At 56.7% G+C, this 70,035-nt stretch overlaps 1 protein-coding gene across 1 annotated transcript; it reads right to left on the minus strand.

Annotated features, from left to right (window-relative positions):
- Positions 1-11,138: 11,138 nt before the first annotated feature.
- OLFM1 (olfactomedin 1) lies at positions 11,139-36,812 on the minus strand. The gene is made up of 6 exons (XM_004285015.4): positions 36,407-36,812; positions 34,369-34,518; positions 29,520-29,675; positions 26,793-27,012; positions 19,180-19,286; positions 11,139-12,839 (listed from the first exon to the last, which is right to left on the minus strand). Exons 1-6 carry the CDS (start codon positions 36,554-36,556, stop codon positions 12,165-12,167), a joined length of 1,458 nt encoding a protein of 485 aa, XP_004285063.1. The 5' UTR covers positions 36,557-36,812; the 3' UTR covers positions 11,139-12,164.
- Positions 36,813-70,035: the final 33,223 nt, after the last annotated feature.

The raw sequence follows: 70,035 nt of genomic DNA on the forward strand, positions 1-70,035 counted from the left end.
GTCGTCTCACCCTCCCTCCGGGCTCCAGCCACCTGCTGGCTTCCTTTGGCTTTACACTCTCCAGGTCTGTGTCCATCTTGGGGACTTGGATCCAGCTGGGCTGTCGCAGCCTCCTTATCGCCCATCCCGATTCGTCCGGGCCCCTCGACGGCATCTCCCCGTTGCTCCTTCCGCCCCACCACCATGCCTGGTGTTTGTTGCTGAGTCTCTCCCCCCCACCCTGCGGTAGGCCCACGGAGGGGGGTCCTTGCAGTTGCCTTCACCACGGTGTGCCCGGTGCCTGACGCGGTATCAGGCACATAGCAGATGCTCAGGAAACGGTGAAGGGTGGAGGGTGGACGGTGTTTGGATAACTGGGCTCAGAAGCAGATACTCACGGCCCCGATCCACCGACACGTCAGAGCAGCCACAGAACAGCCGTCGCCCAGGCCCCGAGCTCAAGCGTCTCTGCTCGGACACCTGGGCTGGTGGTTCTTTGTGTTCTCCGTGGCTCTGGGCGGGGCTTCCACGCAGCAGGTGCCCGTGGATGGAGCCCCTGGACGTCAGAACAGAAGGGCCTTCGATCTTGGAGCTTAGAAAGGGAGTGAGGTTGAGAGAGCCACGGCCTTGCTGGGCCCAGCAAGCCTGCCTGGACTGGGGAGACACTGACCCACCCCTCCAGGTCCTGGGCACGTCCGTCTCTCCCCTCTCACGCTTGTGTGTCGACCAGGAGTCGTGGAGAGGTTGTCCCAGGTTCGAGGGCGTGTGCCACCTTGCCAACTGTGTCCCTGTCTCCTTCTCCAGGGCGGCCAGACCCAGTGTCCCCAGTTCTGGGCCCCTGAGGGCTTTGCCTGGCATATTTGTTAACCGATGGTTTTAACACCTGCACCCTCGCTCTGCTCCCACTTTCCCACAGGGGATGCCCCCGTCTTGGGGCAAATAAGAGCTTTGCAGCTGAGCTAAAATGACCTGTGGGAGGGGCTGGCCCCAAGCACGCTGCAGACCCCGAGCCGGCAGCACCCAGTTTGGGGTGGCTGTGTAATAATAGGGGACTTGCGTTCCAGCGAGGCCTCTGTCCCCCTGCTTGAGCGATTCGCCTCAAGGCACGTTGGTGAGATCCCTGGCTAGGCCCCATCAGGCTGGTGGGGGTCACGGCGTGGGCTTTTCTGGGGTCAGGGACATAGTCTGGGGTCAGAGTGGGGACGTATGTGAGGGGCTCACAAGAACGGAATGGAAATCTGACTTAATCCATTCCAAGGAGATCTGCGGGGCACCTGTCATGTGCCGGCCTCGGTGTGAGGCCTGGGGACCGGGCGGTGAGTGCGTTGGAAGGACCTCTGTCCTCCAGGAGCGCGTGTGATAAAAATGGGGACCTGGGAGGTGGGTGTCAGCCTGCACAGCGGAGCTGGCTGAACCTGTTAGAGGAAAACAATTTACAAATATTGTTCTCGAGACAGCCGGTGGCATCTAATCAAATAACATTTCCCTAACTCACCGCTAATTTCTTAGATCAACCTTAGGAATCATTCCGACTCGGGATCTATTTTCTGATTCTGTGCACAGCCCAGGTTCGTCGTTTCACTTGGCTGTTCTGAATAATTCACAGCCTCCAAGTTGCTCTGGCTCCTGCTGCCGGGCGCCGAGGGAGCGGCTGCATGGGGAGGCGGGGCAGGGTGGAGAGCGGGATGGAGTCCCACCCACCCTCCTCTAGCGGCCCCTGGGGTTCTGGGCGATTTCCAACTAAGCAGGACTGGAAGGGACGTGACTGGCCTCCGCTTCTCCTGGAGGAACTCGGGGCTTTCTGGGTCCTTCTCTTCCTTTTTGTGTCGTGGCCCAACTTGGAGATTTGAGAAGCAGGAAGCTGTGCACAGACCCCACTCTGAGGGTCACGAAGAATCATCACCGGACGGACGCCCCCAGGTCCCTGAGGCCCCTGCTCAGCAGGACGGGCGCGCCCGAGGCGGGGGAAAACTGCTCATTCCCAGGGACTCAGTACCCAATGTGCATCTCTCTGGAGGTCTGTTCCATTGGAATGGGGAACTGACTCCGGCCAGATTCTGATCTGCCTTTGGAAAGCCCATTCCCGACTGGACCGCCGTTGTCCCCTCCTCAATGTTAGCGTGTGCTAGGAGCACACCTGTCATTCATGCGTCAGCAAGCGTTCACTGCACACTTATTATGTGCAGGCCCAGGGCTGGGCCCGGGGGGATGCACGCAGGTGGACCTCTCCCACGCTGTCATCTATGGGGGACTGGACACACAGACACCACAGCTGGTGTCTGATGGACGCACTCCTGTAGGCAAAGTGACCTGCAGGCGGAGAAGCACTTGGCCGTGTGAGCATCGGGGCCAATGTGCCAGGTGGAGGCGACAGCCAACGAGAGGGCGTGAAACTTCAGCTGCGTGCCCTGGAGGTGGTCACCTGCAGTCTGACATAGGCAGGGTCCCCTTGAACACGTGGCCTCGTGGCTCTGAGACGGGCTGTGGCTCTGACCATCGCTCTGTGGTCCGGAAGGCTGGTCTGTGAGCACAAGGTGGTCAGCACGCCAACCTGCGTGCAGGAGGTGCCCTGACTGTTCCCACCTGAGCCTCCCAACCTGGGTCACAAGGACCGCCGTGATGCTCAGATGAAGTCGTGACCTCAAGGGCCCAGCCTGGAGCCCAGCACCCTGGGCTCCGAGGAACCGGCAGCCAGGCCAGCCAGCCCCAGCGCCCACGTCCAGGGCCCTGCCTAGGTGCTACCTGAGGGCTGGCGGCTCCGATGTCCCTTGTGGTGACCTGAGGGTGGGTCCTATGGGGATCCCGCCCCTCCGGGGTCAGTGGTGTGGCCACCGTCACACCGCTGCCAGCAGTGGAGCAGGGATGTGACCAGGTCACGCTGGCTTCCAGCACCTGCTACCTTTTTCACTGTCCATAGAATCTCCCTTGGTGTTAAGTTTCCACGTCCCCTTTGGATTCCTTTGTAAAGATGGCTCCCCCGAAAGCCCGCGCTGGGGAGGCGAGCGGGAGAAGGTGGGCGCCTAAGAACAGGATGGTTCTTACCCAGAAGATCACCTTTCGGGTGACTTTAAGCCTGTATTTATAGAACCACGGAGGGCTGGAAGAGTCTACCTGAACTTTTCTGTTATATTATTGCGCTGCCATGGGTGAAACCAGCTGCTGGTTTTGTATCCGAGAACTGGGGCCTCGTGACACCTCTGGAACTGTCTTTGTCTCCTCTGCTGGACCGAGAATGCCTTGAGGGCTGGGTGTCAGCATGGAGCTCAGTGCAGTAACTGAACTGCAGGGCTCACCGCCCAGGGCGGCCTTCATGCCAGCCTTCCCAGAACTGGTGCAGACGGACAGCCTCCTGGGAGGAAGGACCTGAGAAAATCCTCCTTCTGGACACATCATGTCTGAAGCTCCAGGATGCACAGGCCAGGCCTGGAGCCGCTGAGCTGCAGGAAAGCTCTAACGGAATGTCTCCTTTCCCGGCCCTTCCTGCGTGAACATCAGCTCCTCTGAATGACCCGTTGCAGCCGCTGTTTTGTCGTCTTTATTACGGCCTGCCACCGCCAATATAACCGGGATGCCGGCGCCCGCGTAAGTGAGATGAGCAGCTGCTAGGAGAGCCTGTTCCGCTCATTGAAGGAGATGACGGCGGGAGCCAGGAGCTGGGTGGAGGCACGGGGTGGGCGATGTCGTGGGAAGGTGGGCACCCACGCGGTCCCTGGCCCCGTGGACAGCCCGGGGGTCTGTGCTCGTGTTGCTGGCAAAGACCATGCTGTTCAGGAGATCCGTGGGCACCACTGATGGGAGAAGCTCTGGGGGCGGGGCAGAGGGGTGGGCAGGCAGGGGGAGGGCCTCCAGGAATAACCCGAGATTCAATAAGCAGAAATGAAACAATGAAGAACGTGCCCAGCAACATCATTCTTGGCGACCTTATTTTCAATCTCATGGTGGGAAGGAAAAGATCAATAAGGAAATTGCTGTTTCTTTTCAGAGTCAGCTGCTGGAGCCACCTGTGTTGTCACAGCCCTCTCTCCAGGGCCCGACAGGGGAAACAAGAAATGGCCTGGGGTGGGGGGCAGCCCGTGTCCCTCCCCTCAATTGTGGGGACTCGGGCCAATTAGCAGACAGTGTATGACATCCCACTGATTTCTCCAAACACGGCTCTTCACTTGGCACGAGCCGAAGGCTGGGTGTCCGGGATGCCCGTCCCAGGTCTGCCACTCACTAGCCATGCTAACTCGTCAAGGTGTTAACTAGTCTCTGTGGGTTAGGTGCCTTTGAAGGGGAGCAAATGGCTGAGGGATCATCTGATGGAAGACACAGGTTTCCCCAGGCAGGAGCAGGAGGTTTAAGAGGCCAAAGGGCTCCTTGCCTCGAGGCTGGAAGCCCTGAAGTCTTCCGGTGTGATGCCCAGTCCTCCCACCAGCCCAGGCGGAGGGTCACAGAAAAGCAGTCGCCGGCCCGGGAGTTAAGTGATGCTCCGTCCACACCCCTCCTCCAAGGCCCCTGACTGCAGCCCATGCCCTGTGATGTCACTCTTCAGCTGTGCCCTCCCTCCATCGACGGCACAGGGCTCGGACCAGGTTCGGAGGCCTGGACCAGAGCAGGCAGGATGCTGTCTCCCGTGGAAGCAGGCAGTAGCCCCGCCCCTTTGCCAAAGTAGAAATTAAACCTTAAAGGGGCAGCCAAGGAGGCTTCCAAGGCCCGCTTGCTGACCTGCAGCTGCTCCGAGGCTGATCAGGTGCTTGGAATTAGCCAGTGTGTGCACACGTGTGCCGGTATGTGCACGTGTGTGCAGGTGTGTGCACGTGGGTGCAGGTATGTGCACGTGTGTACAGGTGTGGGCACGTGGGTGCAGGTGTGTGCACATGGGTGCAGGTATGAGCACGTGTGTGCACTGTGTACAGGTGTGGGCACGTGGGTGCAGGTGTGTGCAGGTGTGTGCACACGTGTGTGCCGGTGTGAGCACATGGGATGCAGCGGGATCTAGGGCACAGAGAGGAGAGGCCCCGTCCCCCGCCTGCCGGCCTCCCCCAGCGAGGGAGAAGCAGAGATGGATGCCAGTCCTCCGCCTCCCTCTGCTGCCCTGCTCAGCGCCCACAGCAGTGACTCACCAGCACCTGGGGCTGGACTGCGGGGTGAGCCCGGATCCTTACGGGCACACCTTTCTGGCACCTTCTGCTGCCTGCTGTGTGATGAGTAAGCATCTCGTGACTCACCAGCTGGAGGACAGGCCGTGTGTGCCAACGGCCAGCCGAGGGCAGGGTGAGCGGAGCGCAGGGCCCAGTGCAGCCCCAGGCTGACAGCCGAGCTAAGGCGCCCCACGGGGCAGGGGATTTCCCCAGAGATCCTCCAGAGGACGGGACCTCAGCTCGCGTTAGAGTCCTGGCCAAGCCTCTGGATTTAGACATTCTGCTTAGAACAACAAAGAACGGCCTCACAGAGACACAGCATCCCAAAACTACTTTAATCTTTGCTGATCTGACGAAATTGGTGAAGGCAAAAAAAATCCCCCTCAGATTGAATAATTACCCCTGGGGCGAGACTCCACAGTCACAGGGATTAGGCATCCTTGTACACAAACCTTTGAAAGAGAACTTTAAAAAGCAACGGAGGGCTTCCCTGGTGGTGCAGCGGTTGAGAGTCCGCCTGCCAATGCAGGGGACACGGGTTCGTGCCCCTGTCCGGGAAGATCCCAAATGCCGTGGAGCGGCTGGGCCCGTGAGCCATGGCCGCTGAGCCTGCGTGTCCGGAGCCTGTGCTCCGCAACGGGAGAGGCCACAACGGTGAGAGGCCCGCGTACCGCAAAAAAAAAAAAAAAAAAAAAAAAAGGAATGGAATGGGGACTTCCCCTGTGGTCCAGTGGTAAAGAATCTGCCTTACAATGCAAGGGACGCAGGTTCCACCCCTGGTCAGGGAACTAAGATCCCACATACTGCGGGGAAGCTAAGCCTGAGCACAACTACTGAGTCCTCGCGCCTCAACTAGAGCCTGCGGGCCACAAACTACACAGCCCACGTGCTCTGGAACCCGCACGCCACAACTACTGAACCCGCGTGCCCTGGAGCCTGCACGCCACAACTAGAGAAGAACCCGCACGCCACAATTAGAGAGAAACCTGCACACCACAACGAAAAGCCCGACACAGCCAAAGATAAATAAATAATAAAAATAAATCTTAAAAAAAAAACAGTGGAGTAAGTGCCTGTCATGGAGGCCATGAATATTCACCTCTACGCAAATTTATGGAAATTTATGGAAATGGTAGAATTTCCAGTGACAGCATCAAACACAGACTCAGAAAGAGAAGAGCCCGGAAGTGGAGCCTAAGTACGTGGGACCCTCAGCCTAGGATTCGGGGTGGGGGGCTGGACCACGTAATAACTCATGCTGGGACAGCTGGGCGGCCTTTTGGAAAAAGGTCAAAGTGGACCCACGTGTCACTTTCCATAAACCCCAAAGGCGCTGCCAGTCTTAACGGAAGAAGCAATCCCACGTCAGCACCAGAGAAAAATGAGTCCGTTCATCATGACGGCCCTTACTGGGTCTCGAGAGCCAGAAGCATTAGAAGGATGATTGATAATTCTGACCACATTTAAAAACCCACCATAACCAGAATCAAGATTGACAAACCACAGGATATTTGCAACTCCCAGAAACACAAAAGCTGACTTCCCACCTATACAAAGAACGCCTAACATTTATATGGGAGAAAATTCTCGGCAGCCGAGTAGGGAAAAATGGGCAAAAGGTAGGAACTGAGAGCTCCCAGATAAATCTTGTCAATGGCTTTGCAACATACAAAAGATCCTTCCCTAACTCTTCATAAGAGAAGTGAAAATTCAAAGTGCTGGGAGGTACCACGTCTTACCTCCCAGACTGCAAAACTCCCGAAGATTTTCCAAGCACTCCATGGGGAAATCTGCACTCTCGTACACTGCTAGAAGGAAGGTAAAGTGGTGCAACCCCTGTGGAAGGGAATTCAACAATACTGGGCAGAAGAACAGAAGCGTTTACCCTCAGGCCGTTTATTCCGAAGACACACACCGTGTGCAATACGTGATGTGACTTTACACGAGGTTATTCACCGCGGAATGGTTTTTAAGAGCAGACTATTAGAAACAACCCAAATACCCACCGCGGGGGTGCTGGTGACACACACCATGCCACATCTACACAATGGGATACACACATCAATGAAAAGGATGAGTTCCATGTCCCTAATGTCACCTTCAGGGAAAATTATGTGACAACAGCAAGATGCAGCGTAATTTACAAGCAGGGTTTAGGCACAAATTGATGCCTCTCTTTGCTATTGGGTTCAAAGGACTCTATATCTCATTCTTATAGCCTGTGAAAATAATCTCTAACAGTAGATTTATTAAGGCAAAATCCTGCTCCAGGAAACCTTTTCAGAAACCATTCACCCAAAGGAAATCAAATGCAGACGGTTCTCATGAGAGCTGCCTCTCAATACCGAAGATATGGGCCACCAAGAAAGGGATGTCTTACCTGATGGTGAGCAGACCAGCCCCTCCACACCTAGAAGGCTCTGCTCTGCCTGGGCCTGATGACGCAGGGCATCAGACGGATGATCCGGCTTCGAGCTCCTGAGCGCTGGGGACTCAGCCTCACTCTTCACGGACCAACAGTCCCCGGATCATGCTCCTTTCAGTGAAATGTGTCCCGTCTTCCTGGGCCACGCCTACACAGGTGTCTGGACAGGGATTGGACCCAAGTCCCCCTCCCTCCCAAATGCCCGCTCCAGCTTCTAGGAGCTGCCTCTGGGGATTCATTTCCCTGTGTGCCCCGAGGAAGTACTTGTCACCCACAGTCCCGGCCCAGCTGCTTCCTTCCCCAGGGACCCTCAACGGCCTGAAGGTTTCCGACGTGTCCCCGTGTTGGCCTGGGCTGTCCTGTGGACGTGGACGCTCTTTCGTGGGTTGGAAGCTCAGATGTCCTGAGACAGTTTCCATCTGAGGATGGAGAGCCTGGTGCCTCTTCTACAGGTGGCGTGAGGTCAAAGGGATGCGGGGGAAGCAGGTGTCAACATCGGCTGCTAAGCGGTGACTGTGCCCGACATTTACCACCTATAATCTGCCAGTGGGATTACGTTAAGTGTTCCGATTAAAGACAATGTTCTACCCCCTACCCTGGCCCGTTCAGCTACCTGAAATCACCATCGCCTTCCTTTCCCTTCTCACGGGTGGAGCCTGGCCCCTGTCTGGAGACCCTGCACTTCCCAAGAACCCAAGAGATGCCTCCTTCCCGGTCACTTGCGAGAGCTCGGCCACCCTCACTGCACGCCTTCCCTAAACGACAAGGGCATCGCGACTCCAGGAGCTAGAGGTGAATTCCATGGGCAGCTGTGTGGGGGTCACCCATCACAGGCCTCCTTCAAGAAGAAACCTGCGGAAACTAGAAAAAGTTCCAGGCCTACCCAGCTGCACCCAGGACTGGGCATCTCATGCTCTGGCCTCCGGTACCCACCAAAGAACTGCTGGGTTTTGATTCCAGGCCAAACTTTTAATAAAGAAAATTCATCTACAGATGTTCTGCCATCAGCCAATATATTCAGTTATTGGAATCTGGGAGATATAGTGGCAAGCCAGTTGTTTTATTTGCTCGCTGGATGGAACCATTTTTCTTGTGTATTTAATATCCTGGAGGATTATTTTCCCCAGCAAATACTCAGTCGGAGACAGCAAATCCATTCTGAACCTATCAGGTCGTTCGTTATTTTGTCTTCTGGTGACTCAGAGCAGGTATTTGTACATTCGCTGTCTCCTAGGCCGTTAAGGGGAAATTATGAAGAGTTCGGCCCATAATTGCAGCTGTAATTACTTAATAATCCCTGCCTGATCCTGCCTGGACAGACTCCCATCATGGCTTCACACCGGGAATGAAGTCGGTGGCGTCTTAGACTGTCTTACTGAAGCTAGGGCTGTTCTATGAAGAACCAGCTCCTGTCTCTCCCGGGGACGATTTTGCGTGTGCCGGCTCCCTCCAAGGTAATTTGCAAACGTGAAAGTAGGAAAATGCCTCCCACTTCTAAAAGTTTTAATTGCAGCTTGTCCTGCCGTGGCTGTGGCAGCGGCCTGTGCGAGTCCTCTCGTTCGGGGAGGACTTGCAGCTAATGAGGCTCTAATTGGGGTCAGGCGTTTCCTACCATCTCCCACCCCGCTTCCTCGTCACAGTTCAGGGTATCTGGCGAAGGAAACCCAGCAGCAACAAGAAAGCAAGAAATGATTTTTTTGGATTATTTTTGTCTTCGGCTTGGTGAATTAAAAAAAAACCCCCAAATCTTAAAGAATGTGTTGGGTCTAAGAGAATCACGGATGCTGGGAAGATGGGGCAGTCCAGAGCATGGGTGATGGAGGAAGGATTTAAAGGAACAGGAAAGAAGCAGTGATTCCTCCTTGGAGATGGGGAACGGGGAGCTTACAGAAGGCGGGAACTCTGAGCTGGGAGGGGAGGAAGGACGTGGGGAGAGCACAGGTGAAGGGGCCAAGGGGCTCTGGAGCGCCTTGTGCCCGGAGGTGGAGACCTGCTCGGTGAGCCCCACTGCAGCGTGTGGGCAGAGGGGAGAGGCTGAGGGGCGCTGGGGTCAGAGGTGGCCTGGGCCAGGCCCGAGGCGGCACTGTCCCCTCGCAGTGCAGTGTCTAGGTGGCCCCCAGCGTGCAGTAGAGACGTGGCCCCCGGTGCGGGGGAGGGGGGTGGGGAAGGGTCCCAGGAGTGGCCCTTGACTATGCAAGGCCACCGCCCCTCCCCCCAGGCTGCCCTGCTGGCCCACACCCCCAGCATTTTTCCAGGGTCCTCTGGCATCTCCCTCCCTCCCCACCCAGTGGTCCAGGGCCCACCCAATTTCTCATGGGCGAGCTGACTGCGATCCAGGGCTCCCAACAGTGGGCAAGCCCTGGCCAGTGGTCATTCTTTTCTGCTGGTCATTCTTTTCTGCTTCCGTGTGTTAACCGGAGGGGTTGGAGAGGACAAGCGGGGCCTCCACCCTACTTCTCATCCCATATCTTCCCAGCAATTGGCCGGACCCCAAGGGCACCCACTGTGACTAGCAGACATGGTCCCCATGCCCCCGCTGCCTCCTTGCCGGACCAGCTTGCTGTCTCAGTGGCTCCAGCCTCCGAGGGGCCCCGGGGACAGAGTCAGATGTTCTTAGATGTTCTCAGACTGACTCCGAGAGTACCAGCGCCATGAACGCCAGCTACACCCCCTCTAAGTGCCACCTACACCCCTGCCTGGGGACCCGCCAGGTTCTTTCCAGGACAAGTGATGGCAACTGAAGAAGGCTGTTTTGGAAACACATCAGCCCCTCTGCTCTCTGGTTTGGGTGCGGTGCCAGCTGGGCTGAGCTCACGGGGGCTGCTGGCTTCTCCCCAGGCCCACATCACAGCCCTGCTGTCCACCCTGCCAAGGAGGCCAGCCGCCCCGGAGCAGGGGGAAGGGCAGGGGAGGGAGTGGACGGTCACCACATGCCACACCCTGCCTTGGCATCTAGCGCCAAGGCCGGTCCTGAACTGTCCTGTGAAAGGAGAGTTACTTTGACCTGTGCCTTCTCTGGCCATGTGAACCCCCAGGGCGCTCCAGAACGGCTCTGTCCTGCAGAGACCTCAGGGCCCACTTAGAGACGGAGCCTGGCTTGGTATCTGCGGGTCTGGCCGTGGTGGCCTGGGCTCCCCCGATGCATGAGGTTCTCTGTCTCCAAGGCTCAGGGACCCAGACCCCAGACAGGGCTGGCCACTCACCCCCTGGATCCCCAGTGCTCCCAGTGAGCGGACTGGCCAGAGAGGGCCGGGGTTTACCTTTGCCCACTTTTCGGCAGGGTCTCTGCGGATGCCCCCTGCCACGTCGGAAGTGGGTGCTTGTCCCAGGCTCCTTCCAGCTGTATCTTGGAGGAGCCTGGCGGGGTGGGGTAGGGTGGGACTCCCAGTGGTGTAGCCCTCGGATTCAGATTCACCCAAGGAGTAGGGACCTCCAAGCTGATTCTCGGGCTCCGACCCTTGCGGGGGATGAGTGCCTAGGGACCCAATGGGGCTTGTGTCCAGCCCGTGCCCTGTCCTCTTCTGAGAGGGGCACTCGCTCTGGAATACGTCTGCAAGGATCTGGAAGTCTCGGTCATTTTTAAAACCTTCTGAAATGACAAACGAAGCAAAAACATCTCCTAATATTTTTATTGTTCCTTAGATAACCGGATAGTACAAAGTTTCCCTCTTTTTTACTTAAAAAATGTACTTTCCGCACACTGTTGCCCTCAAGAGTATTTCTTTCCCGTTGGAAACCGAAGTTTCCCTAGATGAGCCCTTCTCATCTGTGGTTACACTATTTAGATAATTTAACAAGAAGAGGATATTTCCTTTCATGATTAGCAACATGAACTTGGTCATCTCTCTATAAGGGCGAACACTGATGTGTTTTTTTTTTTATTTCTCTTTAGAAACAAAAACCATCCACTTACTAATCCAAACTACGGCATTGCATTTACGACATTCATGGCATCAACTAAACAGACAAGTCACCACCTCGAGGAAACAACAGACGGACATTGCACGATGTATCTACGGGGTACGCGGATTCAAACGGTGCGGCACTGAGCCTGTCCACGCCACACACGCCGGCCACCGCTCTTGGGGACTAACTCGGGTCCACGGGCTACTTGGGGTCTCAGCACAGAGCATCTAAGACACAACACGTGGTCAAGGACGGCAGCGGCGATGAGATGCGAGTTACACTAGCCTACGTGGCCCCCTCGGCCGCCGAGCCAGGCCCGGGGGAGGGGGGCTTCAATGAGACACGACACTCAGGTCCATCGAGCTGACCATGATCTACGGACGAGTCCATGCGATCCTAACAGTGGGTTGTTCTCAATAAGAATTGGCCAACAGTCAGTGCCTTACTTCTTGAGTATATTGACCAGAAAGGGGACCAGGGCGGGGGAACCAGGGAGCCCTGGGCTGCAGTTCCAGCCGTGTATACGGGGGCTTCTTCCCACACTGGCCACCCTCCGGCTGGAGCTGGAGAAACGCGGGGGGCAACGCCACCCCGTGATGCCGGAGTCCACGCTGCTGCTGCTTTTTCCAAATCAGCCTTGTTCGTCTCACCGATATTCACTTGGCAGCCGTCCCACAGGAATTTCCAGGTGGGTGGAGGACGCGGACCCTCGGCTTCCAGGCCGAGGGGACCTACAGCTCATCAGACCGGATGACGTGGAAGAGGGTGACGTTGTAGAGGATCTGGTGGCCGTTGTTCCAGGCGTACAGGGCGCGGTCCTTGGGGTTGTAATCCAGCATGGAGATGTGCGAGTACTTGTTCTGGAAGGGGATGTCGATGTACTCGTAGGTAGAGGCGTTGGTTTGGTAGGCGTAGTGGACCTTGGTGCCCCCCGAGTAGCCGTTGGTGACGTAGAGGGTCCCGCAGATGATGAAGGCCTCGCCGGCGCTGCGCTTGGGGTAGCTGGTGTTCCAGGTCTGCAGCACCTGCAGGGACACGGGGTCCAGCTTGCTGACGACGATGTTGCCGGCGTTCTGGTTGGTGGCGTAGACAGCCCACAGCCCGTTCTCGTCCACCATGAGGTCGATGTCCGAGTGGCCGCCCCACGCGTAGTGGTACATGTTGTTATAGCCGGCATAGTCCAGGCTGCGTGTCTTGAGGATCGTCTCTGTCTTTAGGTCGAACCTGATGACGATGTGACTCTGGAACTTGTTGAAGTAGATGGAGCCGTTGTAGACCACCTGCCCCGTGCCGGACCAGGGGTGCGGGAGGCGGTGGGACGTGAAATTGTCCGTGGTCATGAAGGCCAGCATCGATCTGTACTCGCGGACAAAGCGGTTGTTGTGGTAGCCGTCCATGTACCAGACCTGCGGACACAGCAGACCTGTCAGTGGTGCTGAAGCGGGGGGGACCCCTCCCGGGTAGGCATCCCCTCCTGGACTTGGCGTTTAGTGATTCAGCACCCAGAGAAGGAGCCGGAAGGACTGGGAGAGAACAGACTAAATAGGCACCCACGGGGTGCCTTTCACGAGGGGCCAGGGCTGTCTCCCCACCAGGGGAGGAAGCGTCCAGCCTGGAGAAAGGACACCACGCACAGGGGTGTGGGGACCGACAGCCTGGGACCCCGCAGCCGCGCCGTGGGCGTGGCTGGCAGCCACCCTCTGCTGTTCCCGCCAAGCGGGTGTGGGTCATCTGGGAAGCCTGGCCCTCCAGGAGCATGTGGCACCACCCTCCAGCAGGACGCTGTGGCAGAGGGCACAGCCGCCTGGGCCCGCAGGAGGACAAGTGCCCACAACACCGGGCAGTCTGCAGGGATGGCCGTTATCAAGGTCGCCAGGAAGGGCGATGCCCGATATCCCAGGGGGTGCGTGCGTCAGGCCTCTCCTTTCGTCCAGGCCCTCACAGCAGGCCGGACTGAACCACCAGTCCGGCGGGGGGACGTCATTAATTTGGCACTTGGGATGCTCTGAGCATAATCACTCTATCACGCCCGGTCCTGGGAAGGTGCCTCTCCCTGAGGAATCCGGGCTTCCAGAAGGCTCTGACTGCTCAAATCAACCAAGATAGCAAACCCAGTAGAGGCCCAAGTTTGGGGTCACAAGAAGAAGAGCTTTCCAATGACTGCTTAAATGCCAGTTGACTCGAAAGCTGTCTAGACTTTGTACAAAACGCTTTAGTCATTTTCAACCAACATGGGAGCAAATTAGAAAGCAATGCAGTTAGTCAGAGGAAAATCTGCCGGGCTAATGCCGTTCCCAGTGCATCTGTCTGGCAAGAAGGCAGCTGCTTTTATCCGTCGAGGGCTCTGCCGGCTGCAGGAGGGATTAAGGATGTGGGAGTTTTCAGACACGGTATTGCGCATGCGTTAAAAATTAAAAAAAAAACCCCAAACCCGTAACCTTGTTCCTGAGACATCCATTCAGATGCTTAGAGGCAGATGTGCTTTTTGTTTTTAACAACATGTTTTTTAAAGGCTGGGTCTCATCTGAGGCTTTTCATTACCCTTAGCCTCCGTCAGAGCAGCCTTCGGCGATGCGGGCCACGTATTAGAACGGGGCAAGTGCAGGGCTGGGCGGAAGGTGTCAGAGGTCCGCAGGGTGATGTGCGGACGCCCTGACATCTCGCCTCCTCTTGGCTACCTCCCAAACAGGGAGCTCACTGCTTCTCTCAAGACTTAGCTCAAGTGACAGCCCCCCTCTGCACCCTCTCCTGACCGCCCCCATCTCAGCTCCCTCTGCCTCCACCACGAGTGGGTCTTTGATGGTGGGGACCCGGTTGGGTTGACGCATCCCTGGACCCCCAGGGATCAACACCTCCTTCCTGTGGGCAGAGCTGTGTGAAGTCAGCATCCAATTTCTAAGGATTTTTAAACTGCCTTTTCCTCTGATAAACTGGCAAATCGGTCACAGTGAGCAACACTCGGAAAAGGCAATTTAGGGTGGGAGAGAAAATCAGCACAGGTGCTAAATGTGTAACAACCAGCTCTCGGCCTGGAGGGTTTAGGCCACCAGGGAGCCCCTCTGTGCAGAAGAGGAGTGCATCATGGGACCCCCAGGGCCTGCGATGAGGGCCCACCTCTGGCAGTGCCTCCCACCCCCACGAGTTCACTCTGATCTCACCTCAAATGCCTTGTCCTGCCCTGCCTGCTCCACGTTCCAAGGCTCAGATGGAATCCCGTCCCCTCCAGGATGCCGCCCAGAACTGCTGCATCTGAACCGCGGGGGCCTGGGACCAGGGTCCTCAACCTGGCGGGGTCTCCTGGGAGCTTTCACACCCCAGAACAATGGCACAGACCTTGGGGGTAGAGCCGGGCATCAGCTGGTTAAAGCTTCCAGGGGATTCTAACGTTCGGCAGGGTCCCCGAGACCACTCGTTCCAAGTCCTCAATTCAGAGAGGCCCAGGGGTGAGGGTCTCGCCCAGGGCCACATGGTCTGTTCACCAGAAAGCAGACTGCATCTCGCACAGGACACACCCACTGCCTGTCTTCGCTGGGCCACTTCCTCCCAGACTCCCGAGGCCGTCCTCTGAAATGCCCAACCGACCCCAAAGAGCAGGTTCTGTTCACAGGCACAGACAGAAGGGGACGGCGACCTTCCACTCGCTCGCTCCTGGGCTTGACCACAATGCCTGCTTCACCCACCACCGCCCGGCAGGATGCCTCGGGTGGCCCAGGTGGCCATGCGCCTCCTGTTCTCCAAGTGATGGGAACTCGTTCCCTGCCCTCCGGGCGCTGGTGACCTCAGGGCCACGCTCCATGCGGGCTGCAGCTCCCTGTGGCCGTTGTCCTGCGGGAAGGACCGTGGGGCCCCAGGCTGAGGAGGGGGGAGAGCTGAGAACACACCGGGGAATAGAAGCCAGGGAAGCCCAAGGAGAAAGGGGCCCTTGGGGCATCAGGGCTCAGAGCCCCCGCTGCTGCGGGTGCTTCTGTCAGCAGAAGGAAGGCCCCCCGGGGCGAGTGGCGAGAAGAGTCCCCGCGGCAGGTCTGAGGCCAGTGCGCAAGCTCCCCCACCCACGAGGGTCCCTTTGCCAGAAGAGATAAAACAAAGCCACCTCCAGACTCTTTCTTCGTAAATGCCATGCCTTGAGTGGATGTGGCCTGCCAGCTCACTGGAATCAAAACGCCTCCCCTGTAAGAAAACCTGGGTATTCCCACATCCTGACTGCATTTCGGTTCCACACGGTGGAGTTTACGGAGAACGTGGGGTTTTCCTAATTGTCCCTAGTATTTTCATGTGCTTTTTAGTGAAGAAGGCCATCTCGGGGCAGGGCAGGGCAGGGCGATGCTGTCGAGTCTGGCCCCATCTTACGTGATGCAGGGATGTACCCGGGAGGGGCGGAGCGGGGGAGGGAAGCCGCCCAAAGGGCCTCGCTTAGTAACGTGACCATGTCCTCTCCTCCCTCTGGCGGGGCAGGCATCTGTCACGTGTCCTCCTGGCAGGACCTGACCTCAAGGAGCCGGCTCGGGTGGGAAAGATGCTCTAAAGGGAGCCCTGAGCTGGACAGGTGAGTAGGGAGGCGGGAGCCTTCACTGGGGAGTGAGGCTTGAAAGGGGGGCGAGGTCAGCAGCCCCAAGACTGTCCCCGACCACACGAAACAGTGTGACCGTGCAGTTCGGATAATACGACCTTCAGGAAGATGGATTCTGTAGGAATAAAATACCTGGATGGCTGTGACACCGTTTAGATGACAGGGAAGGACTTTTAAACACTAAACTGAGCTCACTGCTGTTTGGGAAATGACAGGTGTTCCAGTGATGAGACCACCCCTCTGAACATGAACTTCCTGGGGGCCAGAGGCTGGCTGGTCCCCTTACCACTGTCTGATGTGAGCGGGCCTTGGGACTTCTACGGTGGAAGCACGGCTGTTAAGAGGGATGGTGGATGCCGGACCTTAGACGGGTCTACAGTCAGAGGTACGCGCCTCAGCGTCTTGGTCTCCCGGGGGAGGGACACAGCCTGGGGTGACGAGAGCATGGCTTCTGGAACTCTGGTACCATCAGAAGCTTCTGGACAGGGTGGAGGACCACCGGAGCCCAGCCAGTGCCTACACACAGGTGGTGCTTAACGAACGAGCTAACCTGGTTCTAACAGCTCAGCACAAAGGCAGGGGGACCTGAAAGCCCCTTGGAGGGCTCCCGGACAGGGGTCCCAAGGCAATTCCCCGCCCTGGCTGTTGGCCACACCCCTCTTTCCTCGCCCTCTGTGGCCTCCTGCACTGAAGCTGACACTGATTTTTTTTTGGGAGGGAGCGAGTTATTGGTCTCCTGTGTGTGATCAAAACTGGACGGAGAATGGAAAAGATCAAAACAAAAGAAACCAGCTCCCTTCTAGATCAATGGCAGGACCTGGGGACGTGTCACTTAGCAGGCTGTGAGCTGGTGGCTGTGCTGATCTTACGGCAGGGGGCGGGACTGCCGACTGCCCACAGCTTTGGAGCAGGCCCCCGGGGTCCCCTGCCAGCGAGTTGGTCCCCTCCCTCCCTCCCCACGCAGTCAGCTCCCACAAAGGCCCCCCTTCCGCCTTCCCGCTTGTGCTCTGTCCATCACCAGGGCCCCCTTTCCTGGACGGTGATCAACTCATCAAGCAGAAAAGAGACGTCTAATTCCCCAAAGCACCCATCACCGCCTCGACGGCTTTGCAGATGAACCTACATCCTCACGGTACAGGGGGTTCCAGGAGCCCTGATACGTGATCTCTGAGAAAAGAAAATTTGACGAGCGCTCACTACAACAAAGGAAACTGACATCAACGTGGGGACCCAGAGGCACATCTGCGGTGTCAGATGGGGCGAAATCCTCTAGACCGGGGTTCGTCCTCTGCGGCACCAAGGTCATTGGTTCCAGCTCACGGATCCCAAGAGGCCTGCTGGGTCAGTGGGGTGTGTGTGGTGGGGCGGGCAGGGGGCAGGCAGGAGGTGGGGAGAAGGCAACGGAGAGGAGGGTGACTCGGGAGACCCAACCTGGAACATCGCGGTAAATACATGGTTAATAAACCCACCGGCCAGCCTTTCCTGAGACCTTGCGCAAGTCACGTGACCCTCCTGGCCCTGCGTTTTCTCATCAACACAGCAGAGACAACTATGATCTCCGGCTGGAGGGCAGCCGTGGGACCAAACCAGGACAGGCACAGGTGCGCTCAGCGGAGGGCTGGGCACATGTGTCGCTGCGTCCTAGAAACCAGTACGTCCTCTTGTATTTCAATATAAACCTCACGCGCTCTTCCACGTCTGCGTTACTGTTATTATCACTGACGTCTGCAGCAAGAGCACACTCCTAACCAAACTCAGAACCAAAGTGGTGTTTTCCAGGGGGATGCAGATGAAACTGAAGAGTAGTCAGGGTAACAACTGGCCAATCAAATGGTTCATTGGTAATTAACTGGTAATTAATTGGCCAATTAAATTCTTAGAAAACTTCCAAGGACCAGCTAGCCGTCACCATTCAGAAAATAAAACACAAAGAAACTTCACCCCCAAAATACCGGACCCGGTCATTTCCCAGGTTTGCAGCCTGTAGCCGGCCCCCTCCTTCCAGAACTCTCTGCCTGCAGACCCGGGGATGAGGTCTGGGAAGAGGCTGCTGGCCTGCCGGGGGGTGGGTAAGGAAGGGGAGAGACGGGGGTTCCTCCCACTGGAGGTTGTGGGATAAAAAGACAGACGCCCAGATCGCTGGAAAGCCCATCCTGGTCCCCCAGGCGTCTTCCCCAGAAGGAGAATGTGCCGCTTCCTGATCTAAACAGAAGCGATCACACTGTCTAAAGGGTGGGAATGGGGCTGGGGGAGGAGCAGACATCAGAAGTCTCAAGATCCCTCTCACTGAAAATCCTCCAGACAAGGCTCAGAGGTTCTCCAATTCCTAAGCTCCTTTCTCAATCCGCCCAGAGGAAGAGCTGAAGTTTTTTTTTAAGTGTTTATTTTCTAAACGTCCTGCAGGCAAGGGGCTGGGTAAGAGAGGCCCTGGACTGTTGTGACGGTTCTCTCCGGGTGCCAGTGGTCAGGCTGGTGGACCACCAAGGGACAGGGATGCCCACAGCTCCTTTCCTCCAACCGAGAGCCAGAACCCTGGGCGTTCGGAACCTCCCTTCGCTGAAACGCTCCCAAAGGATGCTGTGGTGATGGATGGATGTTACCCGGGCCCAGTGGGCCAGGTGCCACCCTCCCAGCCAGCCAGCCCTCTGCTCCCCACGCCCCGAAGGGACTCCAACGACAGCGCAATGCAGCCCCCACCCCATCCCGATCAAGACAGACGTGCCGCTCGGTCGTCTCTCTCTCCTTTTATGAGGTCTTTACCCAGGGAGGGAGAGTCTAGAAAAAAAAAGAACATGGCTTTTCTCCTAAATCAAAAAAGAACATGAGTTTCCATCAGCCATGAAAGGAATGGCAAATGAAACGCAAATGAGAAGTCATTAAAACAAGAAGGCCTGACCGCGCTGTTCCCCAGCGGAGCGGGGGCAGTGCTGTGAGCACGGGAAGGTTTCAGCCCGGAGGCAGCCCCTCCGCTCCCAGGGGCAGAGCCGCGCGGGGAGGGGGTCGCAGGCGTCCTCGGACCCGCCTCCCTCGCGGTCTGTGACTCTGCCTTAGTACAGGGACCTCGGCAAGGGACCTGGACCTCTCCCCAAAGTCCCTGGAACCCCACCCCGGGGGCACCAAGTTTCGCTCGTCCACACCCCCCCTGCCCCAGACCCAGATCCAATGAAGGAAGCACTTACCCTGTTATCACCTTCTGGGGCCAGAGGGTCCGTCATCCAGGACCCAAACCTCGAGCCAGAGGTCTTGATGGTCACGGGGTCACTTATGCCCGTCAGCTTGCCACACGCTGTAAGAGAGGACACGGCGCAGGGGAGTGAGTGCCTGGGCCCAGCCCCAAAGGCGAGAGAGGCCACCACCCGCTCCCCCAAGCAGAGAGCAACGGAGGCCAGGGCGGGTGGGGAGAGGGAGGTGCAGTCCCCTGGGCCTCAGGCCAGGGGTGCCAGGGCCGCACCTCCCGATGGGGCGGCCAGCCTCGCCCAGACGCAGTTTTCTCCTCTGGGAAGCAGGGGCGGCAGCCGCTGGACCTCCTAAGGAGAAAGTGCATCCGCGGTCCAGCACAGGAGGAAGGGCGCTCCTTCCCCCTGGAGGGCCTGTGAGCTTCCCTGCAGGGTGACGGCAGGCTCCCTACTGCCTGGAGGAGGTGCCCAGGGGCCGGAGGGCTGGGATTTGAAGTCACTGACGGAGCAGAGAGCACGGGGGTGACGGAGCCCTCCCATCGCACAGATGGAGGCGGGAGACGGGCTGGGATGCACTCGGGGCCACACCGACACTCGGGCATTCCCGACAGCCCAGCGCCCTTCCCACTGCCCCTGATAGCCCCGGGCAGCCACCGTGCCCAGCAGAAATCCCCCTCCTGCCACCTGGATGCCACCCTGTGTGCGTAGCCCTGAAGCCTTCCGGAATAAGTCAACTCAGCCAGCCTCAGAAGGGCAAAAGTTCCTGACCCTCAGAAGCCGACTGGCCCCTCGATGTAGGCAGTGGGCCCTGCCCTGCGGGGACATGTGCCGACTGGGACGCCCTCCCTTTCTTCCAGGCCAGGCCTGTGTGTAACTCCCCAGCTCTGCCTGCTCTGCTAAACTGCCACTGTATTAGCAGACGTAGAGGTCAGTCTGCAAAGTTTAGAGGAGACCACGTTTTCAGAAGATTGCCAGTGACTTAACCCAGGGACCGTGGTTTAGCTGGGGGTCATCCCGCCAAGTGAGGTGGCCCGGCCTCGGGGAGGGGCCCATGGCCACCTCTGCACTGTCTGGGGTGCCTCCCACTCTCTCCCCAAACTTAAAGTGGGGCAAGCAGATCCATCAGCATCATTGAACAAGACTGCAGTAGTGGACGCCCTGGACCCCCAGCCCAGTGCCTGGGGCCTCTGTCTCTTTGTGTTGTCAGGAGACCTTGTATCTGGGCAACGCGGAGGCTTTGGACCGGGATTAAGAGCTGACTGCAAAGCAGAAGAAAGGCGGCTTTACAGCCAAATTCCCATCAAGTCACGCTGCCCCGCTCCTAAGCCCCAGCGGTGCCGCTCCCCAGGCTGCTGCCTCTGGCCCAGATTCGAAAAAGGAACTCAACTATTTTTACTCGCCCATCCCTTCCCAGTGTATATTTGCCTGTTCCCCTTTCAGGAGGAATTGCATACTTTTTCCCACTGAAATACTGTCCCCTCAAGGCCGGCCCTGTCCACACCCCCCATCTGAGGGAGGACAGACAGAGGACAAAGGGACTGGACATTACGTGCAGGTCAGCCAACATCTACAGCAACCAGAGGTAAGAAAAAAGTGGGTCCTTGGAAATCTCGCGAGAGCGTGCACGCCCATGAGAGCCCCAGACCAGGTTCTCATCCCACGAGGGTTTTGAGAATTTGGGGTGGGGTTCCCTGAGGGTTCCGTCTGGAGGAGGGAGGGCAGGGGAGAAGCAGGACACTAGGCTGGTCTCCCCCCAGCACCCTCTTTGTTTCTGTGACCCTGGGGGGTTCTGGGCTGCCCCCGGGAGACAGCAGACCCTCCGAACTGGGTGGGAAATGCTAACAGGGGCCATCGAACACCAGAGACAGCCCATCTCCCTGCTGCCCAGAGGCCAGCAAAGTGCCCTGTGTGAATGTCCCGTGCAGGGCCTCCCCACCGCTGAGTCAGGGACAGTGGTCCTGTCTGCCGCCCGGAAGGAGAAGTCCCAAGGCACCGTGGCCCCAAGGGTGTCATGGATCGGGGGCCCCGGGTGGGATGCCTGCTGGTGCCCCATCGCGGGCACACTTCCCAGTGAGACGTCCGCTCACGCCAATGCCCTGCCAGGCCTTCAGCGGCCACACCCGGCCTGGGACGACCTCCCCCGAAGGAGACAGACATCCATCCTTTACATCACATTCAGAAGGTGACGCTGGCGGGTGAGGCCCGGCTCGGCCACCTGCCCAGCTCTACTCGCCTCCCTACCTTTGCTCAGGCCCACCCTCATCGGGACAGCCAGACCCCCACCCCGCTCCTGCCCTCCTGTCTTCTGTGGCTGGACCCACACCGACGCCTCTGCAGAGCCCGCTCCCTTCTGGACGGCACCCACCCTGCCTCCCCGACCCAGGCTGGGCCTGCACACCCCCTGGGCGTGGCCCCGGGCATCCGGGTCTCACGACCCCAGGCAGGACGCCCCTCCCCCCCGCAAGGCTCAGCCTGGGGGAGCTGTCCAAAACGAATGAATGAACGAACAAATGACTGAACAAATGACTCACCTCTCAGGAACTGAGAGGTATGACTATCCATGTCCCAGAAAGTCCTCGTCAGCCCACTGCTTTGCCACGTAACCCGCCAGAGGGGACGGGGCGGGGGGGGGAAGGTGGGCCGCCTCTTCTGAGGGTGGCTTCCTTATCTGCCAGAAGGATACCCACCCCACAGGCGGTGGTGGGAATTAAAGCAGTTAACCAGTGGGGAGCTTCTAGAAGGATGCCCGTCACGCATAAGTGCCCAGTGAGGCCAGCGGCCATGGATTCACACTGAGACTGTGGCCAAGTCCAGGCTCGGGGCTGCCCCGGATGGTCCCACTGCGTTCGGCCCACACGTGGCTGCAGAGAAGGGGAGACCGTCTGCGGGGGGGCCGGGGGGCGGGAGGAGGGCGTCTGCACCAGCTCCAGCCCCGCCCTGCCCTGGGCTGAGGTCTCCCCCAGTGCACCCTGGCCCGAGGGGCTGAGCCCACCCTCCCCCAGCCTCGCGGGGGGAGCCTTACAATCACGGGTGAGGCAGCAGAGAAGGGCCCAGCTGGCCCGTGAGGCCTGCTCGGCCAACTCCTGGCTGTGGGCTCGGCTCTCCACTGGGGACGGAGGCTGCCCGCCCTGCTTGAGTCATGGAGTTATTTTTGGTTCTCCATCCAGACTGGCTGTGCCAAGACCTCGGGAACTGTCAGGATCTAAAAAAGCCCCACGGCAGAGCCGCAAGGCAGAGTCTTGGCACGTTCCGTTCACGAAAGTGGCCCTCTCTTGTCACGAGCGCTTGGGCTTCGTGGATGGGGAGGGAAGGGAAGCCAAGCAGGTCCATCTCAGAGGAGGCTGGGCTCCAGGCACAGCACCCTCAGCTGGGAGGGCCCTGAGAGCCCAGGCCGGGTCTCAGGAGGGGGGCCGCCTTGCAAAGCTGGGAGCCTGGACAGAGCAGCCTCCGCAGATGAAATCCTCTGGTTCCCGCTATTCCTAGAAGGAGGCCACTTCTGAACAACAGCCCGAGTGACCTCTGACAGGAGCCTGAGCGGGCCCCAGGGCGACGTGCCCACCAAGGAACCTGGCCAGAGACCAGATTGAGGGGGCTGACTGCTCCACAGCAGGCAGACGGGTCCCGGGACCGCCCGTCCCAGCTTGTATCCCTAAAGACTGGAGAGTTAAGCTGGAAGAGCTGGCAGAGCTGGGAGCTCAGACAGACACATGTCCTTGCAGAAGAGCTAACCGGGGACGGAGCAGCCTCCCTGCAAGCCCAGGCCCAAAGGCCCGAGGGCCACCCTGGATGCCCATCTCCCCTCCGCACCTGGGCAGGGACGGGGACGCTGAGAGACCTCTTGAGATCCCGAGCACTTCCCGGAAGGAACCTGGGGGGACACCTGCCTGCCTGCTGGGACCACTGAGGTCACTGCCGTGGGCGGCACCTGGACTCGGGTGCCCTCCCTCCTCGCTGTCCTAGTCGGTCCCCTGCAGACTGAGACACCCTAAACTTCCCTCTCAATCCTGAGTGTAAATCCGCATGGGCTAACTTATCCACCGTCCTTGGGAGCAGCTCACTCACCCGGCTCCATCCCGGCCTCTGGGGAGGAGGTAAGGGCCCCTCTCTCTGTCTCCTCGACCTTCCCTACAGAGGCCTTTAGCACCGGAGAACCAGGACGGTCCAGCTGGGGGAAGCCCTGAAGTCAGCCAGTTCCCCTCATTTTACAGACAGGACTGAGGCCTGACACTAACGGGCATGTGACATGCCCGGGACACGTGCATGAGTACCAACAACGTTCCGCATCGGATCTTAAGTCTGCTTTTGGCTGGTCTAGCTGCTGGGGCATCTGATTCTGCAGGCTGTCCACGGAGTGGCAGTAAAAGCTTGGGGGACGGGGTCGCCGGGCGGCTCTGCCTCTCCCTTGCCTTGCCCGGGAACCAGAGGAACTGCAGGGGAGCCGTGGACACCCGCCTCCCTTCCGGCTGATGCCCGAGAGGTGCTGAGCCCCATGTCCAGTTCCAGAAATCAGACTTTCAGATTCACGTTCTGGCTGGGAACGTGAGGAACACATGAGGAAAAACACACAATGCCATTTAAACGGATTTAAAATGGAAACAGAAAACCAATGGAACCTGCAGTCCTTGTTTTTTTTCCCCCTGTGTATGGAACTGTCAGCAACATCACTTTGAAGAGAATAGAGACCTAATTAAGAGCACTCTGGGGAAACTGCAGGGAGACCCTCTTCCCCATCATTACACCAGGAAGGTAGCCGAGATGCTGTTCACCAGAGCAAAAGGAACCTACAGTCAGACTTCAGACCCAGGAGACAAGAGGCGGAGGTGGCGGGGGGCCGGGGGGGAGGCGGGGGAGGCCGAGGAAGGAACTGCCGGCCTCTGAGACACTGCATCTTCAGGAGTCCTAACCGCCCAGGACAGCATCAGTGCTGGCTTCTCCTGTTCTATGCTCACCGGCAGCCTCCCAGCAAAGAAACAGGCTGCTAAGATGGTACCTGTTTGCAAGGCTAAAATAAAGACTAAAATAAGCAGCCGCAGGTATTGGTTGGGTGTTTAAGTTACCGAGCTTGAATGAAACCTAGGAAGCGGGAGAAGCGACAGCAGCTGTATCTACGTATTACCTGTTGTCTGTCTACCTATCTACCTACCTACTTATTATCTGTTGTCTATCTACCTACCTACCTACTGACTTACCTACTTACCTATCTACCTATTATCTGTTGTCTATCCAACTACCGACCTACTGACTTACCTACCTATTTACCTATTATCTGTTGTCTATCTATCTACCTACCTACCTATGTATTATCTGTTTACCTACCTACTAACCTACTTATCTATCATTTGACTGTCTAACTCCCTACTGACCTACCTACGTACCTATCGGTCTAGCTGTCTCTTTACCTAGCAATCATGTCTAGCTATCGGGTACTACGTACCCACCTGCCTACGTGTCCTATCACCACCTACTCTATGCTGGGCACAGTGCGCAGCCCGTGACGCGAATGGTGTCTGTGGACTCACACAGTGACCCCAGGGCGCAGGGACTCCTATGCCTTCAACTTACAGACGAAGAGGCGGCTGAAATGCAAAGTGGTCAGTGCCTTGGGTGAACCACAGGGCCATTGAGTGGCACCTACCACTTTAGGACACTGCCTCCCCCAGATGGGGGTTCTCAGTTCGGTGTTCACCCACATCGCCCACCCGAGTGCTGGTGAAAGACGGACCCCCACCCACCTGCCCGAAGACTCAGCAGGTCCATCTACAGGTCAAGTGAGCGCAGAAGTGACTGCACTCAGTGGTGGAGAACAGAGCTCCGGGGGCCTCTTCATCCTCTCTCCTTATTTCAGCGGCCCAAGGGGACCCATGTGAAAGCCCCAAGATCCCAAACCCTAAAGTGAATTCACCCAGCTTCTAAAAATAGGCCGAGTTCGGGCACGAAGGCTGCTCGTCCGGGAAGGGCAGAATCCTCCCGGAAAGACCCTTAGCTTCTCATCAGTTGTTACTTTGCCCCCTCTGAATTTCCACTTGGCTCCTTCATCCGTTAATCGGAAAATGTGAAGGTTTAATCTTGGTTTCCCACTGGTTTCTACACGGTCTGTCTACCGGGGAATAAAAATGCTACTGTGGAGAAATAAGTAACAAAGAAACCCCCAGGGGCCAAGAGCCCCCAGGGGGAGCGTTGGAGGGTCTGGAGAGAGGTGACGGGAGCTTAGGGTAGAGCGAGCTTTATGGCTAGAAACCCAAAGACAGTGCCCACCAGAAGTATTCATGTAGTCCCATAACCACGGATAAGCCTGATAACCAGTAGCATTTCAAACATTCCCGCTGACTCCTGAATGCTGAAATGGGAAGAGCTGGTAGAGACCGTCCAGCCCAGACCCCCTCCCCGGGACTGTCCCAGGTCACCCAGTCCCGGACACACCAGGACGTGGGTGCCGTGAAGCACATCTGAAGAAACGCAGCAGATAATCCCTCACGTGATGCAAGTGTACAGATCACAACGGATTCGTCCTAATGCTCTGAACAGCGCTCACCGCCCTCTCCCGGACTGGGGAGCGTTACTAGGGCACCTAGAACGGCATTAAAAATAAACTAGACATGGGAACCTGTTCAAACAAAAAGGTTGGCTGACTCGACCTTCTTGCCCTTTGAACGTTCTCTCTCTCCCACTTAATAGCAATGGGGATTTTTTTTTAAAGTATTTGTTCTTTGGGGATGTTTTAAGTTTAAAATAAGGCATTTGTAGTGTGTGTGGGGTGGGGGATGAAAAGGGAATCAAGTGAAAACATCAGATAAAACCTAAAGGAAACTTTTTCATAAAGCAGAATTACCCTAAAAGCTACCCTAAGTTACTCTAAAAAGTAAACCCTATGAAAAGGAACAACCTCTGTGTTAGAGAACAGTGGGTGCAAGGGCCAGCCAATCTTTCCTAAGAAAACCTGAAAATGGAATTGGGATTTAAAATGTGCTACTTAAAAGTGGACTCCGACGCTGACACGTTAAGATTTGCTAAAGCAATTAACACGAAAGTTGATAAGGCGAGTGGGTATCAACCACAAATAAGATTCCGAAGGAGCCCAGGGGCCGCTGGCTCCAGTCCCACCCCTTCCAGGCACCAGGAGGGACTCCCTGGCTTGTTGCAAATGGCAAGTCTTCCACTGTGATGTGATGGATTTTTCTGCATGACTCAGTATCTCAGGGAGCTCCATCAGCCCTCGTTCGCAAGCTGGAGGGAATGTTAAGATGTACGTTTCCCGCTCTATGAAAACCTGTGTCTTAAAAAGTCACCCAACACACACATACACACGCGCGCGCACGCGCGCACACACACACACGTTCTTCAGATGGTAGGTAACATCTAACGTCATTTTTCCAGATGTGCAGCTCAATGGGCTCTGTGAGCTGGCCTCTGCACAGGATTGGACAAGGCCCTAGGACAGGTGGTGCCTACTTCCCTCGGCTATCTGTCAAGGCAGCCCTACCCAGGAGCCCTAATCCAGCCATTGCTCCCTGACGCCAGGCGGGCGCTGTCCACTTCAGCACCACTCCCTAAGCCTGAGCGAGCTGAGTGGGGAGGTGGGCGGTGCGGTGCCCCGCCCCGCAGGGTTCTGGGCCTACCTAGTTTTTGCATGCATGCACGGAGCCTTTCTTCAAGATTGGACACTCTGCTCTGAAGTTCATCGTAGTCATAGGCGCCAATTTCTTCTTGCAGCTCGTTAAGCACTGACGTCAGATTCTGGACCTCCTCTTTAAACTGCAATACCAATTTGGCATCGGCCTTGTACTCTTCCAACACAGGTATCAAAGGCCTAAGTTCATCCATTTTCGCTTTTATCGCCTGCAAGGTTAAAATAAGCTGGGTTCAGTGCGATGCATGCAAAAACTTGTAACACCCTGCCTTGGCCTGGCTTCTCCCTAGGTGAGGGAAAATGTCCACACTCCCGCTTTATTTATAGATTGATTTATTCTGGTCCACAGGAGCTAGAAGAGCATATTAAACAGTCTTCAGAACACCAACATATTTGGGAAAGGTCTTTATTGTCAGTTTAGAATGCAACATCTGAAGGTTACATGCTTTAAGTCACATACACAAAGTTTCTTTTTTTGTTGTTTTTTGTTTTTCAAAAAATGCATTGACAAGGGTTCAAACTGTTCATGAAATGCATCTACAGTCGCATGCAAAAGAGATCCTGGTTGTATTCAAGGTTCCTTAGGGGTATGGTGCTAAGTAACGGGAAATAATAGTAAAAATGCAGGGTGCAAAAAAGCTCTCTGGCCCTCTGTCATGGTTACATGGGAGTGGACTGCTTCTTCAGTCACTGCAGCATTGAAAAAACTCTTTTAAGTTAGCCCTGCAAGCAAGAAAATGAAAACTGTTGAAGAACTAGCTCACTAGCCTGCCTTAAACAGATAGCCATTAACAGACAAATATCTTCACGGTCACTTAAAAAGAAAAATCACACTTCAAGGCTAGAGTCAGTCCAGACAAACTGCTTTAACAGCTATGTAGATGCCCTCACAGCAATTTCTGCCGAAAGTGTTTAAGGCAATTAAAGTGTGGTCAAAGGCAGGGGCTGCTTTTCCTCCCTCAGAGCCATAGTGCCCCAGATCTGGGAAGTGGGACAGAGTGCTTGCAGAGAGGATGTAGCCCACAGATGCTGAGGACACCCTTAGAGGAATGTGAGGCTACCCCAGAGAGGGGAGTGCGGGCCTCACGAGGAGAGACACAAGCTCTCTGGGGTCGGGCAGGTCAAAATCTCTTGCCGAGATAATTCTTGATGACATGTCTGAAGCAAGGACATGTCCACCTGCGATAGGCTCATTTCTCCTCAACAGGTTCAACCTGCTATATTTTATTTATAATATAGGTTTATAACTTCATTAGCTTGCCATCTCATCTATATAACATATTGCTTTCAAAAGCGAACTAGTTCTTGCTGCATGCCGGGAGCATACATCAAAGGAAAACATTAGCATAGAAAGGGCAGGAAGACCTAGAAGCATCAGCAGTTTCCAGTCCAGCGGGGCTGTGTGATTTGACCCATTCATTTACATCTGAGCTAGGTTTCTAATTAACATGCATGTATACCTCAATTAAGGGGCATATAATTTGTCAATTGAACCATGCTGAAGCTGAGTAAACTCTAGGTGTATATATACATATTTGTACATCTGTATATATAAATTTAGGTCAAACCAACTCCGGCTTTAATGTCCAGAGTTACATGGAGAAAAGGAACACATACTGGGAAGTGAGAAAGATGTTGCCATCTCTCTTCCTTCCCTGCAAATCTACAGTGAGACTTGTCACAGCTAAATTAGGTCAGATGTGAAGAATTGCCTTGAGTGATCCCTGCTCAGAAATGGCTGTAATCAATTAAGCTAATCCTTGGCTAATGTGATTCACCTGCAGCAGCTGTTGAGTCGGGAAGGACCAATCACGTGCCTTCCCGGCTAATCTGCAGCTTGGCTGGAGATGCTGGGAGCTGGGGCCCTGGCCTCAGAAGCTAATAGGTGTGAAAACCGCACCTCAACTCTGCCCCTTTCAAGGTGAGTTTTGCCAAACCAGGGTGAGGGCAGGTGGCCTCTCTGTTTCCAAGGAGTGCTGCCCTTTGCAAGGAAAAGAGCATCCTTGCTGGGTTCCTTCCTGGCCTCAAATTGCTATTCTGGAGGGAGAGTGGGAGCATGAAGGGGAATATGCAGTCTCAGAGGAGGGGGAGGGGAGGGGAGGGGGAGGGGAGGGGAGGGGGAGGAGGAGGGGAGGGGAGGGGGAGGAGGAGGGGAGGGAGAGGGGAAGAGGAGGGGAGGGGAGGAGGAGGGGAGGGGAAGAGGAGGGGAGGGGGAGGGGAGGGGAGGGAGGGGGAGGGGAGGGAGGGAGAGGAGGAGGGCAGGGAGGAGGGGGGAGGGAGGGGAGGGGGAGAGGGAGGGGAGGGGTAGGGGTAGGGGAGGGAGGGGAGGGAGAGGGGAGGGGGAGGGGAGGAGGGGGAGGGGGAGGGGGGGAGGGGGAGGGGAGGGAGGGAGCAGAGGAGGGCAGGGAGGAGGGGGAGGGGAGGGAGGGGAGGGGGAGGGGAGTGGGAGGGGAGTGGGAGGGGAGTGGGAGGGGGAGGGGAGGGGGAGGGGAGTGGGAGGGGGAGGGGAGTGGGAGTGGGAGGGGAGGGGAGGGGAGGGGAGGGGAGGGGGAGGGGAGGGGGAAGGGGAGGGGGAGGGGGAGGGGAGGGGAGGGGGAGGGGAGGGGAGGGGAGGGGGAGGGGAGGGGGAAGGGGAGGGGAGGGGGAACGGGAGGGGAGGGAGGGAGGAGGCGAGGGGGAGGGGGAGGGGGAGGAGGAGAGGAGGCAGCACACATACCTTGAACTGCCTGGCCAGGTGTTGCTTATGACTCTCCTCCACCTGTTTGAACTTGGACTCCAGTCCTTTCATTTGGCTCTCCATCTTCTCCACGTACTGCAAGTCCCTCTGAGTCCGCCTGTCCAGGACCTCTATGGATTGAGACATGTTTTGCACCTGTCAAAAAGGCAACAGATTCAAGGACGGAGCTGCAGCAGGTGCCTGCAGACCTCATTTGCCTCCTAACGAACGACAGTGACCTTTTCCACATGGCCAGCCCACTGGGAGCCAGAAGCGGCTCGTGCGTGACTTACTAGTTAATCACCAGCAGCAGGGATTGTTATGACCAAGAACCCCCCAAACAGAGCAAATTGGTTCGGTCAACATTTCTTCTGCCATCTTCCAGGATGTGTTCTTACAACCAGGGGTGCAGGGACCTCTGGTTCCCTGTTGGTCATAGCTCCAGGCATATGGCTTTGGGTGATTTTTTTCTTCTTTTTTTGGGGTGCGTGGGCAGGGGATTGTTTCTAGTCTCTTTATTCTGCAGGATGAAATCAGTCAGGCAGGCATAAACACCAACAAAGATGAACAGCATAGCTCGGCTTCCCCCACCTCCAGGCACAGACCTCTTTCCCCCTAAATCTCACTGGGTGTCTCGCTGAGAGGGCTGATTGCATAAGCGCAGCGCTCGGGAAGCAGGGGACTGGGCTCCCAAATTCTGCATCTTGCACGTCATGCATCACATCCCACAGTATCATAGGTAGATGACTGTTCTGAAAACACGTACATTCAGAACAGAGATTCAGGAATCAATCCCCCAGCAAATGAAGAATCTCTGTTCTGCACCTTTACAGGCAGATCTGAATTGAGTCTAGCCTCAAGATGAAACTTTAATATTCAACAGGGTTCCAGAGAGCTTCAAAGAAAAACAATTTTAGTGCAGCCACCTGCCAGTGCATTTTATTTTCAGGAAACTGGCTTGCGCTTCTGTGCCAATGCATTTGGGGTAGCAGGGAGGTGGAAAAGGCTCAGGGTGGCCAAAGTGCTGTTTGGGTCATTTTCTCAGAATCGAATCCAATTACCAGTGGGAAGATACCTCCATAACCGCAAATCTTCATTTCTGTTTTCTTTTTTGCTGAATTTGCAAATACCCTCCCTTTTTTGGAACTAAATCATTTGGGTATGAGGCTTAGCATTGCCTGGTCAGTAAAAGAAGAGATGATAGTGTGGTTTGCACTTCTTAAGGTATGTCCTTCACCCCCCGCAAATGAAATAAATGAGAAAGAGAAACCCAAAGGAGGAAAAACTGATACCACTCAGCTCAGCGCTTAAAAATGCCTGGGATTCTCTGGCTTGTTATTTGAAAGGAATGCACACGTATTCAGTTTAAAAATTCAGGTTTGTAAAATACAGTATGTGGGTGACTCTGACTCGCTCTGATCCTTTCTGTTTCGATGTTTTAGGGGAAACTGAAATATACTTGCTCTGTTACCTCAGGTCTTCCTGTCCCCCTCAACAGTTTGTTCTGTCACTTTGAATAACTGAGGACTTCTTTTGAGAAAAGCTGTATTTCCCTTTATCCTTCCAGGTCCAGCCCAAATGCCACCTCCTCCAGGGAAGCTTCCCTGATGAGCCAAGCCAGAAGTGGCCGCACACCACTTGGAAACACCATCACCTTGTTGGCACCATGGCTGCACGGCAGTGACCCACACCCCTGTCTCAACTGCCTTGCTGGACAACGGGGGGAAGTGGACAGGCCTCATTGCAAGCGCAAGGCCCAGCACCTAATGCACAGCCGTAGGGCGGGAGGAAGGAACAAAAATGACAGCTCCAGTCAAGACCCCTCCTCCTCCTCCTCCTCCTAGGGGGATTCTTGATGGACAGCAAAACCCACAAGGCTGCCGCTAAAACCTGCCGAGCAGACGCTGCGGGACCCTCGCGGGCTTCAGCCTGGTTCTGCTGGGGCCACACACAGCCCTCTGGGCTGTTCAGCTACCAGAGAAGGATGCTTTTAACACATTTAAAAGTTTTTAAATTAAATTTGAAATTTAGAAAACATATTTTCAAGATGCTAAGTCACTCAGTCGCTTTAATACGCCCCTCCTATAGTCCTTCCCCGGCGGGATGAGCACCTCCCTCTCCGGCTGACCAGAAGGCAGGTAATCAAGCCCCCGGCCTCCATCACACTCCTGCATCTTCTCTGAGCTCCCGGTCTAGAGGCCCCGCCTCTGGGCGCGTCCATTCTCTTACCTGTAGGATGTGTCCCCGAGAAGCCAACTGAGGAGTTCAAGGTCACACAGCTACCAAAGGCACAATCCCCCACCCCGCCCAAGGTGGCTGCAGGTGCCGAGGGGGGAGGGGCGGCAGCAACCTGCCCACGCAGCAGACACAGCTGGCCTGGAGGCGACCACTGATCAGTAATACTTATGGGACGTTTTCTACGTTCCAGGCACTGCTGAGCCCACTGCGTTATGGATCTCATCCGATCCTTACAAAACTCTGGGAGGTGGGCCCTATTTCAAGTCTCATTTGACACAGAAGGAGACCAAAGGCTCAGAGAAGTTAAGTGCCTTGGCTACTGTCACACAGCAGACAGCCACCATGCAAAGCCCGGACTGACTCCAGAGCCCACAGTTTGAAGCTCTGGGCCATGAGCTTCTTCAAAGAGAACAGAGCCTGAGGCCCCTGCCCGCCCTTTGCCATGGGTCCTCAGCCCACACGCGGGGTGAGGGCCTGGCTTTCACGAGACACTGGTGCTAGGTTCCTCTCAAGACCGCAGGCCAGTTCAAAGCAGCACCTCTGGGCTTGGGACTGAAGGCTCCACCTTTGGGAGCTCCTCAGGTGGGTTGGAACAGGATGCCAGGCTGGAGACACAGGCCCAGCTGGGACCACAGGCCCACGGACAGAACAGATGCTCAGATGGTGCCCACCGAGAAGGAAAGAGGAGAAGGAGGCTGGGGAAGGAGTGAGGGATGCACAGCCCTGCCCTTCTCACACAGCAGCCAGGCCCTCTATACAACAAACGGCTTCTGCCCCGAGAAGTGGCGGCAACGCGGTGCCCACAGTGCCCACAGTGCCCAAGAGCGTAGAAGCGGGCTTTAAGTGTCTAAGCAGTAACGCTGTGCTGTGCACAGGCAGGAAGGAGGCCTCCGAGGCCTGTGTTCCCAGGGGCTCACAGAGCTTTCTGGAACTGACCACGGGCTTGAGGGGCCAACCCCCAGCCACCCGCGGCCCCCCCCGAGCTCCACCCCCTCCTCTGCAATAATGAATAATTAAAGGCCCAATTAGGCTTTGGTCTAGTCTGGTGTCAATGAATGTTTGTGGAACCTGTTACACACATTTTTCTTTCATTCTTTTAAAGTGATTTACTGCGGTGACCAAAGACAGCAGCACAAAAACGCACAGGTCCTCAGAGGGGAGCCAGGCGGCAGCTGCCCCAAGCCCTCCTCCTGCCCGGGCCCCGTCCACACAGCAGGGCCGCGACAGCCTCAGGGACGCCCCTCTCTCCCCACCGACTTCAAGAAAGGGACCTGCTTTGCCAGAACCCGTGTGAGGGTCTGTGCATGAGCCGGGCTTGAACCGAACTAGACAGACTCCGCCGGCTGCCGGGCCTCCCCCCGGGGTGGTGGCTCTTCTCCCGGCACAGGCCCCCCAGCTGATGGAGAAGTCTCGGCTTTACTGAGGGTGTGTGTGTGTGTGTGTGTGTGTGAGTGTGTGTGGTGACTGTGCATATGTATTTGTGTGTGTGGTCTCTGTGTGTATCTGTTCAGTTACATGTGGAGTATGTACATGTGTTGTGTGTGGTATGTGTGTCAGGTGTGTGTGTGGTGACTGTGCATACATATTTGTGTGTGTGGCCTGTGTGTATCTGTGTGTTCTGTTATATGTGCTGTGTGTGATGTGTGTGTCGCGTGTGCGTACGTGAGCACGTGTGTGTGGCGTGGGAGGTGTGACCCCTCTCCCGCAGGGTGTGAAGGTGCCTGATGTGAAACGCACCCTCTCCCTGGGGAGGGCGGTGAGTGGAGTACTAGGGCCGCCGTTTCTCCTTCTCCCCTCAGTAGCTCCCAGGACAACCGGCGCTCAGGTTACCTGAGACCCCAGGGTTCCCAGGAGGAATGTTCCAGGCAGCGGGTTGCCAAGATCCATGGGGAGTGCCAGCCTCCGTGGGGGGCAGAGGTCGCAGGCTAGGTGGGAGGCCGGCCCCGGGTTTGAGAGCCAACCCGGCTCCCTGCTCACTGGCTGTTTGCCTTGGGAGAGTCAGCCCACCTGCCTGGACCCAGATTTCCACTTCTTAAAACGGGGTGAAAACCTCGCCACCTTCACCTGGCTCTTGTGAAGATCAAGTGAAATAATGGATTCAAACCGCAAGTGCTGTGCCCAGGTGGGTCACAAAGGTGACGATTTAATCTGCTTTTGCACCGGGAAGGCAGCCATGGGCATGAACGCCTGGCCTGGCTGTCGCCGGGTCCAACCACTCAGCAGCAGGGGGCAAAGATGCCACCCAGCGGCCCTGCTTCCGGGCTCCGAGGGAGCTCTCCCAGGTGCTGCTGGGCAACAGCTCTGAGCCCTCTGGACCACAGGCTGTGGGCGTGACCCGGAGACGGCGGCGTGGGAGAGGAGCCCCAAATGCTCCCTCGCTAAAGCCCACGTGACTCCCAGTGGAGCTTTTCGCCTCCTCCTGGGCAGCCCTGGGGGAGTCTCCGTTCCTCCCTCCCTCCCTCCCTCCCTCCATCCATCCGTTTCATTCATTCACCAGTATTCCCAGTGGGCCATGCCAGGGAAGAGTGAGGTCTTGGAGCTGGGACGGACCTGGCTGCTAGCGTGGGCACACAAATGCACACACACGCGCACACACCCTGCACAGACTCACCTTCTCCAGTAGCTGCCTCAGCTGTTTCGTGCGGGCATCCCGTGAACACATGGTCTGCTGGGGGGCGACCACCGTGCAGATGCACCTGCCCTCACTGTCCTGGGCAGAGCTGTACACCTGCCAGCTCTCCTCAGGGTTGGTGGGCAGCACCTGGAGAGCACGTGGGGCGAGGGAGAGGGAGGGAGAAAGGTGAGACCAGAAAGCAGCGCACCGGGATGACCATCCACGTCCAGCCCCCGGGAAAGGGCAGAAAGAAGTGGTCCAAAGACATGTGCCGACCGTGGGGAGGTACAAACAGGGAGGAACACAGACGGTCTCCCATCAGGATCCCCAGGGCTGGAAGGGAGTCAAACAGGCATGACTCTTTAAAACATTTTTTTTAATTCAAGGGATTTTTAAATTTAGGGGATGCTTGGAGTTTTGGCATCTGACCCAACTGATAGGCTAGGTGGAAGGGAGGGGGGACCGGAGACTGCATGCTGGTTGACTCACAACGGCACGGAACTGAGAAATAGGATCTCCTCCCGTAAGGTGAGCACGGGAGGCTGGCGCAGCCTCTCTCTGCTGCTCCCTGGTACTGGAGAAGCAGAACCAGTGGTACTAGCCGGGATCCAGCAGCCTCTTAGCCCAGAGCTGCGATGACCCCGAGCCCCAGCAGTGTTCCCGCTGGTGGTCTGGTCAAGGCTGCCCGCAGAGATGCTGGACTTCAACTCTGCACAGGCTGCCACCCACTAGCCATTGGGCAGATGTCACCAAGTTGCTGGTGACATGTTGGGCAGGGGTCACACCCAACCTCAAACCTGAGGTGTGCCCAAGGACGGTCACGAAACCAGAGCTGCACATGGCTGCTGACATGGTGACATGGCTGGTGTCACCTTGCAACCCAGCTCAGGTGGTCCCGCCCATGTACACGGGGCAGACAGACACCACTGTCCGAAAACACCCCGGGTACAGACCCTGCAGCCTGCCCGGTGGCCTCAGGTAGTCACCTCCCTGCTATTTTTAGCGTTGGTATGGGGAGAAGTTGGGTGGAGGGAATCCACAGTAGATACATTTCATTTGATTCATTTCCAACCCCAGGAGCTCAGGACCCAGAGGTAGGAACAAAGTCATCAGGAAGAAAATGCTGCCTGCAGTTCTCGAAAGAGCAGGTGAGGTGAACGGATGACCATCTTAGAAGGGGTCACCAGGAGACCTCCTCCTGGAGCACTGCGCCCTTGACAGCCCAGAGGGAGCGCGAGAGGCAGCCGCGTGTCCTTCACCTCTCCTTTTGGCTTAGAGGGAGCGAGCCTGAGGCGCGCCCCTTCCTCTGCCGGCCCCGCCAGTGGCTGTTCCCCGGTGGTTCCGGCTCAGCCTCCGCTCCCGCCACCACCTAAGTCAGTCCAGTCCAGAGGCGGCCCTGGCCGCTCACCCCCTCCCCCAAGGCATCGCGCGGAAGGCAAGGGGCGAGCCCCGCAGCTGTGGCTCCCCGGGCCCCGCCCGGCCCCTCTACACCCTCCGCCGGCGGGGACCTTATGGATCTCCGCATGGGGATGGGGAGAGAAAGACGCCTTGGGACTTTGAGGGCAAGAGCTCCGGAGCCCGCCCGCCCGGGCCCCACTCCGGCCGGTCCAGTCCGGCTTTTGCAAAGTGGGGCGGGCTCAGTTCCCAGCCCCGGCTGGACCCAGCCAGACTGGGGTCCAGCGCGTCTCCACCCCTTACTTGCTAAGTGACCTTGGACAAGTCCCCAGGACCCCTGCTTCAGTTCCCTAACCTTATCAACAAGGGACTTATTAGTTGAACGAGGACTCCAAGCCTCTGAGTCCCTGGGCAGCCTCCCCGGCCCCGCGAGGGGACCGGGCAGAGACAGCAAGCGCCACACAGAGGGGACCGCGGGCGGAGGAGTGGCCGAGGCTGGGGTGTGGGGAGCAGGGTGGCCCCCGCGCGTGCCCTTGCCCCTGCGCCCGGCTCCCCCGCGCGGCGCCCTCCCGCCCGGGGCTGGGGACCGGGAGGGAGCGGGCGAGGAGGCCCCGCCAGGGCGGGCGGCGGGCGCACTTACGCCGGTGCTGCGGTCGAGCGTCCCGCCGCTGGCCGCCGAGAGCTTGGTGGTGTTGAGGCCCACCAGCGAGGGCAGCGTCTGGGACATCCAGTTGGTGATCATGGCCATGGTGCTGAGCACAACCCCGATCTTGAGCAGCGGCACCGACATCGCGCCTGGAATGCCTCCTGCGCCCGCGCCGCGCCGGCGCCGGCTCCGCGCCCCGGGCAGCCTTCAGGCGGCGGGCTCCGCGGCGGGCAGGGGCGCCCGGCCGTGTCCCCGCGCCCCCTCGGCCCGCCGCCGCCCGCCCGCCGCCGCCACCGCCGCCGCCCCGCGAGCCCCGGCCATGGCCGCGCCGCCCCGGGCGCCCGGGAGAGTGGCCGCCCCGCCGCTGCCCACCGTCCTCTGCCACCCGCCCGCCGCCGGGAAGAGCCGCCGGCTCGGGCTCTGAGCGCCGCGCGGGCTGCGCGCGGGGGCCGCGGCCGGGAGGCGGGGACACGTCCGGGCGGCGGCCGACGCAATCTGCCCAGGAAACGGGTGGATTTTTCCTCTCCACTCCGGCTCCCCGCCGCCCCCTGGCTGCTGGCTGCGAGGCCTGCAGAGCCCCGTCACCAAGGAGTAGGGAGGGGGTGGCCCGGGAGGAAAGACAGACCACCCCCTCCCAAGTCGTCAAAATCCGCCCGCGCAGACGGCGGCGTCCCTAGCGCATGGGCTGGCCGCTGCCCTTCCACCCTCAAGGTCGCCGGCCAGCGAGCCCCAGGCAACCCCCTGAGACCCACCCCATCCATGCCCAAGGCCTCCGCCCCGCTGCCGGGGACTTGCTTGGCGGTGGCCCCAGGCTTCCTCCAGCCCGGCAGCCCCCGAAACCCAGCCAGGAGGGCGAACTCTTGGCGGGCTCCGAAAGCAGCCCCTGGTGGGGGGTCTCCAGCCCCAGTGCTGGGGGAGGGGGCTAGGGGAAAGGCCCTTCTGGGAGCCCGGGACAGCCAGGAGCCCTAAGGCCTTTGCTGGCAGCTGTGGCACCGCCCAGTGTGGGCTCCTGGGTCCAGGTGGGCATGCAGCAGGCGTGCAGAAGCTGGGTGTGGGTTTGGGGCTCAGGCCTCCGCGCAGGGTTGCTAAAGCAGCCCCACCCGTGGTGAGTGTGGTGCAGGTGGAGCCCTGGTCAGGGGCCTGGGGTCTGTGGCTGGGGGGCGGGGGGGTGTCCTCACTGGCTCTCCGGGTGTGTGGGGGGTCCTGATGCCCAGGGAGAGGGGCAGGGCAGGCTGGCACAAGTCCCCAGCCCTCGGCAGCATGGGTGTCAGGACACACGTAGTAAGTCTCCTTGGAAGCACAGGCCTGACTGGGTCAAACATCTTAATAGTGCTTTAGAATTTGCAGAAGGCTTCTAACGGGGAGATGAAAGGCACTTCCACCGGGCCTCCCATGAAGCTTTCCTCTGCTGCGTCCCCCTATGTAGCAGGGACTGTTACAGCCAGGATGGTCCTCGCCTGAGCACTGGTGTGAGACCCATGAGCTGAAGGGGCTCCTTTGGTTTGTTAACCTGGTTAACGCACGGATCTGTGGCAGCCTCTGGGTTGGAAGCAGCAAATTTCACCAGTTGGGGAAGGGCGCCATCTCCCAGCTCCAGCGGGTACTGCAGGCTCTGCTCCGCGAGCGCGGTGCTCTGAGTCCCGCCAGCTGGGTCTGGGGGTGGGCAGCAGTCCCCCACTCTCTGCCTTTCTCCTTCAATGAACGTTTAACACCGATTTAGGGCCGCAGGCTGTGCCGACCCAAATCACTCACACCCGCTTCCCGCTGCGGAAGGACATGGACCACTTATTTTGCTAGAACAACTTCCAATCCAATCCAATCCAATCTCCAAAACCTCACGCCGTCCGTTGCGGAAGCTGCAGGTATTTACTTATCACCTACTATGTGCAAAATGTGGGGTGCAGTGTGCTGCAGACCCCAGATCAAAACCACGACACGAGGTACAGCCCGCTGTAAACCCCAGGACAGAAGCAACAGCAACGCGACAGATCAGACTCCGGGCATGGTGCGTGAACGAAAACTTCCGTACAACCAACCGAGCGCATGCATCGCCAAGAGAAGCATCTCGGAGTGGACACTCCGTGTACAGACTCTGGGACCAGACAACCTGGGCTTGAGCCCTGGTTCTGCCCCTTACTGGTTGTGAGACCCTGGCCGAGGTAATTAGCCCTTCTGTGCCTCGGTTTCCCCATCTGTAAAACGGGTTTAATAATAGCAGGATGTGTAAGGATCCAGTGAGTCAGTGCAGGAGCAGACACGGCAGCCAGTAGGGGTGCCCATCCTCGCCATCCCCGCTTTGCAGAAGACCAGAGGTGCTCCGAGGGGACGCTCAGCTGAGCGACTGGTGCGAGAGCCTGTGACAGATGCCCCTGGACACCTCCGCCCCCTCTCCAAAGAGCTGCTTTTGGCTAACGACCACCCTCAAGAGATGCTGTTGATACAGACGTACAGATGCAGAAGAGGTATTCCTGGACGGGAAAACAGCTCCCAACACCCAGAGCTACGTTCTAGGAAGGGGAGCTCCAATCACAGACGATACAGAGAATTCGAATAAACCTCTCCTGATCTGAAGAACTTCTGATCTGATTTCACGGCAGTGATGTCCCGCGGGATTTACAGTGGGTGCTCTAAATTAGAAGAGCGCCAGCCTGGCTGGGCTGTTCAGGGGAGGAAATGAAATCCAGGTCATTCACACCCAGGAAGCCAAGTCCTGCTCCAAAGACCTGCTGGAGTCTAGACCACCCAAGGGTTGAGGAATGCCTTCAGCTCCCCTGGCCCAGGACTCTCCCAGACTCTCCAGGGGACAGGCAATTACGGCCAGCCTGGAGATCTGAAACCCCCTCATGGTATTTCTCCTGACCCTGCAGTCCTGATAGGGAGCCTGAAAGGGTTTACGGCATCCCCTGAGGCATGGCTGAGAAGCAGTCTTTTGAAAAGATTTGGGTTAGTCGCACTGGGCTGCCAAACGTGGGCTGCACCCTGGAATTCCTGCAGCTCCATGGGAACTAAGCTGACCCCAGGAGGTCAAAGCACTGGAGGGATGGGAGAGAAAGCTGACTCACACCCCCACCCCCATGCCTTTAAATCCTAGTCGGAATTGAATAGATGCACTCTTTTCGCCCCTCCCACCCCCCAGCTGACTGACCGAGGCCCACCCTGGCCTCCTCCCACACCCTCTGCTCCCGCTCTAGAAAGTTCCATGCTCCTTTCATAAACGTTGCCTCAGACTGTCACACCCAGACAATGGGAGGGAGGCCGCAGCCCCCCCTTGTCTTAGTTGCCCCAACAGAAATGGGGTCCAGTTCGGGAGAGGCACTTTGAAGGACAGGGACAGGAGAGTTCAGCGGGCACCTGCCCTCCAGGCTGAACGCATGGCTCCTGGGGCCCCACAAACATTACCATCTCCTATTTTCTGGGTAAGGGGACTCATCATAACTAGTGGAGGATGGTCTGGTTTCTACTGAGTAAGTAATTGATCTTGACATGAATTAGGAGGTGGTGTCATTATGAAAACATCTAAGAGTCAGCTCTGGGGTCCAGCGGGGTTAGGGTTAGGAAACACCCCAGAATGTAACACTTGCTCAGAGCAGAGGACTTGGTGCTGCTGGATTTTAGAGGCTTCCACACGTCGCCACTCCCCGGAGCACACACTCCGCCCTCAACCCATCACCAGCATCTCAGACCAGCGAGGACCGTCTGCCTGTGGACCCCAGACGTGGCCTCAGAAACCTCAGCCCCTCTACCAACGGCTGGTATCGACTCTGGAGCAATCCCTCGAGTTGCTTATGGGGTGACTCAGCCAATGCCCTCTCCCCAGAGGCCACGCACCACTGATTCCACCTGTGCAGAGTCACCTTGACAAGATCTGGGGGCTGGACTGCCCGGGTGGGGCACAGGCACCCACCCATCGGAGAGCAGAAGTGTTTACAACCCCGAGAGCTCTCCTTTGAGTCCTGCTATGCTGTCAGATCTACCAGCAGCATCCTGGGGTGATGAGTAAAGTTATTTATAATATTTATGAATACACCTCTGTTCTTTCTTTGACCCTCACACCCCCAAAGCACCACTTGAAGCAAGTGGGAGTGACTTTCCTTCCAGAGCCACCCGTGAGAGCCATGTGCACCCTGGGGACATCTGTGCTGGGAGGTTTAAGCTCCTGGAGCGTGTCCTGTGTGCTCACTACACTGTTGCAAGGAGCCGAACTGCCCTAGATGAGCGTCTCCAGGTGAGGGCTTCTGATGAGACAAAGCCTGGGGCTTCGGCACCTTCCACCCCTTCTCTCCTCTGGACTCTTCAATCCACACTCTTCCCAGTCACTCGCCCTCTTACTGACCATCCGATTTTAAATGCCATTGAACCGTACATCAGAGACACCCAGGCCAGGTCCCCACTGCCCAGACTAGAGCGAGGAGACGGGGAAGCCCATGTCTTCTAAACACCGCTCGAGAGTGAGGGAGCCACTGTTGCCCACTGTCACCTACGTGTTCGTCATGGGACTTAACCTGGGTGCAGAAGAAGGGGAGACCCTCTGAGCAAGGAGGAGCCTTCTTCGCCGCGGCTGCCCCATAATTATAAATTATGCCAAATGTAACAAACAGCGTAACCAGGACCGCAGGCGTGTGGGGCGATTTGGAGATTTAGATGTTAACATCAGCTAAGAGGGTCTGTGTCTTTTTTCTTAATTCCTGGATCTCAGTCGTCAAGCAGATGCTGGGAGATTTGAGGGGTGCGGGGCTCCCTGCATGAACCTTTAGGCTGGAGAGAACCGAGGCAGGGCACCCAGTGCACCCTCGAAGGCGCCCTCCACCTCCTGGGGTGAAAGGGCTTGTCCGGTTCACCCAGCCTCAGTGGCAGGAAGCAGACCACCCCCAAGGGGTCTGACACACCCACCCCCCGCAGGCTCTTCCCCTTCGAAAAGCCAAGCTCCAAGTTCAGAGCAGGCCGAGCAACGGGCCACACAGTTAGAGACACGGCTCTCAAACCCTCTTCCAAAGGCCCTATGAGCTGCCGTGACGGCACCAGGCGCCCCCTTTCTTACTGGTTCTCAGTGGTGTTGAGCCGTTTCTCTACTTTTTCTTCTTCTCTCTCCATCTTAACAAGAACATGAACTCGGGTGTCAGACAGACCGTGGAGCTGCACCTGGGGTCTGTCACCTCCCTGCTGGGCCACTGGGCAGGTTACTGACCCCCTGCGCCCCCCTCTGCCCCTTGAGCCTTGGTTTCCTCATTTCGAGACCGAGGACGACAACACAGGGTCACCGGGGCGGCTTCTACCCGACCCAGATTAAGCTCCTGGTGTGTTGGGGGGGGATGTGTGACACTTGATGACACTCCAAAAATATGAACCCTCCTGACTGGTTTTCTCCCTAGTGCTTTAAGCTCCTGGCCAGTTTCTGATATGTAATAATCTGAAAACATGAAGAGATGTGGACTTTCCTGTTCCATTCTCTCCCCCCTTACCTGAGCCACGGGAATGACCTCACGGCTGCTGCTTCCGGCGGGGGAGAGCATCTTCAGGGCACCTCTCAGCGCCGGAAGCAGCTCCTGTCCCCCGCAGCACCCGTCACAGCTGGCGTGTGTCTAATTCAGTTTAGCCAGTAATTAGCTCTGGATTACTTTACATGGGATGTTAAATAGTGATTACAGGGCCCGATAACTTTAGGAATAAATACGACCCAGGTCAGAAAATTACCTTCCTTTTTAGTGCGGAGAGCTAAAGTGCGTGGGACAAGGGGCAAATTGCTTCCGGAGATGAAGCGGCCGCCTGCTGCTGAGGGGTTACAGCTCCCGCCCCCCCGCTGGTACAGAGCCTTCTCCCTGGAAACGGGAGCAACTCTCTCGTGCGGGCTGTTTGCGTGTCTGGAGATGGTCTCTGGCCAGCCCCCGAGGCAGCGGCCAACCTCAGTGCAAAGACGGGATCAATCCCATGCATGCTGAACTAACTGGTTTAGGAAAAGGCCCCCATGGTCCTGAACCCCCCAACTCCCTGGACCACTGACACCCCAGCATCCAGGGCACACGTGGGCCTAAAATCTGAGGGACACGAGGGGCTGGGGCACATGAACAGGACGTCAGTGGGATCGTTGGGCCAAAGTTTTGATTCAAGCAGGTGACAAAATTCATGCTTCCGTCTGAATGGACGGTTTTATTCTTGTTCAATTTGTTCAGGGCAATGGGTTGGGGTCTTCCACTCTGGCTGAATCTGAGGAGGAGCGAACAGATTTGCAGTGATGGGATTCTGAGGGGCTAACTCCATGCCAGCCCCTCCGTGACACCTGCCTGTCCAGACACAGCACCCATCACCCACCCCCACCTGCCCGCCGCCGAGTCCACTCCCATCTCTTCTCAGGTGCTGAGACCTGCACACAGCTAACCAAGCTCCGGAAGAGCCCACAGCAGTCGGCCCGTAAAGCCTGAGGGCACTCGACAGCCCCGGTGACAGCTGGTGCTCGAGGGTGCCCTGTGCTCCTTCACAGCTGGAGCCCCGCCCTATCCCAAGGGGTCGGGGTCGTCATGTCGTTAAGAGAGACCACTTCTGGCTTGGGGACTAATGAGAAGAGATCCACTTCACTCCTGAGATAAAGCAAATCCCTCAACACCCCTTTGTCGAACTCCAGATACAAGAGCCAAGGTTCTGGGCCCTTCTCCACGCCGCGGCGTCTGTGTGCAGCCCCGCTGCTGCCCACCTGTTCCTTCCCGTCTTCCTGCCCCGGCTCACCCAGGTGCAACCTTGGACCCCGCGCACACGGCACCCCTTCTCCAAAGCGTTCTCAGCTCCCTCCACTCTGACCGCAGAGCCCTCATGGCTCTTAAACGAATAGATATGGCAGAGCCTCAGGTCTCCCCACTAAGCACCGTGGCCCGGATGACAGACAGTTGTACTCAGCATCGCCAGCCCGGCTTTGACCGCGTCAAGCCCGACCAGCTGGCATCTGAGAGCTGCATGTGGCAGGAGAGGAGGACAGAACCAGAGTGCGGGTTTGTAGGGGGGAGCCATCTTCGAGCATCAGCTAGCTTCGTCCTCCTTGTTTTAAAAGGGTAGACGTTCAGGCTGAAGCTCAGAGCCTTTCTCAAGGCAACCAGACAGTGGCTGGTGGGACGAGGAAGGGGAAGGGCAGCCGGGTCCAAGGTCATTGTCACAGAGCTGCCCACCCCTTTCATGCCATCACACACGGGGGATGATGTGCTTCTCTCAAGGGAAGGCGAGCTGGGCTGGGGTGGGCGGGGCTCAGGCAGCCCCAGCGCTGCCCCACCACCCCCAAGATGAGAGGTCAACTCCGAGGACACTTCTCAAGGAGCTTGAAACACCAGCCTTTTATTGAAAATCACAGAACAGGACCCAGTCAAGCATCTTTCCACCTGAGGACAGAGTTCATCTGGGCCCACAAGCCTGGCGCGTAGTAGGCCATCCATCAGTAGTTGGCATTTGACTGAGTGGCTCATAAGCGCGCTGTCGGGAGAACAGATGGCCCGGCCATGTGCTCTACACTCCCCCCTCCCCCCGCCCGGCTGCCTGAATCCTTCAAGCAGCGCCTGTGAAGTGCAGGTAAAACCCATACGTTTCTGACTTGTTCCCATCTGGACGGGTCCTAACCCATAAACATGGTGGCCCTGGAACCTTGTGTCCACGTCCCTTGGAAGGGCCCTAAAACTGAGGGTGCCGCCGTGGGAGCAATTTACCTAAAGTGGAAGAGGGAAAGGGTGGAGGGGAGACAGACACAGCTCAGTCACCGCTGCTCTGCTCTCCTTTTCCTGACGCCCAGAGGTATTTTACTCATCACCCAGGTAGGCGGCATTTCTCCTGACACCGTGCAATGTGGCTTCCTAGGATCGAATTACTTCGGGATCAAGAAAGCAAGGTTCTTAGGTAGGGGTGTCCCCAAGGAGCTCTCAGATTATTCAGAGCAGCCCAGCCCTGGACCCACACCCACTCCCAATTCCAGTTCCTGCCTTAGTCGTGACTGGTAAAAGTGAGAGGCACCTGGTCTGACCCCAAAGAAGCCCACCTGGGCAGGACCGGGGTAGCCGGGATCCCTGGGGCTGGTGGCTGAGCCAGCCACTCTCTGACCCCTCCACAGATTTGAGCTGGCTGGAGAGATTTTCGCCAGGTGAGCCTTTGCTCCAGAATCCCACCACAATTGGGGATGCTGGGCTCCCAGTGGAAGATTCTGAAAGCACAGCCTCAGAGGCAGGCGCGGGGAGGGCAGGGCCTGCCTCCCGGCTGTGTTGAGGAAGGCATTTCCCTGAGAGATGCCACAGCTCAGCTTCAGAAAGAGGAGCCTTCCAAAAAAACAACATCGTTTGCCTTCCTGGCCCCTGGAGGGCCTGGGCTCCGGGAGCTGACCAGGGTCCTGAACGGGATGGTGTGGCTGTAGCCGCGTGGGCAGGGGCGGGCCACATTCAGATGGCTGGCGCCGCCAGCGTGGACAGGCGGGAGCTCTCACCACCGAGACAAAGCTTCCAACTGAAGCTGAACCAAAAGTTTCTTCCAAGACCGGGGGATCTTTAAAAAGGCTGAGAAGTGAACCTCTGGAGGAGGGCGGGGAACGAGGGCTCAGGGAGCCTGCAGGTGAGGAGGCCAGTAGGGCTTGGAGGGCCCAAGGGCAGCCACTTCCAGGGCCACCCAGACCGGCCATCTCTTTCCCGAGATGTCTAAGTAAGGCACACGCTGCCCGGCTCCATGTCTGTGGGGTGCGCGCTTGTGGAAGAGTGTGTGTGAGTGTGTGTGTGCACATGCATATATAGTGTCCATTCACAGAGCACGAGTGTGCCCCTTGGCCAGGCCTTCCCTGCAGCCAAGAAGACTTCACTCCCAGAGACCATGCAGAACCTCTCCAGGGGCCTGGCCGGTTGTCTGCCTGGCACCAGCAGGGCCTCCGAGGTTAGGTGGGACAACAAACCCTTCCAATGCTGGGGCCGAGGCTGCACTTCCCGGGAGAGCTAGGGAGCCGGCAAGGGCTTCAAGGCAAAACGGGAAGCTTATTCCAGAGCCTTCTCTCCTGTGATCTACCTCTCACCCTCTCGTCTCTCCTTTGTTTCCTCTTTTATTCTGAGAGGGAGGGAGGCACGGAGGGAGAGAGGGAAGGAGGGTCGGGGCAGCTGGCTCTTGGGGCCAAGGTGCTGGCAGCCCATCCACTTACTGGACTTGCAGCCTCTCCCAGCTTAGACCGTGGCACAGTGGCACCATCCAAAGGGCATTTTAATGTCACTCTGAGCAGCCTGGCTCCCGAAGCTGGCAGGCTCTTCCCAGCACCCTGGTGCCAAAGCAACACCTCCAGTCCGGCGCTCCCAGACAGCCCTTCTCCTCCCAGACGTGCCAGCTCCGAAATGCATTTTTAAAATGGAGAATACCAGCCGGAGACAGGCTCTCTAACGGTACATTGTTCAGGGATGGCGAGCCCACTTAAAATGCCCAGCGGTCCCCACACACGCTTGCCGCTCACACTTCATGCCGCGAATGTGGCCACAACCGCCCCCCACCCCTCCACATGGAGCCCACAAGGCACCCCAGCCCCAGACACGCCGCCCGCCCTCCCCGGTCTGGTCTCCGCGGCACCATTCCCACCGCCAGCCCAGGGAGCCCCAAGGGCAGCATTATAGCCAATGCAGGAGGCTCCAGAAGAGGGATGCAGGGGGTGGGAGTTAGGTCAGATCCACCTCTGCAAATGCCAGGGGCTCGGACATCCTGCTCTGTCTTCCTCCCAGGTGACAGTAGCAGCCAAATGGCGACCCCCACCCCCAATGCTGCCCTTTGAACTTCTCAGCAGGGAGTGGTCAGCCCGGGAGTCCAGGAGGGAGGGTTCAGGGCTGAGGGTCCTGGGGGACGCGGCAGCACTCTCGGGTCAGCCTTCACCCCTTCCTCCACCCCAGGCGCGGCTGGCACTCTGGCCCTCTCCCCAAGCCCTTGGCTGGGCGCCCGGGCAGGGGTGCCGGGCCGCGCGGTAGCTGCTCCCCGACTTTGCCGGGCTCCCCGGGGCCGGGCGGGCGCCTCGCAGGCAGGGAGGAAAATGGCGTTGCATGCACGTACTTGAGTGAGTTCCGTGCCCATGAGGATGAGGAAGAGGAGGCTGAGGAGGTTCCGGGCCGGTCGCATGTCTCGCGAACACCTCCCACGTCCTGGCGTGCGGGGAGCCCTGGGCGGCCGGCGACTGCGTGGACGCGGACGCGCTCCCGGCTCTGCTGGCTCCGCGGCGGCGCCCGGCGGTGTCCCCGCGCCTTCAGCACCCGGAGCAGGCGGCGCGCGGGGTCTGCTGAGCGGAGCCTCTGCTCTGCATCTCGAGCGCGTCGAGCGGCTCCGCGGTCGCCCTGCTGGGCGTGCGGCGGCGGCGGCGGGCGGCTGGCTGCGGGCGGGCCGCCCCTAGGCCCCTCCTCGGCCCCTCCTCGGCCCCTCCTCCTAGCGGCCCCGTGCCCGCAAAGCTGGGGCGAGCAGCTGGGCGGCCCGGGTGCCAAAAGTTTGCTGGGGAAGGGGAGGGGCGGGGGGGCGCAGAGGGCCCCGCGCGCCACGCTCACGCGCGGGAGTGGGGAGGGCGGCGGCGGGGAAGCAGACCGGGACAGGATGTGACATCAAAAAGGCGGGGGAAATTTAATCGGAGAGAAAACTCCACCCTGGCTGGCCGCGGCGGCGGCGGCGGCGGCGGCGGCGGCGGCGCTCCAGGGTCCTGGCAGCTGGGATGGGGACGCAGGCGGACGGCGCTGGAGACCCGGGCCCCCCTGGACTCAACGAGTGGACGCGGAGTGGGGATGGGGAATGGCAGCTGCGGGAGGTGACCTTAGAGGCCACCCTTTAATGAGATAAACTGAGGCTGAGACCCAGGAAGGATGATTGGCGGTGGGCGGGGGGGTTAAAGGGGGGTGTTCAGAGCTAGAAAGTGGGTCATCTGGCACTGACAGGTCTCCTTCTTCTCCTTCTGCGGTGGCTAGCAGAGGGCGAAGAGACAACAGACATTGCGTGCTGGGGGTTCTGTCCCCAGGTGGGGCGTGTGCGTGAAGGTCTGTCCTTGTTTTCGCGGTTTGCGTGCATACACGGAGGTGGGCACGCACAGGCCCGTGGGTCTGCCCTGGGGTGTGTGCACATGTGTTCAGATGGAAGCCAGACACAACTCTGCATACTCAAGATGCCTTCGCTGACCAGGTGCCTAGGAGAGTGCGGTGGGCTTCCAGACCACCAAGCCCCGTCAGTTGTTGTACCCCCAGGCCTGGAGATCACCCTCCAGCTGGTGAGATGTGCTTTCTCCCTTCCCCCCTCTCTGCGTCACCCCCAGGCTCTCCTTTCACATGTACTCCCAGCCCAGATCCAAGTCTTAGACCCCAGGGAGCTTATCCTGGGGGCCACATTTTCCATTTAAATCCCCCATTTGGGGGGAGAAGTCCCTAAGCACCTCTGTTTTCTGAGAAGCTAAGACGGCAATAGGTATTTAGAAGCACGTTTCTTATCTCTTTTCCAGTGTTTAGCGTTTACTCTTTGGAAAATAAACTCTATAAAAGAAATATCTAGCAACAAGAGGCTCCAGACCTGGTAATTACAGAATGCAGAGCAGCAGGGGGTGATGCGGCCCAGCCCTCTTATATCACAGATGGGGAAGCGGGAGCCTGGGGGCGTAACTCACATGGGGTCACCAGAACAGGCGATCTCAGAGCAAGGATGGGATGCCAACCCCTGCCCTGTCAGCGTCCACCCTGGCCTTGAGGGGGCTCTGCCTTGAAGGAATTCTGTCCTCTGAGCCAGGGGACAGAGTTACAACCAGGGAAGCCTGGTTGGCCTTTCTGGTCCAGGGCTGGCCTTTCTGGTAAGGAGTGAGCTTCCCAGCCCTGGAGGTGTTTAAGCAGAGAGAGTTCCTGTGGGATGCGCCCAGACTGAGTGGACCCTGTGGGTCTGAGATGAGGTGGGAGGAAAGGCGAGGTACAGCTGCGGGGGGCTCTTTTCTCTCTGCCCTTCCTCTGTCTGACTTACCTGCGTGTTCTCCTTCTCCTCGGTGAGAGAAAGCTGTTTGTCAGCCCCATGGCCTCTGGGCTTCTGGTGACCCATGAGAGACGCTGCATTTGGAGCTGGAGGGGCTGGTGCCTGGTCCTGGCCCTTCCCGGGAGTGGCTCTCTGAGCCTCATTTCCACTCCTGTAGAATGGGGTTGAATGATGCGGTGCTGCATGTCTCATAGGCTGTTGACAAGATCAAGGGCAGGAATGGGTAAAAGTGTTTTATAAGCCTGAGAGAAGGATGAGGAAGGAGCTGACTGAGCCTTGCAGCGCCCCAGACTCCACCCAGTCTCTCCCTCAGCGGCTGCCAGGGGCGCAGAAAGGGACAGAGGCTCAGAAGCGTGGGCGGCATGGTCACAGAGATGGGATGTGACCCAGTCTTGGGATTTTGTTTTATGGACGGGGGAGGAAGGCTGTGTTGATTTCCTCAGGTGGGCTGAGAGCTAAGATGTAAGAGTAGCAAGAATTGCTTTTTGTTTTAAAAATCATACAACTACAGCAAGTCCCCTATATACGAACGAGTTCCGTTCCCAGAGCGCGTTTGTAAGACTAATTTGTTTATAAGTCCAACAAAGTTAGCCTAGGTCCCCAACTGACACAGTCGGCTAGATAGGACTGTACGGTAATAGGTTTATAATATTTTTCACACAAACAATACATAACAAACAAACACAAAGAATAAAGAAAACATTTTTAATCTTACTGTACAGTCCCTTGAAAAGTGAAGTACTACAGTACAACAGCTGGCATCCAGGGGCTGGCATCGAGGGAGCAGGCAAGAAGAATTACTGACCAGAGGGGGGGAGAGGAGGTGGGAGATGGTAGAGCTGAAGGATCGTCAGCAATAGGAGATGGAGGGCAAGCTGCAGTTTCACTCACGCCTGACGTTGATGGAATGCACGTTCACGTCTTTGAAAGTTCGCAACTTGAAGGTTCGTATGTAGGGGACTGACTGTATGGGAAGCAGTAATTCCATGTCTGGGCAGATACCCAAAGGAGTTGACAGCGGATTCTCACAGAGATATTTGCACACCCATGCTCATAGCAGCGTTACCCACAACAGCAAAGAAATGGAAGCCCGTGTCTGTTGATAGATGAATGAATAAACAAAATGTAGTATTTATAGAATGGAATATTATTCAGCCTTAAAAAGGAAGAGGATTCTGACACAGGCTTCAAGGATAAACCTTGAGGACATTACACTGCGTAAAATGAGTCAATCCCGAAAGGACAAGTGTTGTATCGTTCCACGTACATGAGGTATCTAGAATAGGCAAATTTCAGTTCGACAGATCTGAAAGTCGATTAGAAGTTACCAGGGACCGAGGGAGGGGAGGATGGATAGGGAGTAATTACCTGATGGTACAGAATTTCTGTTTGGGGTGATGAAAAATTTGGAAATAGCAGTGACATTTGCACAAGATGGGAAATGTCATTAATGCCACTGAATTATACTTAAAATTTTACTAAGTATATTTATATATTTTACTATATTTAATTTTTACCACAATTAAAATAATAATGTGATATACCAAAACCATTGAACTGTATACTTTACGTGGGTGAATTGTATGGTCCATGAATTATATCTTAAGAAAGTTGTTTTCAACAGTTACACAGACTCATTATTTTATTGCTTTAAAAATTAACATACAAAGAAGAATGTAGCAGCAGCAGCAAAAGCCCACTGCCCAGAACAAGCGGTGCTGTGGCTGGGTGGTCGTGATAAGACATTTTCTCCGTGCGTAGGTGCAGAGGAAATACCAGAAAGAAGTGTCAGATCATGTCCCCTAAAAGCAAACCTGACCCCTGCTTTGGGGGGGTCACCCTCCCATGCCCGCCCCTTCTGCGGGATGAGGCAGCCCCTACCTGCCAGCTGTGAGCAGTGGGGGGGGGGGGCGATGTCGCAGCCCCAGGAAATGCCCAGGACGTGCCAGGCTCAGGCTGGAGGCAGAGGACAGGTGAGCAGGCGCTAATGGGAGGGCCTATCACCCCCACACGCAAGGAAACCCTAGCTTGCCCTTGAACTTGACAGAGGATGGGAAAACGAAGTCAAACTGAAGATGGTGCTACCTGAAAGCTCGTTTATCTTCAGGGCACAAGCTACAATCTCCTGGAAGAACCCTGTAATACGGAGGAAGAAAAGTCTGCATGGACCCTTCCCCACCTGGTGGTGGACGCGCCTCTGCCCCGGGCTTCCATCCCCCCCTCGTTGGCCACACCTGCTTTGACAGAGGGCCACGTTCCTCTCCTCTTCCTCTGGCCTCCCCTCTCCCTTCTCTGCATTTTCAGGGCGTGTATTATTTTACATGATCGGGGTTTATCATATTCATATCCACTCCTGCCACCCAAGTCCCCTCGTGTTTTGGTCCTTGTTCTGGGTCCAGTGCCAACCCCCGTGCCCCCAGCAGCCCTTCCTGAGTCCTTTGCTCCCGTTCACTGCTTTGGGGGTGGCTGAAGTCTGTGTGCAAGGGGGGGGGCCACGGCCCCCCATGCGGCCACACCTCTCTGCTGACCAGGTGAGGCTCCTGTCTTTCTTCTCACCCTCCGGTTCTCCCACCTGGGAGTCTATGAAGCCCCCTGAGCAATGGCTCCAGGTAGAAGTGGGCTTGGGGCTTGGTTTAAGCATCAGTGACCTCTTGTCCTTTCATGCCAGCCCTGAGCCCCTTCAGCCGGTACAGCAGGTCCCGGTCACCCCAGCCCCTCTACTGCTGTCCTCAGGAACTCAGACGAGAGCTCAGAAGGAGCCGAGTTCCTGCCGAGACGCCTCAGGACGCCACCACAGGACGCTTCGTTCTCCTTTAAGACGGGCCTCCTTCCTCTGTCAGCCTCATTAGAATGTGACAGAGAAGTTGCCAAGGCAACGGCACTCACTCTCCCTTCTCCTCCCGGCAAATTTCCTAGCAAGTGGGCCCCAACCCACGTGAGTTGAGTCGTCCGGGCCTCCGGTGCTCAGAGCCGGCGGGCTACGCGCTGCGCCTTCCTCCAGGCGCTGTGCCCAGCCCCCATCTCCCAGGCCTCCACCCTCCCTTCTCAGCCTCCCTGGGTGCCCACTGTCCTTGTTGAACTGAATGGCAGGGGTTGACTGAGACCCACTATGTGACAGGCCTGGCCAGACAGAAGCCGTCTCCGGGCTGCGGGCACCGGCCTGGCGACGGCCATGGGCTCAGACCCAGGACCCCAGCTGCCTCCCCTCATCAGCGTGCGGGCTGGTGCAGCCGGGCGGAGGTACTTCTAACCTTGGGAAGTCGTCTGGGGAGGAAAGGCGGCCGGTTCTGGGTGCAATGCACTGTCACGGTGCAAGTGGCGAGCAGGGCAGCAGAGACCACGGCGCTGGTACCTTTCTCATCCCTGTTGTGTGCCCGGCCTGTGCTGAGGGCTTACAGGTCTTCTCTCACGACACCCCCCAGGCCTGGTGGGAGGTGACGTTCACTTTGCAAGTATTCCTCCAGGAGCCAGTGGCACTGAGACCCCCTCCCTTTGTTGCAGCCCCCGGAAGCCTCCCCTGCAGCCTCCCCTCCTACCTGTCCAGCTGGGCTCCTTGGAGCCGCTCTCGGGCCTCAGCCCCCTGGCCTTCCCCAGCCTCCCTGCCCCCAGATGACTCCTGTGACGGCTCCGGCTCCATCAGTCCCTGCGAAATAGTGACTTCCCCCCAAGGGCGCCCTGTGCTCCCAGGAGTCCGGCCTCGGCCCCCTCCCCAGCTCCGACTCCCCAGCTGCTCTTACACAGTGGTCCCCTCCCCACACACACGGCACTGAGCACATCAGGACTCCCACCAGGAGATCCACAGTCCCGGGCACTGTGCCTGCTCTGTCCCGGGGGACTGTCTGCCCCGTTCGCACGGCCCTTCCCCGACACGTGTCTGCTCCTCCCCGTGGGGCCATTCCCACGAAAGGTGGCCGTTTTCTCCCCTCTTATTAAGGACATCTCTTTCCCTTTCTTCCCTACACCATCGCCACACCGCTCTGCTCCCCTTTCCAGAAATCAAGGTCTCCACTCACTGTGGCCACAGGCTCTCCGCCTGGTCTCTCCTGAGCCCACTGCTCAGAGCTGCTGTGGTCCAGCTCAAATTGCCAAACCCAGCTATCAAAAATGAGTCTTTATCTCACTTGAAAAAATCAGCGGCACCCCAGCGGGTTAATGTCCCCTCCTCCCTGGAGCCCTTCCTTCCTCTGGACCCGGCAGGCCACACCCCATGGCCTCCACAAGGCCCTCTGTGGTCCTCACCACCTTCCCGCCTCCTGAAGGTCTCTGCCAGGTGCTTCCTCCAGGCCCCGACACCAGCCACATCTCTACGCTGTCGCGCATTTGCACCTGGTGCCGACTCTTCCCTGAACCCCACACTGGTAGCCGAGTTCCAGCCCGACCGCTGCCCGGCTGGTACACAGCTCTGTGCACCCCACCCAAGCCAGGCCAGCTCCCACCACACTGCTCCCCGTTCTGGTGCACAGCGATCCCACCCTTCCTATTGCTCAGACTAACTCCCCAGGAGTCATGCCGGCGTCTCTCTGGAGGCTCCAGGGAGGGTGTTTCCTGCCTTTCCACTGCTGGTGGCCGCCGGTGCTCCTGGGCTGGCGGCTGCATCGCCCCAGCCTTCCAGGCCGGCATCTTCAAACTCTCTGCTCCATCTTCCCCTCGCTTCTCCTCTGTGGCTGTCAGTCTCCTCTGGCACCCTCTCATAAGGACGCTTGAGGTTGCCTTAGGGCCGCCTGGATAACCCAGAATGATCTCCCCACGTCGAGGTCCTCAGCCTGATCCCAGTTGCAGAGGCACCTTTTCCGTAAGAGGTAACGTTCACAGGCACCAGGGAGCAGGATATGGACATCTTCTGGAGAATCGTTTTCCAACCGAGATCAGGGACAGAAAACAAGCAAGCAAGCACGTAAAAAGGCTGGGGAACCACTGCGCGTGGTAGGTGTGTGAGGGCAAGGATACTGGGCCGGGACGGCTTTGGGGAGAAGGTGGCCAGGCAAGCCGTCTGAGGAGTCCATGTGGAGGGTGGGCAGCATCCCTCTGGAGGCTGGAGAAGGCAGAGACTTGGTGACTTTGGGGAGGGGGACAGAGATAGCCAGCGTGGCTGGCGTGGGCAGAGGGGGCGGGGACTGGAGATGGGAGGGTGGAGCTGGACCTCGGCAGCCACAGAGAGGCTTTTAGAGTCTGTTCTCGGGAACTTCCCTGGTGGTCCAGGGGCTAAGACTCTGTGCCCCCAGTGCAGGGGGCCTGGGTTCGATCCCCGGTCGGGGAACTAGATCCTGTGTGTATGCCGCAGCTAAAGGTCCCGCGTGCGGCAGCTAAGACCCGTGCAGCCAAATAAATAAATATTAAAAAAAACCCGATTCTGTTCTAACGACAAAGCAGCCGTGGGGCTCGGAGAAGGGAGGTGACGGGGTGTGACTTGCACTTTGGGAACTCTGCCTCTCTGTGAAGAAGGGAGCTGGGGGTGGTCGGAGTGGGACCACCGGAGGCTGTTGCCCTGGGGCAGCTGAAAGGGTCCCAAAAGGGATGACTGGACTTGGCGGGGAGTGAAAGCCTGTGGAGACGTTAAGGAGCGCTGATGCAGTGTTTTGTCCTGAGACTGGGGATGGGACGTGCTGAGGGCTGGGTGTGGGGCTTGGGAGTCGAGGATGGTCTAGAAGCTGGCTTGGGGCTCTGGGTGGGGAAACAGGCTGCCCCTGCAGGGGGAGATGCAGAGAGGAGGGGGTGGGGGGAGTCAGGAGCTCTGGGTGGGGCCTGGTCGTGGATGAGTAGCCTGGGAGGAGATGCCGTGTCCAGGGGCCGAGGGGGAGGCCGTCTGCCGTCCGGGGCGTGACCACAGGTGGAGATGGGCTACTGGGAGTGGGCAGCCCCCAGGGGTCCGTTGGGCTCTGTGAGCTGGGTTGTCAGAGGAGACAGGACTGCAGGGGCAGGCGGAATAACCCAGCATGAGCCTGGGTGGGAGGCCCCTGACCCTGAGGCCAGGGCTCGCCAACCTTTGCTGCTGTGGGGTTGGGTCCACTCAGTGTCCCCTACTTCTCACCTGAGGGCCCAGCCCAGCTTCTCCGCCCGGGCCTGGATGGTTCCCGTGGAGGGGTTCCCATCCTGGTAGCCCACCCAGCCCCTGGCTTTCCTCCTGGTGGGGGGAGAGGGAGGGACGGTGCAATTGTTAAACCCGCTGTGCTTCACGGCGCTGGGGGCCGCGTGCGTGTGAAGTCTATTCTCACTGCGTCTCTATTTAAGCCTCACTGCTTCCACTTTTTCAGAGTGAGGAAATGGAGCCCCCCATATGCAGCAGAGCTGCACAGCTGCGGCGTCCAGCAGTGATCTTCTCGCCCCACCACATTGCCCTGCTGGGATGAGGGTCAGAGCCACCCTGCACCCCATCCCAGGGCTGGAGACCTCCTTCCAAATTCCACGCTTGCAGCCGAGAGCCATCAGGGGACACAAACAGGCCAGAGATCTGCCGCTTGCTAAACAAGGAGCCTCAGCCAGGCCCAGGCTAGAAGCCGTCGTCTGTCTCCTGCTGTTGCCTCATTTTACATGTGGAGAGACTGAGGCAGGGACAGGGGAGTCACTGCCTCAAACCCAGGCCCCTCAGGATCCAGAGCCAGGCTTTCCCCTGCCCGGCTGCCCCTCCTCCACGCGAGGCCCCACTCAGCCCCGCGTCCACATCTGCAGAGACACACTCTGGAGTCTGCAGCTTCACCTGATTGTCTGGTTCCCCCGGGTGCAATTTGAGAACAAAGACAACAAGGAAAGCAAAGGCCGTGAAATGCGCTAGGGAAGGTCGTGGTTTAGAAAAAAGGAAAGATAAAATAAGGCACATCACCTTCCAGGGGCTCTCCCGCTAGCGTTTTGTCAGCAGTGACAAAAAGATTGGAGCCAGTCTGAAATTCTGCAGCCGCTCTGCTATTTAGGGAAGATTCCCCCCGAGGGCATTCCGGGCCATCCCGACGCACGGAGATGAAGCGCGTAACCACTTCTGGGTTACTTCTGAAAGTCTTTGTTTTGGTTAAGAAACGCGGGGCTGCTGCAGGTCCTGGTGGGAACTAAGACCCAACAGGGGGCACTTTCGGGGCTTGTGAGGCGATGGCCCCAGCCGAGGGTTCATCAGAGGCTTCCACAGAGCTTCTGTCTCCTAAGTAATGGATCCACGGCACCAGCATCATGCTTCCTTTTGGGGTTTGCTCAGATGGCACAGATTTGGGAGAAGTGCAGGAGGGGCTGGCACAAGCTAGGTCCCAGAGGTGAAGGTCTCTGGTCCTTGTTCCTATAGAGACAGTACAATTATTTCAACCCCAAAGAGAGACTGGATTACTTCTTTTCAGATCTGTATGCTTTTCCTTCTTTGTTTTCCTTCTGCGATGACTAGACTCTTCAGGACCCGTGAGAGCAGGAATCCCTGCCTGTTCCCAATCTTACGGGGAAAACCTTCGCCACCATTAAGTATGATGTTAGCTTAGATTTCACTTACCTACCCTGAATAGCTCTATCCTGAGGTCCCTGAGAGTTTTATCAAATTTTGTCAAATGTCTTTTTTCTGTATCTAATTTTGTCAAATTTTGTCAAATGCTTTTTTTCTATACCTATTACCATGATCATGTGGGTTTTCTTCTTTATTCTGTGAATATGGTAAATTATGTTGATTGATTTTCGAATGTTAAACCATCCCTGTATTCTGAGATAAACCCTACTTAATTGTAATGCGTTATCCTTTTTAAACGTTGCTACATTTCCTGAGTTGCTAGTATTTTGTTAAGGACTTTCTTGTCTACAATCATAAGAAATATTGGTTCATAGTTGTTCTTTTCTTTGTTCTTTTCTTGCAATGCCTTTGTCTGTTTTTATATTAGAATTACGCTGGCCTCATGAAACAAGTGGAGAAGTTTTCCCTGCTCTTCTGTTATCTGCAAGGGTTTGTGTAAATTTGATGTTATATCTTTTTGAATGTTTGATAGAATTCACCAGGGAAACCATCTAGGCCTGGAATTTTCTTGGAGGGAAGGTTTGTTCGTTTTTATTTTTAAAAAGCTCATTTTAAAGAATAGCTGTAGAAATATTCAGCTTTTCTCCTTCATCTAGTGTAAATTTGGGTATTTTTTGAGGAAGTTTTCCTTTTAACCAAAGTTGTCAGATTTTTTAGCGTAAAGTTATTCATGATATTCTTTTATTAATTTTTAATGTTAATGTTTTAATTTTTAAAATTAAAATTTTTAATTTTATCAGCATTAAGTTATTCATACTATCTTCTTCTTATCTTGTTAAGGTCTGAAATAGCAACCATTCTTTTGTTCCTGACATTGATGATTTGTGTTTTTGCTCATTTGGGGGGTGGTTAGTCTTATGAAGGTTTTGCCAATCATTTGAGCTTTTTGACAAATCAGCTTTTGGCTTTGTTTATTGTCTCTATTTTTTTGTTGGTTTCTTATTTCTTTGATTTCTTTCCTTGTCTTTATCTTTTCTCCCTTCTATTTACTCTGGGTTGATTTTGCTCTTCTTTTAGTTTTGAGGTAGAACCTTAAGTTATTGATTGTAGACCTTTATTCGTCTCTGATACAAGCCATTTAAAGCTATACATTTTCCTCAAAGCACTGCTTTAACTGCATCCCATAAATTGTCATAAGTTGTCCTTTCATTACCATTCAGTCTGAAGTATTTTCTACTTTTCATTGTGATTTCTTCCCTGAGCATGGATTGTTTGGATGTTGTTGATGTCCATATGTTTGAGAGTTTCCTACATATCTTACTGTCCTTGATTTCTAAGTCAATTCCACTGTAGTCAGGAAACATACTCTGTCTGACATCAGTTCTTTTAAATTTATTTTATTTGCTGTGTGGCTCAGAATATGGTCTGTCTTGGTGAGCAGACCATATGCACTTAGAAAAAACCTGCATTTTTCCTTTGTTGGGTGTAGTGTTTGATACATATCGACTATGTCATGGTGATAGATAGTGTTGTTCAGGTCCTCCAAGTTTTGGTCTCCAGTTCTTCTGTCCGTTGTCGGGAGAGGGGCATTAAAATATTTTACTACAATCTTGTATCTCTTCCTTCAGCTCTGTCAATGTTTGTTCCATGTACTTTGAGGCTCTGTTATTAGGTGCACAGACTTTCATGATTGTTTTGTCTTCCTGATGAATTGGCCCTTTTATCTTTATGAAATGTCCATCTCTGCCTTTGACAATGTTCTTTGTCTTGGTGTCTATTTTATCTGATATCAATAAAGCTACTGCAACTTCTTACTTGTATTCTTTACATGGTATATATATTTTCATCCACTTACTTTCAACCTGTTTTTGTCCTACTAAAGTGCTTCTCTTGTAGATGGTATAGAGTTGGGTCTTGCTTTTCAAAAAAATCCATTCTGATACTTCTAATAGGACTTATTCTATTAATATTTAGGTGTATTATTTTATATTTCTTTTCTGGTTTTTCCTCTGTTTTTTGTTGTTTGTTATTGTTGTTCCTTTCCTACTTTATTTTGGATTATTTGACTGTTTTAAAAATAATTCCATTATAATTTACCTTTGGACTTTTGAGTTGTATATCTTTGCATTGTTATGTTAGTGATTATTTAGCAATTACAATATACACTCCCTAATTTTTCACAGTCTGTGTGGGTTAATATTGTGCCACTTTACAACTCCATAGAGCCAGTCACACCTTCATCCTTCATGCTATCATTGTCAAATGTATTACTTCACATGCATTATGAACCCCAAAGACAGTGTCTACATTTTCCTTTAACCAGTCACATGTATTTTAAAGAAATTAAGGGGAAAGTGGTCACTTTCTATTGACCTCGATACTTGCCATTTCTGATACCCTTCATTCATTCCTGAAGGTCCACATTTTCACCTGGCATCGTTACATTCTGCCCGAGGAACACCCCAGCATTCCATGTAGTGTAGCGTCTGGAGAAGGGTGCTCTTTGCTGTCTTATAACAAAAAATGTCTTTATTCTCCATTGTTGAAGTTACTGTAATTGGATGTAAACGTCTTGGTTGAGAGGTTTTCTTTAAGGATGCCCTCTAAGATGCCATTCATTTTCTTAGTGGTTTTTCTTTCTCTTCTTCACGTTGGGTGATTTCTATCAATATATTCCAGTTCACTGGTTCTTTCATCCGTCATCTCCAATCTGCTAATTAAGCCCATCTGGAAAATGTTTAAATTTGTGATGTTTTATTTTTCCATTCTAAAATTTCCATTTGGATATTTTTACATTTTCTATTTCTCCATTCATTGTGAGGGTATTTTCCTTCCCTCATTGACATAGTTAAAAATGGCTGCCCTTGTCCACTGATTTCACATTTGGTCCATCTCTGGATCTTTTCCTTGTAAACATACCACATTTTCCTGACTCTCCAATCGTTGAATACCCTTGGAAACTATTATTGCTTTATTCTGAGACTTTGGATTCTGTTGTATGGTTCCAAAAGGTTGGTATTTTTAAGGCAGTTTACTTGGTTAGACCCAAACTGTGAACTCTGTCACATCTGTGGATGACGGAGCCTAAATCCAATTCACCTGCTCTTCGTCTGCTCCATGGGCGTGTGCTTCAGGGTCCAGCCTTTGTATAGAATATGGGCTCCCCTCCCTAGCTCTCTCCTTTTCTGGGTTCCCCTCACTCTTGCTTGGGCTCCTTCCTGAGATTCGTTCCCACCAGAAGGACAGCAGGTTTTCCCATAGGAGTGCTAGCTGCCCGGCACTGACCCTGTGACCAGGGCCACCCTGTGGACACAGCTGCAGAAACCTAAGACTCTCCACACACACTCACTGCCTCCCCTTTCTTATTCCCATCCTATATCTGCCTGCTTACGCCCACTCCCCAGAGCCTTCAGCTCACCTCACGGACCTGGAGATTTGTCTCTTGCCCACTCTGTCTGGTCCACTGTGCTGCTTCCCTCCTCACTGTCCTTACATCTGGTCCCCTGGGTGGCCTGAGGACCCTGAGTATTCTGAACTCAGTGCAACAGGTCCAGTGTTATAGCAGGAGTGGGGGAGAGGTGTCGTGGGGCCAGGCCTGTCTAAAGCTTGTGACACAAGGTCAGAGGGCACACAGCAGGCAGAGCAGGGGTCAGTGGGCAGGCAGAGCCAGGGTGTCAGGCAGTCACCTAGCCTAACATATCTGATGAGTCTTTCCAGCTCTGGAATGCTGCTGTGATTCAGAACGAGAGAGCCTGGCTCTTTGCATGTCCACTGTGAGTTGAGGCGTCCACCAGCTGTGGAGGGTCAACCTCCACGTCCGGCCCCTGACCCATGACCCTCCTGTCTTGGAATGAATGGAAGGCAGCCCCTTCCTGTACAAGGCATTGGCCACTGGGGTCTGGGCGCCCCCCACGTGAGAGATCGCGCCTGTGCCACACACAGCCCGCGGCTCCTGTGCCCGGGGTAGGGCTTCTGGCTTCCTGGTCACAGTCAGTTTTCACTCACCCTTGCCCGTGAACCAGAAATAAAGGAGGTTATGGATGGCGGGGCAGCATGCGGGCGTGACTCCAGGCCTGGCAATGACTGCCACAGACCACGGTGCCCGCTGAAGACTTTTTTCCCAGCTAGTGTGTTATGGACAAGATGTGGAGGAGACATTTTTAGAAGGAGCTAACATTACTCCTGGGAATGGGAATGGAGTTTGCACAAAATCCCCCCAGGAATCCTCCCAAGTCTGAGGTGAGCTGAGCTGAGCTGAGATGGAGATGGAGGTGGGGGTGGGGGAGGGGATGGAGGTGGGGGAGGGGTAGGGAGGGGATGGAGGTGGGGTGGGGGAGGGGTGGGGAGGTGAGGGAAGTGGGGGAGGTGGGTGGGGGAGGGGTGTGGGGGGGAGGGGGGAGGTGGGGGAGGGGTGGCCAAATCTCCCTTCTGCAAACAGGGCTGCCAGACTGGCTTCCAGATGAGCATGTCCCAAGTATCCAGTTTCCAAGGCCGTGTTCAGGGAGCGATTGTGCGTTTGTGTAACACACTGTTTTGTCCCAGACGAAAAGTATTGATTGAACCACTCAATTCTCTTAGCAGGTGCAGGGCCATCCATCCCCATTAGCTGCGACATGGGGGATTTATTCTTTAAACAGACGGGCATCTGTATGGGGCCCCTCACCACCGGCCAGGGAGCTGCTGTGGGAGACGTGGGCATGTTGAGGTCAGTGGGCTTTTCCCCCATCATTTCCCGTGGTACTTCCTCCTCAGGCAGACTTCTGCTCTCCAAAGAGCAGAAGAAAATAGGCCCATTAATTACCCAACCAGGCAAATTTGGGAGTGTGAGGAGAGATGAAACAAAAACATTCCACACCTAGTCAAGTTCCTGTTGAAACTGATTTTCAGAGCTCAGCACGGGGTCCAGAGCTGTGGAAATGCCGTTATTCAGAAGCGGGGAGAAGTAAGGACGCAAAGCACAGCTCAGGCTGGCTTACTGGCCACTTGCATCTCTCAGGGTGGCTCTCTGTTTGGGATCTGGGGACCGAGAATCCAGAGAGCAAGACAGGGCGACCTCCCATGGGGCCCAGAGGCGCTCCTGTCCTCCAGCCCAGTGACCGCTGTGCTTTTAATGGAGTTTTCAGGTCACTTGGGGGCCTGGAGTGTGGGACAGGCTTTGAGGGGAGCTGGCTTCAAGGGTCGTTCTGAGCCAGAGCAGGAACCACCTGGCCAGGGAGCCCAAAGACCCCTTCAAGGCCAGGGCTGCTCAGCCCTCACGGCACGGTGGCAGAAGCTCAGCCCCCTTCTCTCTTCCCTGACCCTTGAGAGCATCCTCTGCTGGCCCGGGGCAGGAGGGGAGGCAGCTCTGTGGGCTGGGGTGCACCCCTTTCTCATGCTTCCCTTCAGCCTGCCCAGCACACAAGTGGGTGGGTCTCACTTCAGACACAACAGGGATGGTCCCTCGCCCCTTCTCCCAGGGTCCAGGCCACCATTATCCCCAGGATGCTGGTGGTGAGATCCCAGCCCAGCAGCTATGGGAAAGCCTGAGGATTCAGAATCCCATAAGCAGCCCCGTGTTTACACAGCGCAGGACGTTCAGCTTGTTGTGATGGTCCTGGATGGCAGCTGACAGATGCTGAATGGCGCCTGTATCCTTGGCGGTCAGTGCTGCAGGGCAGGCTGCAGCCGACAAAACACAGCCCCAGCCTCTCCCTCCCCACTCACCCACCCGCACCACAGCCTGGGCCCTGGGCGGCCTCCGTGCCCGCTGGCTTCTGCTTCTGACACCCCCCGCCCCCAAACGATGACTGGATTTCCCACCAGCACGTTCCCCAACAATGAGAAACCCAGACTGTCCAGTCTCAGGGTGCTGCAGACCCCACTCCATTTCTTTGCCTTCTTTTACCCCAAACCAACTCCGAAGGGCATCCGACTCCCTGACTCAGCTCCCTCCCCGTTTCCCCCACCCTGTGCCCAAAATGCCCCAGCACACTGTCCAGCGGCTCCACCCCTGGCCGGCCCTTTGGTCAGTTCCCAGTGGCATCTCACTCCATTTGGCAGGATTTAGAACCGCAGACGGCACCTTCCGGAAGCACTCTCTTCCGTGGCTCCCGGGACGCTCCTGACAGGGTTCTCCCCACCTCTTCTCTTTCTTTCTCCCCCATCCTGTCCTCTGCTCGAGCATCTCTCTGTGTGGCCTGGGGGAGTGGGTCAGGGGTCAGGCGGAGGGATCATCAGGGTGGCACAAGGGTCACATTCCCTGGGTGCAGGCATGCAGGGGTGCAGGCATGCAGGGGTGCAGGCATGCAGGGGAAAGTCGGAGAGAGAGGAACAGCATGGCTGGAGGGCCACCTCCAGGGTTTGGGGAGGTGGGTACTGAGAAGTGGGGTGTGGGGTAGTCCCCACAGAGAGGTCAGGTTCCACCAGTAAAGGCCACGGTGGGGCATTACAGAGCAACCTGGGCTCCTGGGCCGACATATGGGACTTCCTGTGGGAACCTTCTGGAGATACTGTGCCCAGGTGTGATTTAATGGCACTGCTCTGGGGGTGGAGCGCAGAGCGTGTCGTACTTGGAAAAGACCTTGTCGTGCCTTTCCAAGCACAGCCTGTCCCACTTTTGTGTCCCATTTGGGCCAAGCAGCCCCCGCGACCTTCTCCCAGAGAAACACTGCGCGAAGCATCTCCTTCCGCTGCCCCAGGAGCTGCGACCCAGAAGATGGAGGATGGAGGCTCCAGCCGAAGGTCACGTTCAAACGGTGTCTTGTTTGCTCAACTCCTGCCAAGGCCGGTGAGTGGCTGGCGGATACACCCCCGTTCCCTCTGAGTCCGCAGGGGGATTTGGCAAGCGCGTGAAGGACACACCAGGACAGCTGGGCTGTGGTGGTCACATCGTCACGACAGTGTGACACTTGCTGACCACTGACCCAGAGCCCCGTGCTCCGCCCAGCCCCACGTGTAGGGATTTAAGGGCCGCGGAGTAGCCGCAGCATCTGTGGTCGCAGGGCTGTCCTTGTGGCCCCCGTGAATCAGGGACCGGCCCTGTATACCATGCAAGGAAGTCACAATGTGAGGTCCACACTTGCAGGAGTGGGAGTTACCCTTCACCTCCTTGAGGGTGGGGTCACTGCACACGTGACCTGGGGCTCTTCTGCGGAACAGCTCTGCCTCTTCCACCCCATTTAGTGACTGGCTCCATCATTTCCTAAATCAGTATGAACGCACGCACATGTATTTTAAACTCTGAGATATAACTGGATGCTACTTTATTTTGTTGTTCAAATAGTTCCATCTTTGGCCACTGGGAAGTCTTTCAGGTTGGTGACTTTGCCCCTTTGACAGGCCACCATGGTACATTTGTGTGTGTCTGTGTGTGTGTGTGAGAACATTGCGTTACTCCCTGGCACTACAAGACGCTCCAGTCTTGGCTTGCCCAGTCTAGAATCAGCCATTTCTTCAAGGAGCCCCAGAGCCTTTAGTGAGAGAAGAGAATGCTGTTAGAAACCAAGATCTGGGATCTGGGTGTGCTTGTTGCCCTTGGGGTGTTGTGGCTTCCAGGCCCTTTCAGCTGTGAGGACAAGGAGATGGGTGTGTGCACACTCACCCATGTATACTCACATGTCTGTAAACATTTTCAGACATGGCCATCTGTGCTCTGAAGGCACTCGGGAGCGGGAGGAGTGAACACAGTAAAATGAGAACCCTGGCGGCCGGGTAGAGACTGGAAAGTAGGGTTGGATCCAGGGAGACCAGTGAGAGGATTGTGACCTTCACCTGGGGGAGAAAGGAGGTGACCTGAACTTAGCATTTACAGTGGGGGAGACAGGAAGTGGGTGGGGCTCACGGGTGTCTGGGAACCAGAGAGTTCAGGGTCTGGGAGTGGTGGGGGCAGGCACGGGATGCGGAGCTGGGCGGGATGATCCTGGAGAGATCTGGGGGCCTGAAGCGAGCTGGCACAACTCTCCGAGCTGAGGGTGACAGAAGGATGAGGGGTGTGTGTCGGGGCTGGGTGATGAGTTCAGCTGCATTCACTCTGGTCCAGGATACCAGGTGAGCAGGACATCCTTGGGGTGACCGGCAGAAGGCAGGAGGCAAATGAGTCTGCAAGTAACAGAGATTTCTGCACCCCCCAGCACAGAACCATCAAGAACCGTCCCACCCCTTGAAAACTCTCTTACGCTGCCTTTTTGCAGTCAACCCTGACCACCTCTAATCTCTTCTCATCCCTGGAATTTCGCCTTTTGCAGAATTTTGCATCACATTAATTATGCAAATAATTTTGCAGAAAAGAACACCCATGGACAGCGACCTCTGTGTTCCTCCAGTTCTCAGCGCACGGTTGGCTACAGACCGGGCACCTGGCTCGCAGCAGGCAAAACACCCAGCAGGGACATCACCCCCGAGGTGGTGCCTCTCAGCGTGTGACCCAGGGGCCTCCAGCATCAGCATCTCCAGGGTGCTTGTTGACTACAGGTTCCCAGGCCCCACCGGCCCCTCCAAACGAGACGCTCTGGGCCGGGAATCTCGAGGCCAACGCTCACCAGATGAGTTTACATACTTTCTAGGTTTGAGGACCGCACTGAACAGAGGCAGCTTGTCTCTGCTGAGCCTCGCGGGACAGGCCCCGGCGCACAGGCACGATGTCGGGCGGAGATCTCAGGAGTGATGCCCTGTCATCACCTCCAGTCCTGCAGCCCCAGTTCCCACAGAATCTGGGCGAGCATCGCAGACTCTCCAGCTTCCTCCTGCTTCCTGCCTTTGCTCCCATGACTGGGAAGTTCTCCTTCTGGTCCATGCAGAGGCCACCCCAACATTCTGGCCTCTGGGGTGCCGCTCCTCTCCTGGGAACACTTGTCCCGCTTCATTCTTAGAGCCGGCCCCCTTGCTGCCGGAGCCATCACCACAGCCCCACCATGAGAACCTTTCTTGGACCCTCGGCCGGGGCAGTGGGCACGAAGATGGGACATGGCATCGGGAACAAGTGCCCTTCACAGTTCTTTATGATGGCAAAGGCAGTGGCAGGGAAGGTGGCCCGGCAAACCCCATCTCCCTGCTTGCGTGGAGCACGTAGGTCACTATTTCCATTTCAAGGGGGCGGCTGTCAGTCTGCTTGTTGCTAAGTGCGGGGCGTGGACAGCAGATCCCAGGCCCTGACCATGGTCAGCAAGGGCAGGGGGGGGTTCCCTTTCCCTCATGGGCAACGGACCCCAATTAGTCAGGGCGGCCGGGAAGCTGCTGCAACCAGGAGGGAGAGGGAAGGCCAGGCTCCCTGCTCTGCCCCGGGGGATCCGCCATTCCAGCCGGGCCTGCAGGTTTCAAGCTGCTTATCGCCCTCGTGATTATGAAAGTCATACATTTAGAAAACAGGGACAGTGGACAGACGAAAATGAGCGCTGGTCGTCTCACCTGGCAGAGAGCATCATGGGAGCTGCTGTGGACCAAGGCCGGGCATCATCACCTGACCCTCCTCCAAACTGTGCACGTTTTCCTTAACCTTCTAATCCCGGCACCACTGAGGAGACTCGGAGCTGGAGGGGAAGCCACCTGTCCACGACCTGCCCGGGGGGACCCGTACGGAGGACTGTGTTCACAGCCTGAGTGCGGGAGCTGCCTTCACCCCTTCATCCAGGCCACCTCCCCCTGTTTCCCTGGGTGGCTGTCCTCGGCGCTCGGTCCTGGGCTTGTTCTACTGGGTGCGTGTGTGTGTGCACACGTGCGTGCGCACATGTGTGTGATAGAGCTGAGATCCCGTTGCTCATACGAAAGGTGTATCTTTTGTTCAACATGTAACATCCTAACATTTGTGTATCCTCCCCACACATGCTGAGCAGTTCCCCCGGGAGCAGCTGGCAAGGGGGTTGGCAGCCTCTTCCTGCCAAGATGCCAGTACTCACGTGACCCCGTTTCCCCTAAGACCCCTTGGCCTTCCACCTGCGCAGGTACAGGTGCTCACAGTGGGTCTGCAGTGGAAAGGTGAGGCCGGCCATCTCCTAGGAATCCTCTTGGGCCTCGTATGCCAAGGAACAAGCTTTGGGAAATGCTTCGTGCAGGGGCTCCCAGCCAGGGCCCCTGCAGTGAGAGAAATCCAGGCGATGCTTCCGGTACAGAAGCATCATCTTCTCAGCTGGCAGAGAGGGGTCTCTGAGCGTCTCCGGGAGGGACACGGGACCATCCTCAGATCAGTGGTCCAGGAGGGAGGTTCAACCATCTCTAGGAAGCAAGAACTCTCCAGTGCCAGGCTTGCCAGGCGGAGAACGAGTGGGCACTGGCTGTGCCCTGCAAGGGTCCGGCCACACCCTGGCTTCGCCCTGGGGGTCAGGGCTGGCAGGAGGAAGGAGAGGCACGTGCTGAGACCTCCTCTTCCCCGGGCAGCCCTCGGATGGCCTCAGCCCTGGCCAGGGCAGGGAGGTCCACACCTAGGAAAGAAGGAACCTTCAGGCAACGAGACCCTTGGGGCTTGGCTTTCAGAACCGCTGGGGAGCCCAACGCCTGGAGGTGACGGGGAGCGGATGGGAGGTCAGAGGGTCTGCAGTTCTGTCTCCCCTGCCCCTCGGTTCCCTCAAACCTGAAAACGGGCAAGGTGGTTTCCAAGATGCTTTTGGCTGGGAGGCTGACACCCCTAGAAAAGGGTGTTTGCAGGGACCAGGGCACTGAGACCCTTGCCTCCAACTCTCTGCTGCCACCAGTCTTTGGAGTGGGTGGGGGCAGTTCGTGGTACAGAGGCTGAATAGCCTCAGTCAGAGACCTGGGACGTGGACGAGGGATCCCAGGAGAGGCGTTGGAGGTCACCATCCAGGGAAGGGAGAAGGTGGGGGGTCAGGCCTGGGCCCCTGGTGCGGAGCAGACCATCCCTGAGCGGGGCCCCAAGACCAGGGCCACAGTCGGGGCACAGCTAAGGCCTGACTTCCTGCTGTGTTGGTCTCACGCCTCTTCTGTGCACGGAGGCCCTGCTGCCTCCACACCGTCTCCTGGTCCTTCGCTGGGATGAGGTGAGGATGAAGGATGCGGAAAGACTTTCCTCAGCCATAAAGCACCCTACAGATGCGAGCTAACGCTATTATTATTGCTGTAATTATTGTCATTCCAAGTGCACAAAGAGGACGGGTGGCCTGTCGGTGGGGATGAGGGATCCAATCTGCCAGGAAACCGGCATGTTTCAGCACGATAATGCTTTGAAATCCGAGGAGGAAAGGGCCTGTGACCAAAGGCATTCAACGATCATTGTATTAGAGCCCACACACATAAGACCTGACTTCGTACAGAAAAAAGTCCCCCAAAAAAGCCAGGCTTTTCCCCCATCCTTTGCTGCCTTCATCTCTGGGGCTTAAGAGATAAAAGTTCAGAATCCAATCAGGAAGAGATTTTCTGGAAGCTTTGGCCCAGTAGACAGCCAGCAAGACCCCTTTTCCCTCCCAATAGGATGGAGCTTAGATAAGTGTGAATTATTATTCAACACTCTTCCCAGCCCAGCTCCCACGGCTTCTCATCGACGTCTCCACCAAGGCTGGCTGGAAGGTCAGACCCCCTGGCCCTACGGCTTCTGGTGCCTTGAGCCCAGGTCAGAGGGTCTGCAGGGGCTCGAGAGGGAGTCCACGGTTCCTGCAGGGGTGGCAAGACCAGGCTGCGGGGCTGAGCCCCGGGGCCCTGCACACGGAGTCCACACAGCTGGGAGTGCCTGTGACCATCTGCTCTCCCCGCCGTGGGCACTGCTGGCACGTGTGAGTGAATGAACCAAGGTGCCTTGTAGGAAGCTGGCTGTGGGTCCTCAGATGGCATTCGGGGCCGTAAGAAACCCCTCTGGCCCAGGAACTAGTCATCAGCGTCTCCTAACTGCAGGGAATTGGGCGAGCAGAGCACGTTGCTGGAATCAGGCAATGCTCTGATCACCCAGTGCTCTCGTCGTCCACTACAACCTCCAAAGCCCCCTCAGCCCCTCAGGCCATGGGCATCGCTCCACGTCCTGGAGCTGGGTTCCATCCTTCTTCCCTGTGCCCAGCTGCACAGCCGAGCTTCGACACCCCCAGGCCTCCAAGGAAAGTGGGAAGCTCTTTACAGCAACATGGCAGGTGACCAACAGACTGGGCCAGGGCAGGACATAAGGGCCACCCCAGACACCACCAGGACGCCCAGTGAGCTTCTGCAACCCCCAGTGAGGTCATCCATCTCAGGGCAACTGGTAAACGGGGCTCCTGGACCCCAGGACGGGGAGCAGAGCTTTGCTGAGACCACTCTGGACGGCAGGCACTGCTGCAGGGCTTGGCGTGCAGGAGGCTGGCTTCCCCTGGGGTTTCAGTGCTGCCAAGACGTTTCTGGGTCTTATTTGCGGAGCCAGCCTCGGAACTCAGGTGTGCGTAACATCCTCTCATGACATATCCCAGGAAAGGGGCTCCGTGGAGGTCTCACGGTTCCCAAGGCTGTGGGCGGGGTCAGCATGGCCTGGTGGAGAAAACATGAAGTCACATGAACCCCAAACCAACCAGACCAGGTGAGGGACAGACCTGAGCAGGTTCAGCGGTGCTCGGCTGGCAACCACTGTTTCCATCAGCCTCCACCCCTGCAGCTGGGAAACCCCAGGCCGTCAGGATGGGAGAGACTTCCACCCAGGCCCCAAGAGGCTTCTCCCCCCAGGCCAGTGTGCTGGCTGCCACCACAAAGGACCACGCTGGGTGGCCAAAAACAAGAGGAATTCATTCTCTCCCAATTCTAGATGCCAAGGTGTCAACAGGACCTCGCTCCCTCCGGAGGCTCTAGGCGAGGAACCCGCCAGCCTCTTCCAGCTCCTGGAGGCTCCAGGCGTCCCCAGGCTTGTGGCCAAATGAATCACTGCAGTGAGTCTCTGCCTCCGTCTTTACGTGGCTTCTCTTCTGTCTGGGTCAAATGTCCCGCTGCCTCCGTCCTCCAGGATCCTTGTGATAACATGGGGCCACCTGGATAACCCAGGAATATCTCCCCATCTCAACATCCTTAATCGCATCTGCAAAGACCCTGTTTCCATATAACGTAACATTTACAGGTTTTAGGGATTGGGACCTGTTATCTCTGGGGGCCGCAGGCGGGCTGAGCAGACCCGGGCAGGGGTCCCACAAAAGTAGAAGCCCAAGGCTAAAAGCTTCGTAGAGTCCAGTTGCCCTGAGATGGATGACTTCACTGGGGGTTGCAGGAGCTCACTGGGCGTCCTGGTGGTGTCTGGGGTGGCCCTTATGTCCTGCCCTGGCCCAGTCTGTTGGTCACCTGCAGTAAAGAGCTTCCCACTTTCCTTGGAGGCCTGGGGGTGTCGAAGCTTGACTGTGCAGTTGGACACAGGGAAGAAGGATGGAACCCAGCTCCAGGACGTGGAGCGATGCCCATGGCCTGAGGGGCTGAGGGGGCTTTGGAGGTTGTAGTGGAGACTCAATGTAGAGTCTCATTTTTCAGTTTAATTGGTTTGAAAAGGATTTGGCTGGGAGGGACGTCCCAGGAAATAAACTGGTTTAATAACACCTCCCATCTGTGTAGTGCATCCCGGCTTCAGAACTGGGGCACGTCCACGTACATCCATTATCTCTTTAGCTCTCCATGGCCCCAGGACGGGGCAAGTGACAATGATGTTTAGACCACCACAACCTACCCGTGGAGGGGCCACCCCTCCAAGCCCTGGGCTGGGTTTGCAGCTAACAAGACAACCCACAGGTGTCCACCTTCAGCCCAGACCACAGGTGGCCGGGACCCAAAGATACAGCTCCCTCTAGACAGGTCCTTTTTTTTTTTTTTTTTTGCGGTACGCGGGCCTCTCACTGCTGTGGCCTCTCCCGTTGTGGAGCACAGGCTCCGGACGCACAGGCTCAGCGGCCATGGCTCACGGGCCCAGCCTCTCTGCGGCATGTGGGATCTTCCCGGACCGGGGCACGAACCCATGTCCCCTGCATCGGCAGGCGGACTCTCAACAACTGCGCCACCAGGGAAGCCCTAGACAGGTCCTTTTGAGCATCCTTCTTACTGGAGCAGAGGGAGCCAACCAATGGCACCTGGCACCCTAACCCACAGGCCGGCCAGGGGTGTGACAGGCCCGCGTGTCTGGGCGGGCAGGTGGGCACCGCTGGTTAGAGATGCAGGGCTCCTGCCCCAGCCCCGGTAGGTAGGTGCCACCCACTCATACTCTGATGTGCCGGATCTCCTGGATCTACTTAGGGGAACACTTACTCCCCTGCTACCCTCATGCAACGGAGAGATGCCATGGGATTTCGACTGGGGATGGGGGGGCTGGTGGGGATTTGCCACCGAGAGCTCGTAGTTTCAC

The sequence above is a fragment of the Orcinus orca genome, chromosome 6 (assembly GCF_937001465.1).
Source record: "Orcinus orca chromosome 6, mOrcOrc1.1, whole genome shotgun sequence".
In the NCBI taxonomy this organism is placed as follows: domain Eukaryota; kingdom Metazoa; phylum Chordata; class Mammalia; order Artiodactyla; family Delphinidae; genus Orcinus; species Orcinus orca.

Excerpts from the sequence above, each read along its gene's own strand:
- OLFM1 (XM_004285015.4), bottom strand. The coding sequence starts at position 36,556 with ATGTCGGTGCCGCTGCTCAAGATCGGGGTTGTGCTCAGCACCATGGCC. Across the intron at positions 29,676-34,368 it reads TGAGGCAGCTACTGGAGAAG|GTGCAAAACATGTCTCAATC; the intron begins GTGAGTCTGTGC and ends CCTTTTTGACAG. Across the intron at positions 19,287-26,792 it reads TGCATGCATGCAAAAACTAG|CGTGTGGCAAGCTGACGGGC; the intron begins GTAGGCCCAGAA and ends CCTCTCTTACAG.